Raw genomic sequence first — 64756 nt, 5'->3', positions numbered from 1 at the left:
TGATTTCTTAATTACATTCTCATATTTGTCCCAGTGTGCAAAAATGTCCCTCTGAATGAGCATCTGTTATTTTGTCACTTCTCTGTCATAAAGTAGAGAAGATAGGGTGGAGGACGATAATGTGTAGACAAACAAAGTGACAAGTCCTCTTTGTTTTATTTTGCCTTAACAATGCTGGTGGTGCTAGGCTGATGATGATGATGATGGATGATGATGATGACAAAAGGGGAACTGGGGCCAAAAATAGTTGGTCTGAAACACCAACTTCTCTTGGGGCCACATTACGCCATTCATACAGTACCTGGGCATATGGCTTCAACTTGAAAAGTGCAAATACTACTTGTAATTGTATATGAACCAAGTGGTACATTATTTTGTTTCTATATATGTTCTGCTCACATTTTCTTTTCTCTGTTCAGGTTCTGTACATCTATATTTTACCAACACTATCAGTAACGTATTTCAGGGAAATGAATTTCAATTACGAGTGAGCTCACTCTGAGTCTGTGCTCTTCATCTAATGTCAAGGCTTGAGTAGACAAAAGTGTAGCTTCTGCACCCTGAAACGTGACCACAAAACGCTTTCTGTGCTAAAATTAGTGTTAGGCAGATTTGAAACTTGGAGTGAATGATCAGTATAGGCTGGAGAAGATGAGAGGTGAAGTGCCCTGTGGTCTGAAATGGGCAAGAATTAGGCGAACGCACTCAACCCCAATTGAGATGGACTACTGTATGGAAGTACAGACTATTGCTAACACAATTGTGATTTAATCAAGACTGAGCAACTGCATAGCCTATTTCTTACCTAAAATGTATAGACCGTTGCTGTCAGAGATGAGCTCGAAGTGTCTGTACTTTCGGACACAGCTGCTAGCTTTGAGCTGCTCGGAACAGTGGCATTCTCGTTGGACCACAACTTACTTATTTTCGAGGGAGTCGCCCATTTAGCGGAAACAAATAGTGGTATACAGTAGAAATGGCTCCCGCTGCTGGTGTGAATTCAGTGTAGTAAGATCTTGTGGCCATGATATAAATTATCTGCACCATGTCACTGCTTCTCTTCCGTGGTGGGCTGCCTTGAAGGTCAAGGTCACAATCAAGGTCGAGATCTGACTGTTAACAAATTAACCCGGGAATAGATGGCGGGATTTTCATGAATCTTGGTATGAATGATCACTGGGCTGCCCCAAATAGATGATTACGTTTTGGGTTGAACTTTGAACTATATATCGCCACTGTCGGGTGGAAACCTTCTAGGTCCAACCGTTCCTTTTTTATTATTATTTTGAAAACATTTTAAAATAGGGAAATAGCCGATCTACAAGCTTGCAGCTTTTAGATCTGCTATTTTCACTACTTTAGCAGGTTTTCTTTAACATTTATCATTCCACTTGTATGATAAAGAACGGCATTAATTTACAAAAAAGCATAAAACCTTGAAACATGGAGATACAAGGTTTCTGCCTGACAGCAACGATATACAACAAAGCGGTGCTAACAGCCTGCACTGATGAAGACTTGATGCTGAAACATAGGCCATGTAGCCTCATGCTGCCAGACATAATGAAAGATTAAATGATTTGATTACAGAAACTGAACATCAAAGAGGTCATCTTTCAGTGTGTGGATAACCTATCCTTCTGTTTAGATTGTTAACCACTTGAAGTACTTTGTTGTATGTCAAATAGCGAAACAGCAGATCACTTTGAGCTTCTATCTGCTATTGGAAATGTAGATCTGCTTGTAGATCTGCTAAATGTACACTAAAAGTTAATACGTTTTTTATCAAATGTCCGCTGTTAACAGATACTCTAACATTCTGCAGGAGCTCCGTATTAACTGTCTTATACAGTATTTCATACATTTCATACAGTATACTTTATGTAGTGCTGTAATGCACCCACTTTGCTTTTCACATCACTGGTCTTTTACAGAATGGTCAGTGATTCCTAAGTGCATTCACTTGAAGAGCAGTTTGGATTCTAATTAATGTATGTTGCACTTATAGTATAGAGTGACATACATATCTTTTAATAGCATTCCGTATGAGTGAAATGTCCCTTATACGGTCATATGCTCTGGCTTGTCATATTAGATAGAACATCTGATCATTACAAAGTCTTTATGAGAGAACCATTTGAAAATACCTCTCTTACTAACACATTTCTAGGTATGGACAACATCTGACTTTGACTAAGGAATGACCACTGATGAACTGAATATAGCTGTCAGCAGAGGGCAGTATTTTAAATACATGTATTTGAATAACGTATTTCAAATACTTTTTTGTATTTTGTCATTTGGCTGGGAAGGGGAAAAATATGTAATTTGTATCAAGATAATTTCAGATGTTATGTCATTTTATCCTCAAATTGCCACATTTTAAACATTTACACAGGTTTATACTGTGGAATAAATTAAAATGAATTTGAAAAAAACAAAAAACAATGTGAGATTTCACTTCTACTCCGCCTCTGATTGGTTTACCCACCCTTCATTTTGTCTGCCTGTTCCAAACACCATGAAAAACACTACAAATGCTTGTATGATCAATTTATTCTTAGAAATTCATTTTAATAGAAATGCTAAATGACTGAAATGAGTGTCACAGTCAAACACAACAACCTTTATCTGTTCTTTGACTCGTTTGGCTGTCATTTTCCTTCCTTTTTAGCGGTGCCAACCGCTCTACGTTTGACTCTGTCTGCGTGTCCGTCCGTCCGTTTGTTTGAGCCTGGGATGAGCACGGCAAAGAAGCAACACATACAAACACACGCACACACACACACACACACACACACACACACACACACACACACACACACACACACACACACACACACACACACACACACACACACACACACACACACACACACACACACACAGACTTGGAGATTGCCTATGCCATCTCTCCTCTCATTGGCCACACGTGCCACTGGTTATCAAAGAGGGGTCCAGGGACCCCCAGCGTATGTTATGTCCGTCCGCCCGTATGAGCACGGGATGAGCACGGGGCTATAACTCCAGTTTGCAGCATGCCACCAACTCCAAATTTGGTATGTGGACTTAGACCACCAATAGGGACGAGCATGAATTGCTGAAGTTATAAAAGAGGGGTCCAGGGAGGGACCCCCAGCGTATGTTATGTCCGTCCGCCCGTATGAGCACGGGATTTTAAACAGCTACTGTATAACTCCAGTTTGCAGCATGCCACCAAGTCCAAATTTGGTATGTGGACTTGACCACCAATAGGGACGAGCATGAATTGCTGAAGCCCCGCCCCCTCTGTCTTCCCATTGGCTGGCCTTTAAACAGCCATAACTCTAGTTCGCAGCATGCTACGGAGTACAACTTTTGTACATGGACTAAAACCACCAATAGGGCCAAACTGTAATTAGTTAAGCCCCGCCCCCTCTGTCTGCCCATTGGCTGGGCTTCAAACAGCCATCATTCCAGTTTGCAGCATGCTACCACGTACAAATTTGGTAAGTGGACTCAGACCACCAATAGGGACGAACTGAAATGAGTTAAGCCCAAAGGCACCGCTTCCTTCACACAGGGTGTGATTTTTTATCTCAGATTGAACCTATAAATGTAGTTTAGATAATTAAAACACTAGATTAGCTCCAGACACACACACACACACACACACACACACACACACACACACACACACACACACACACACACACACACACACGCACGCACGCACACGCACACGCACACGTATTACTACAAAGCACTGAATAGCGTAGTAGCACAAATTGGTTCTGGAATCAATAACTTCCTTATAGTGTTACACATAAACATACAGTACAGTTACAGTACTTGTACTGTACATTGGTGTGTAAAATATTACATCCTGGTGAGGACAAGCCACCAAGCGGGTCCTGGGGAGAACCATCCAGCCCACTACAAGTCCTGGCAGTCTACTCGCAAAAGCCTGAGTAAGCGATAACATGACTCCAAACATGTTTGAAAGTGAAATATCCCTTAAGTTTATAAATTATTTATCACTCATACAGTAGGTCAATCTGCCAGGTGTCTATTTTGTGGGTCCGTGTTTTACTTCTACACCACCAGATGCACCATTAAGGCATTTTTTGTTTTTTACAACATAGTCTTTACTTTTAGTAATGCCATAATATCGTATGATTTTCCTATATGCCATATAATTTTTTTTTTTACAACCCCACAATATAGTATGATAATAATGATGTATTTTTCTTTTTGTCTCACAACATATGGCATGGCTTCTTCTTGTCTGAAGGCAGAGTTTAATGCAAATACGTATTTCCATCAAAATATCCTTATGATGTGATTCTTGAAATTCAAAGTTAGTGAGAATATTTTGTTCACAAAATATTCTCTCCCCAGTACACCCCAGTCTAGGGCTTTTGAAAAGAGAAATGTTTTGAGGCTAGTCTTCAAACAGGCAAGAGATGGGGCACATTTCATGAGAGTGACTGGGTGCATTACGACTAAAAGCAGCTTCACCAGATACTGGGAATAACAAGGAGGCTATTTCAGAGTCAATTAGATGCCTGGTCGATTCATAGCCCACAACCATGTCTAAAAAAATTGAGTAGCCAGGCCATTCTGTGCTTGCTTTAAGCACTTAAGCCCTTTAAACTTTGTCGTCCTGTTCATCTTAATTTTCTTCTTTCTAAAAGGTCATAATGACTTTATCTACAATTACAACCAGATTATAAATGTGCCACCGTGCTGTCATGTCATGATGTCTGCTGTGGAAAGACACCAGTTTCTAGTTCTTGTTTTTTCTTCCATGTACAGCACATCCTTTCTCCTGTGTGAAAACAAATTTGCTTGAAATTGACTGACTACTGGAGGTGGTCAAGATTTATTATTTAAATTTGGTGGTGTATGGTTGCTCACTGAGCACATCCACGCCACACTGTTTGATTTCCTTACAGATATCAAGAAATGCAGTGACATTTCTTTTTTAAATAATTTATTGCTGTGTTTCACGGTATGTAAAGGTGACATTATAATAATACTGCATGTAAAAGCCACATTGCATTCAATATAGTGAATATAAAGCAAAATCATTTTAGATGTTGTATAAAAATATTTGCAATATTTATCTTATAAAACAGGACAGGACAGTGAGGCAGTAGCAGCATTGATAAAGCTCCAAGTTGTTGTACTCATTTTTGAAACATTTCATTCACAAATGCATGGTATAAGAAAATGGCAATACAACACTGTCATGTGCAGTTCTCAAAATGAAAGGCAAATAAATGTTGTTACAGGACAATTCCAATACATCTGGACCACTCCAATTCATTGCTACATTTTCAATTTGACACAGCTCTTAGGATCAGTTTTAATGTTAACAACAAGACTTCATGTAGGGTATTTAACAGTGTAGCAGTTTCAGAGTTCTGGGGCATTGGTGATAAGAACTAGGTGGGTTATTTTGTTCAGTCTTTAACCTACAGTGACAGTGTAGCCACTTAGGACATTACACAGAGCAGAGCACAGAAAGACAAACCATATGATCAACATAAAACAAGTATTTACCTTTTTATCTCTGTCAATTAAAAAAAATGTAATATATTAATCGATTTGTGCGTGGGGAAAAAAAGACTCCTTAATGATAATAAAAACAAACTTGCTTTGTAGACTAAACCCACCCTGCACAAAAAGAGAAACATAGAATTTCCTCCGGTATCCTGCACCAGAAATATGTGAACCCGCCATTCCTTACAACAATGCACCTGGGAAAGATGGAACCTTTCAATCATCTCTTCATCGCCATTTTAACCACATGAACCCTAGCGTCCCTATTCCGGGCAGTTCAAAATAGGCAAACATTCTGAGAAAATAGGCAAACATTGCTATTTGACGTACAACGAATTATATAGGGTTTAAGTACTCTCTCTCTCATTCTCCTTTCAACTATGCAGTCCTGTGACAATTCCCTTCGAGCATTTGTTGATTCATGCGTCCTCCTCCTCCAGTTCCTCCATTTCCTCGCGTTTGAAAGCTAGGTCCTCGCTGCCGGGGCCGACATCAATGACCTGGAGGTAGGGCAAATGGGCGAAAGAGCTCTCCTTCACCGAGTCCACCGACAGTCGGTTAGAGCTGGAATAGAAAATGCCACGTCTGTTAGTAAATGAAAAAACTTTGAAATGGAAAAGGGAGCCAGTGAAGGTTACTTCAGGCACACTTGCACAGAGCAGGAACAAACATACAAACAAACAACTGTACACAACAAGGTCACTATTAAAGCAAGAAGAATGAAGACCGCTTTCAAAAACCAAGGATCTCCCTCAGAAGGGAGAGAGGACATTCACAACCTGAGGAAGACCCTTTGTGGTTTTGTAGTGCTTCATAACAAGCCTCCACAACAGCCTATAACTGTCTGTCAGTCAAATTCAACAAATTAACCCTTACAGGTCCATTTGTTTTCATTTGTACACTCTTATTTCAGGATTTTACTGTGTTCCATCTTTCAAATCCACAAGCATAAGAATGGAAGTGAACACCATCACTTACATGGAGGAGATCCCAAAGACAGCGGGTGGTGTGCATAAATCTGATGCGTGTGTCTGTGTGTGTGTGTGTGTGTGTGTGTGTGTGTGTGTGTGTGTGTGTGTGTGTGTGTGTGTGTGTGTGTGTGTGTGTGTGTGTGTGTGTGTGTGTGTGTGTGTGTGTGTGTGTGTGTGTGTGTGTGTGTGTGTGTGTGTGTGTGTGTGTGTGTGTGTGCGTGTGTTTAGGGTTGGGGGGATGACCCATCTGTTTGTAGTCATCTCAGTGTCACACTGAAATGAGATATAGTCATAGGTATTTGTTTGTTGTGTATCCATCTCAGATGAAAGGCCCGTAATGATGAAAATCAGCCACCACAGATTTTCTTTTTTAATCAACTGAAGCTTGCGCAACTGTATGCTGGCCATGTGCAAAACATGAACAATGCCAATACACATGTGCACGTGCAGACACACACCCACATACTATGCATGTGCACGCACATTCACAAATCCCCCTTTCCCCTACTCCTAGTCCTACTGATGCAAGCATCCCAGAAGCCATAAATTGGCTCAGGCCAAAGGCTTCCAGCTGTGGGTGGAGCAAAAAAAACAAGAGAAAAAAAACATTTCCTAACTGATGCGTTAGCAGCTGCTAGGAGCAGCATGAAGTGCACAACAGCCTGGGTGGGGTCATGGCCCGTCAAAACAGGCCATGAAGCGGCTGCGATGGGGCCTTAATGATAAACCAAGCCGAGCGTAATGCCAAAAAGCTCTTGTCAGTGATCTCTCTGGGGTTTTGTTCTAGAAGGTAGCAATTGAGTAAAACTGGAGTGCTTTAGGTGTAAATCATACTATCGCGTCTGTGCAGTGGGGACATTCTTGAAGAAATTAATTAAGAGCAAATTAACGGAAGGGAAGTAGAGAGATTAGATATCACGTTATCGCAACATGGAACAAAATACAACCGCAAAATCTGTTAAAAGGGGCACAACACCCTATAGGCTGATTTTGTAGCTTGCATTCCACTTCAGGTGGAAAAACTACAGCACGGTTAAACATGGCAGGCTGCCATCAATGTACACAGTGATGTAAGCAACAGCACAGCGGCATGCCCTTGGCTCTGGAAAATCTAACACGCTCACTATTAATTTGTTTGGTGCAGCTGTGTTGCTTACTAGTCTGCGATGTTACAATAACACTCACAGGATGTTGCAGTAGATTCATTATGGCAGCGTTAAGATGAGTTCATAACAGTCCACTGAGGGAGACTAAAACCTAGCTAGTCCTCAGTCTAGGTGGGCTGTTGAGAAAGAACAGGTAAACAAAACCAGCTTTTAAAATGGTCCATCATTTTGGACTCAACTGTATTTATTTATTTTTTATTTTAAATCCATGGTGTAAGATTACCCGACCACAGCTGAGCACTTTTATCCAAGCAATCAAAAGAAAATCACCAATTTCCTCCAAAGCATTCCTCTGCCCCACTTACATAATCATCTCCTCAGCATGGATCAGAATCCAAATGGAAAAGAAACCTGAGAACTGACGGAGTCATTGACCAAAGACCTGGAAAAACCTGACGACTCAGTGAATTCTCTGAATCAGTTTTGACAATCTATCCCTTATATGTCACTCAGCTGCCATGAGATAGACCATCTAACCCCAAAACACTGATGGAGGATGAATGGAGTGTTGATGAAAATGGTGTAGGGGAGCCAACGACTGGCAACATGTGTAATGATAATATGTAGGAAAGTGAACAAGATCTCCTCTCAAACTTTAATTCAAATGGATGTGAAAAGTATTTCTGAGTGGGGAAGGGCAAGGGGCTGAGGTTGGTGTTTGTATGTGTGTGTGTGTGTGTGTGTGTGTGTGTGTGTGTGTGTGTGTGTGTGTGTGTGTGTGTGTGTGTGTGTGTGTGTGTGTGTGTGTGTGTGTGTGTGTGTGTGTGTGTGTGTGTGTGTGCGTGTGTGCGTGCGTGAATAGAGAATGTAAGGCGCTCGGGGGGGCGCAGCGGTGAATTGCCTGCCCACCACGTCAGAGGTTGTAGGTTAGAATCTACCGTAGTGCATTTAATTCTGAAGTCTCTCTGCAGAAAGTGCTGCACAGCATGGCGTTCAGTGCATCTGAAGGATGTGTATTATGTATTTATTGTCTAATGTCGTTTTAGAGCAGTGGTTCTCTCAACATGTCACAGACCTCCAAATCAATGTAATTGGCCACGGACCCCGATCTTAAAATATTTTGTGCCAGTTACAAACTAATCTGAGTTCCCAGAAAGTCTTGCATAAAAACGGGAGCACAAGATTTGTGTTTTAAAATGTCTCTTTCAATTTTTTTAAAAAATAGCGCTCTACAAGCTCACAAAAGTGAGCAACCCGCAACTTCCAACATTTACAAGCGACTTTACAGAAAAACAAGCCCAAAGTCAATTAAAATAATAAGCGGACATGGCGACACTGCTCTGTGCATCCTTACCGAAGGAAGATGCCTTTGATGTTAGGAGTGCCTTCAAAAGCCGAGGCGGGCACCGTGGTGATGCGGTTGCGCTGCAGGTAGAGGTACTCCAGGGATTCAGGCAGGTCAGATGGAATATGTGACAGCTGGTTACCAGACAGGTCCAGCGTCTGTAGAAAACACACATCGCCTGTTCCATAAATAGATAACATATAGCCCAGGAGTGGGCAACTTTGATGATGGAGAGGGCCACTATATTTCCACACTCACTCCAGAGGGCAGGGACGCCGATATTTATAAGCTCTAGCGGGTGCCCAACAAGGCGCACTGCGGGTTTTGGTCGGTTAATTGACTTTTTTGGGGGGGTTTTGTAACTTTATTTCGGTTAATTCGGTTGTTCAGTGGCGATCTGAACCAGGCGATCTGATTTTGAAAAATATTTTTTTTTTTTTACTTTTTTTTTTTTTTTTTTACCAGCACCCAGTGGGTGCTCCTCACCCACAGTGGGTGCTTTAGCCCCCGGGCACCCACGGTTTCGGCGCCCTTGCCAGAGGGCCACATTGCATATACTGTCTCTCCATATTTTAACTTTTTTCGCCATTCTATGTCACACAAAAGTAGCAAAAATAGCCGATCTACAAGCTCAAAACGCTTCGCGCATTTTGAGCTTGTAGATCTGCTATTTTTGCTATTTTTGAATTGGAATCCATTTTTATTTTCTATAAAAAAAAATACAAATACATTGGACAGAATAAAGACAATAGAATTGTAATACTAGTCATTAAGCTACTAATATAAACTGAAGTAATTAAATAAATCATGTTTGGAATTGTAATAATCGTTGCTGTCCAGCAGGAACCAGCTAACGATTTTTTTCCGCTTTTGCATTTTTTTCCCCATAAATCAGTGCTATTAATTGAACACCCTTTATGTCTGTGTGTTGGTAAAAAAAAAATATTGAACCAATAAAAAGTATTAAAACGTGCTTCTGACAAAAGCAGCTAACTCCATTGGATCCTCAAACTAAAATAAAAATTGAAATATTGTGATACGAGGTTAGCATGATCTTTATGTATGAGTATGCATCATGTTGATACAATCCTAGAGAGCATCATTACATAATGGAATTAGAGCATGGTTTGGCAACCAAACAGTGCAATTGAAAAACAGGCTTGCTACAGGCTTGCCACTAAACAACAGCTATGAAGGTAATAGGGAAAAAAGACTGTCATCATCCTCTCTTCTTGGAATATGAACGTCTCCAATTAGGAAGAATACTCCAGATGCCAAAACGTAAATCAAACAGCTTGAAGCTATCTATAATTTGTTCCACGTTACATCCATCAAGCTGCTGATAATAGAGCATTGTGCACTAATAAGAACTTAGCACTTTTGCATTACATTCTTTACGCCGTTATATTATCAATGTTATGTGGATGTGTCTGCGGATTATGCCCAAATATGGACATCTCCAACGCCAGCCCAGATTCCAAACATGGACATGCCCTCCACTCACTTTTAGCGTGTTGAGTTCCATCCAGGCTCCCTGGTAGACGGAGTTGACCTTCAGCTGGTTGTTGCTCAGGTTGATCTCACGCAGCTTCAGCATGCCCGCCAGCGCCCCGTCCGGTATGGAGCTCAGCTGGTTGTCTTTGATCTTCAGCTCCTGCAGACTGCGGGGCAGGCCCAGGGGCAGCGAGTGGAGCATGTTACCCGAGAGGTCCAGCGTCTCCAGTACGCGCAGCTTCCTGAAAGCCTCGCGGTGCACCTTGGGGCTGGTCAGCCGGTTGTAGCTGAGGTTGAGCTCCGTCAGCGTGTACAGCATGACCAGGTCGTTGCGGCCGATCTCATTGATGGCGTTGTGCAGTATCATCAGGGTCTTGGCGCGGCGCGGCAGGCCCCTGGGGACGCGCTCCAACTGGTTGTTGTACATGTGGAGCGTGTGCAGCTTCTTCAAGCCCTGGAGGTATTAGACGGGTCAATATATGAAAAAATCACTTTACCCCAAATAAATTGATACAAAAGGTCAATGGATTCTGGTAGTATTGGGCAAACAAAATAAACATACAAAAAAACAAACTGGTAGGTGCTTGGGGACTCGTCCAGGATCAAAGAGTAGCAGATGTTTGGTTTCTCATGCGTGAAATCCAGGTTTAAATCCAGGTGGGTAGTGGGTACACATCAATTTGAAATATGTTGATTTAAAAAAATGTGAGGGGAGGATAACGCTTTCTCCTGTAAGCCGCATGTTTATTATGATGCTGTTCAAAGTTGAAACAGACCGCTACTTTTTGCTCATGTCCCAAGAGATTCTACCCAGCATCTGCAGTACAATCTAACGTTGCGGTGCTGTAATCAGTACCTGGAAGGCAGTGGGGTGGATGGAACGTGAGCGGAGCTTGTTGTTATGTAAAAGCAAATACTCCAGGTTTTTGACAGAGGTGAGCGCATCTCCGGGGATGCTGCGGATGTTGTTCTTCTCGAGGTGCAGCAGCACCAGGCTGCGAGGCAGACCCATGGGGACTACACTCAGGTTGTTGTTCGACAGGTCCAGACACTCCAAGCTGCTCAATTGGCTATAGGCAGAGAGGCAAGATGTTCATGTTAGTCTCTCTACCACTGTTCTCTCTACTACTGTAAATACCACAAACAAATTAGTGGTGTGGTGTTTGCCAGTACTACTTCGTCTTTCTCCACAATGTTATAAAAGATGAGGAACCTTGTCATCAACATTGTTCACTTTTCTCAGTTTTCAAGGAGGGTCAGTGGTAAATTAGTTTTTGTATACCTTTTATTTATGCATTTCATTTAAGCATGTACCGTGTTCATGTCAGGTTTGTTAGCAAACCTGTACTTAGTTGACCGGATTCCCATGGGCTCTGTAATAGTCCCCTCCTGTTTTTGCTCCACACTAAATATATTTCCCGAATGTTAGCCCCAAAAGAGGTTAAAAAAAAGAAGAAAATTAAAGAGGGTGTAAGTGATTTTTTGTTGTTGTTCAAATAAGTGTTAAATAGCTCTATCCGATAGTAATCATTGCTATACAGTATTTGTTCGGTAACAGGGCTCTCCCTGTCTCACGACCTCTTTATAATAGAGATGTGATCAGATCAGGATAGCAATTTCATCCAATCAGGAGAGAGAACTCATACAGGTTATGGGATAAACAAGTGAAATTGGATGTGATGAAACAAAGAATTAACAGACAACATTGGAATTGGAACACTATTAAATTGAAGCTGATAAATGGGTTCTCTCTCCTGATTGGATTAAATTGATGACCCATTACCTGACTAAAGACTGGAGAGCTGGAGAGAAAAGATTACTACCAGAGTTTAACCAAAACAAATTACTAACAGCACCTTAAATGACTTTCAAATGTAAATTAGTGTGAGTGAATACATGTTAGTAAAGGAATAAATAAATAAAGCAACGCAAAATAGAGGAAAGTTTTGAAAGAGAGAAGAAAAGAAAAATACTAACATAAAGTAGATGATGGTGATTACAATGATTTAAAAAAGTATGTATAAAGTGATGTAGTAGTAGTGTTTTGGTAAATGTGTGGTTAGGTGTTACATGGCAGTGTCCCCACCTGAAGGTCTCATTGTCCATCCCCTCATTGCTCAGTAGGTTGTTCTGTAAGTACAGCTCTCTGAGGTTTGACAAGCCGTCAAAAGCCCCCAGCGGGATCTTCTCAAGCTTGTTGCTCTGTAGATTGACATGACGATCATGAAATTGATTTGTCAAACAAATAATTGTAATTAACGATTTAATTATGTTTTTCCATTGAAAAATTGTAATTACATTTCTGTTTGGCTTTTTAGGCTTTGTATGCAAAAATTGTACTAGCCTGGTAAACCCTCCTCCCTCCCTAGTGGAATTACCAGCTAACCGAGCCTATCAGCATTGTCGCTCATCGTTCTGTGATTGACAGCGACAGTTGGCCAATCAGGTGGCGAGTACGAGTGAGCCCGAACGGGACCGAGTGAAGCCGACAAAAAAGGAACGATCCACCATTGTTTCTGTGGCCAGTTACACTTTTTACTTTCGTTTTAAAAACGCTCTCAAACTTCTTTTTTGAGGCACGGAATTTACTTTTAAGATATCGTTTGGATAGAATTTAGTTGTTTAACTTCATATATGTGGTCAATTAATCATGACAGAGCCTATTTAAAAATAAAAATTTAGAGAACCAGGAGGGGCGGGCAGTGCTACGCATGTATCCGAATAAGGCAACCTATTTTGGGCATGGCCGTCTCAAAAGTCCCATTGCGTCACATTAGTCTGGAGGTCTGCTGATTGGCTGGAGGGGAACAACGATCATTGGCTGAAGGGGTTGTCAGTCAACGGTATTACTCCCGCCCAACTCCAGCCCACAACCAATATTGCAGAATGGGCGATCATGCCAGACTCACTCCTGAAATCAAATGGAAATGAGATTTCCGGAGGGAGGGTTTACCAGCCTAAAATTGTACAGGCAGATATGACACATTACTTATGCAAAGAAATTACTGACAATGACCGATACCAATAATCAAAACAGGCCATGTTTAATAATTTGATATAAGCTCACAACACATCATGTTTTCAACATGGAAACGATTATGATGATTACGCAAAATAATTGCGAGTATCTGAAATAAATTACTTGATTTGAATTGGCGCCATATACAGACCCCCAGATCCCCAGACCCCCAGATCAAAATGCATTTTATGACTTGATTGAGGAACATGTTGTGGGTTTAGGAAACACTGAGACGGTACTAATTGGTGACTTTAACACTTGTGTTCTGAAGGAAGACTCAGCTACCTTTAAGTCCCTTAGAAAGTTCTGTGACCTGCACAGCTTTACCCAGCTGATAAAGCATTTTACAAGGGTGGGCATTGCTTCTCAATCAATCATAGACCTAGTGTTGACGACGGACCAGTCCAGAATTTCCAAGAGCGGTGTTATTGAGTGCAGTTTAAGTGATCACAATATCATTTTCTGCACTCGGAAGATTCACGGACCTAGAGCTCATTGTCACAGGACAATCAGCTGCAGGTCTATGAAACACTACTCTAGTGATCTTCTAACAACAGCTCTTGAAAAAATGGACTGGTCCCATGTCCTAAATTGCACCTCTGTGGAGGAGTCCTGGTCCTGTTTCAAAAAAGCTTTTTTGTGTGTACTTGATAACATCGCACCCACAAAGGTGGTGAGGGTCAAAGCTAGCACAGAACCTTGGATGAAGGGTGATATTTTGAATACCATCAAACTCAGGAACAAAAGCTTCTCCGAGTTCAGAAAAAACAAAAGTGAGGAGCTACTTGAAAAGTGCAGAAAACTACGAAACGTAGTTACTAATTTGATCAGAAATGGCAAAAAGAATTTCTTAAATGAGAACATAGAGGCTAACAAAAGCCACCCACAAAAACTGTGGGAGGCACTAAAACAATTAGGCTGCAACGGAAAAATTCAGACAAAATCTACAAACATTTGCATTATTTCAAGTGGCTCGCTCACTACCGACAAGCAATTGGTAGCGGACTGTTTTAACAGTTTCTTCACCACAGTTGCAACCCAGTTGGTAAGCAAACTCCCTCAGCATTCAGGTCTGTATGGCCCCGACCACATTCAAGCTCACTATGAGAAACTAGGGGCTAAAAAGGATTATTTCTCTTTCAAACCTGTTTTGACTGTTGATGTGCAAAAAAAACTCCTCGCCCTACAGCCAAACAAGGCCACCGGCCTTGACAACATCCCCACCAGATTCCTCAGAGACGCAGCGGTCTCCATTGCTCCCTTAGTAGCCCATATTACAAACTTATCCATAAGTCAGTGTCATGTCCCACAAGAATTCAAGTTGGCAAGAGTAATCCCTCTATTTAAAAAAGGAAGCAAACTAGATCCTGGCAACTATAGGCCTGTTTCCATCCTTTGTTCAATCTCAAAGGTTATAGAGCGATCAATCCAAGAACAAATCAACAGCTACCTCAGCGAGCGTAAGCTGTTGTTTGAATTCCAATCGGGCTTCAGAACATCCCACTCCACTGACACATGCCTACTGTACTTGACCGATCACATCAAACGTGAGGTAGACTCGGGCAAATACTGCGGCATGGTCATGCTGGACCTCCAAAAGGCATTTGACACTGTAAACCACGAAATTCTACTTGATAAGCTGAGGGCGATTGGTTTTGATTGCACATCACTAAATTGGATGAGATCTTACTTGGAGGGTAGAGAACAAGTGGTTGACATCAACGGAACCATGTCCTCATCCCTCCCGGTGAGCTGCGGGGTTCCTCAAGGCAGCATTCTAGGGCCGTTACTGTTTCTTCTATACATTAACGACATGAATGCTGCCTGTAACTGCAAACTGTTCCTGTTCGCTGATGACTGTCACTACACCTTGGGAAAACCGAATCCATCCTATTTGGGACCAAACATTCCCTCAGTAAAATGAAGGTAAATGACTTCAAGGTCAAAGTCGATGACACAATCATCACTAGCAAAGAAGAGATTACCTACTTGGGATGTATTCTTGACAAACACCTGACAGGTGAAAGCATGGCAACAAAGGTGTTCAAAGGAGTAAACCAGAGAACCAGATTTATGGGCAGTTTCCTCTTTTGTCAACCCTCAGGCACTCAGGACCCTCTCTGGGGCCCTGATTCAGCCCCTTTTTGACTATGCTAGTTCCTCTTGGTACTCCAACACCTCAGTGTCACTGAAGACTAAGCTTCAAACCTCCCAAAACAAACTGATTCGACTACTTCTCGGACTGGGGCCCATGACCCACCTCTCTCCCACTCACTTTGCCAGCCTAGGCTGGCTCAGGGTGGAAGACAGGGTTATACAATTAAAAATGGGACTGGTCTTCAAAATTGTAAATGCAGATTTGCCCGAAATGCCCCCTATACCTGCATATCTGTATAAGTACCTCGAAAAAGTTAGTGACACCCACAGTCACAAAACTAGAGGGAGCGTAAACAACAATCTGGTAACACCCACCCATAAAACAAACATGGGCAAATTCTCCTTCTATAGCACTGCCACCAAGGAATGGAATAGTCTAACCCCATCCCTCAAAAAATGCAGTTCGCTGGGCTCATTCAAAACAGCCCTAAAAACTCATCTTTCTGGAGGCCTAAAGAGGAGCTAGTACCAGTTTCCCTGTAGACAGACGACCCCCCCTCCCTCCCCCTTTTTTGTACACACTTTTTATTTTTATTTTGATCATGTTTTGTTTTGTATATATTTCATTATTTTCCCATGACCTTTTTTGTACATAATGGTATATATTTTTTATTTTTTTTTGGCCGGACCTTTTAGACAAAAGCATTATAAATGTAACTGTGTTGTTTTACATTCTTTTTGCCTAATAAAAATTTCAATCAATCAATCAATTATGTAATAATTGGGACAGGCCTAACAACAATAATAATAATTACATGTCATCATCAGTGTCTTGTTCTGAGCTACCAGAGCTGTCATACAGTGAGTTATGCTAAATATGTACTCCACCGTATGATGGTGTCCCACAGCAAAAATAACTCATCTACAAGCCCGTAGCTTGTAGATTGGCTATTTTTGTCGCCGTCACACGAAGTGTAGGTGTTCGCCCAAAAACCTGCTGTAATAATAATAGCTGCAGCACATCATGACTGCACACAATCATTTGCTGTGATGTTGGCACCTTCAGGTGAAGGCGGTGGAGGGTGGAGGGCAGGTTTCTGGGAACAAGGCGTAGGAAGTTACTGGACATGATGAGGATCTCCAGGCTCTTGGACCCATTGAACATGTGGTCTGGAAGCCCTGTGTCTGTCAGCTTGTTGTTATGGAGATATACGGACCTGGAGTGGACAAGAGTTATGAGATGGAGACATATGAAGACACACCCAACAGGCAAGAATTCAGGTAACTACGCACAAACACACAAACACACAAACACAACCTTACTTCAGATGTGGTTTCTGGCCAAATGTATATGGGTAGATCTTGGTAAGATGATTAGCAGCAAAATCAGCGCTGACCAGAGAGGGAGGCAGGTGTTTGGGTGCTAAATTGAGCTGCAAGCAGAACAGAAACCTCACATGACCAAAGGAACTTTTCTTCTCTTTATAGCCACTCCGCTGTCTGTATGTGTTAGTCTGCCGTTTCACTGGCAGGAATGACAATCCAGAATCAGTGGATTGTTTATTTTGATACGATTCATCCAGTAGTCTACGGCACTGTTTCCCAAACAATGAGTCTGGACCCATTGTTTGGTCACAGACCCATTTCTATAGGTCGCAAGTAAATATCCCTTTTTCTTTTTTTTACGTTTCCTATAATTAAAAAATAAATATAATTTCAAAAGCTTTTCAAAAGTAAAATAAATAAAAAACTCTGAAAACATTTTTCAAAAGAATTTCAGAAATTATAAGACCCTAGGCTATTTTCACTATCAAAACGTTAATTAATAATATAGCTTATTTCTGTAAGCTTGGGTCTCAAGGTAATTTCTCTTTTGGGTCTCGGGCTAAAGCGTTTGGGAAACAGTACTGGTATATATGGTGTAGTAGAAAAATTAAAACATTTTGCATTTCATAAACGCCAAATGTGGGTTACTCAGCAGGACGTATGGCCGGCACACCAGAACGCTAAAAGAATGTTTGCACTCTCAGAATTTAATGAACACTCATTTTACTGTGTATGTGTTCTGAAAGTAGGGTTTTGCCAAGCTCATTCCAGTCACATCTACCTAAATGTACAGGCGTATTGTGTTATTTTACCAAATGGCATCGAGTACAGTAGCAGAAACTAGCGAGATTACATTTTAGTGTACATACACTAAAGAGCTCTGTCCTTTATAATGTGGTCCATGGATTATAGCAATATGGGTGACATTGTGGTTGTGGCTTAGCAAGCACTTAAGCACATGAACCCTATAGCGTCCCTTTCGGGGCATGTCAAAATAGGCGGACATTCCACTAAAATAGCAGATCTACAAGTTCACAAAGCATCACAGCGTGATGGACTGTGAGCTCGTAGATTGGCAATTTCTGGTGAAGAGATGGGACATAGAGGGAAAAAAGGAGTGGGCCCAAGTAGCCTGCGGACCCCAGTCAACAGGGTTACAAAATCCCATTTTCTTTCCAGCATCCCCTGGGCCTTGCCTATCAAATATTTCCATCTATTAATGTCTCTCCCCTGTCTGTCTGTCTGTCTGTCTGTCTGGCTGGCTGGCTGTCCGTCCGTCCGTCCGTCCGCGCGCCCACCCGCCCGCCCGCCCGCCTGCCTGTCTGTCTGTCTCTCTTTCTCTCTGTCTGTCTCTCCAAAAAGGTCTGCTCGCCAATACATTTTATCTCAGATCAGCTGGCACAGACATACTGTAAGTGATTACAAGCATAAACTTGGACACGCTTGTGTGAGAGTAGACAGGATATCATTGAGTTTACAATTACTCACCCCACTGTCAACAGAACAGAACAGAATAGAACAGAATAGAATAGAATACATTTCCAAAACAACTACCATCTCAACAGTGCCTGGAATCACACACATGAACTTTGTTGGGTTCAAAGTTAGTAGTGAGAAGAAAAACAAGTTGAACAGTTGAAGGCTTTCTGTGTGACTCACCTTATTATTTGCCAAGTATAAATAAGTCAGATGCTCCATCACTTCAAAAGCTTCATCTTCCAAGCCTTGAATGGAGACAAAAGGCAAGTTTCTAATGCACTAAAAGGCCTACATAAGTAAGTATCCTTAAATAGACCAAATTTAAGGATACTTAAACCAAAAATAGAACCATTTTGTTGTGTTCTGATCTGAGTGGGCAGCACATGTGAAAGTTATTTTTATCATTATATCATAAGCATACGGATCAGACGCGGCACAGATGCTGTATTATTTAAGCGTTTTGACAGGTCAAAACTATGGCAAAATGTCTGTACAGTTGGGGCTTCTGAACTGATACAGGATCAGCCAAATCTGGTGGAACATATTTCTGACGCCATTATCAGTTGCAAATTATAACCGCACATATAAACCAAGGAAAAATGTATACTTCGTCTGCGCTGCTTGCCGGAAAAATCAGTTATTCGCGGTGAGCAACGCAGTCATACGCCAAAGTATGAATTATGATTTTTGTGTCTGGGGGTTTACCTTGTGTTGTGAGCCAGTTGTTCTGAAGGTTGAGAGTTTCCAGCAGGTGGAGGCCGGAAAGGTGCTCCACCGTGACCTCCTCGATTTGGTTGTTCTGCCACCAGGAGACAAATATACTGTCACATGGTGTGTGTGTGTGTGTGTGTGTGTGCGTGCGTGCGTGCGTGCGTGCGTGTGTCTGTGTGTGGGGGGGGACTTAGACTGAAGCATGATTTATACTTTGTTACACGCTGATGTACTGTAGATGTAGATCAGCTAGATGTACGCATGCAATGAAAATCAAGCATTAGTGTGACGTATATTGAGTAAATGGTGCATTTATATAGCGCCTTTATTCAAAGTGCTTTACAATGTGCATTACATTCACCACCAGCAGCTCATCGGGAGCGATCAGTGTCTTGTTCAAGGACACTTCAAACTAACCCAGGAGGGGCCTGGGATTGAACCGGGAACCTTGCGATTCCCAAGTGACCGCTCTACCTCCTGAGGCACAGCCGCCCCAGTGAGCGAGCGTGTGAGTGAGTGAGTGAGTGAGTGAGGGAGTGGATGAGCAGGCGAGTGAGTGAGGGAGCGGGTGAGAAGGCGAGCGAGCGAGTGAATGAGCGGGCGAGGGAGCGGGCGAGCGAGCGAGTGAGTGGGTGAACGGGTGAGCAGGCGAGCGAGTGGGTGAGCGAGTGCGTAAGCGAGTGAGTGAGCGGGTGAGTGAGCGAGTGAGTGGATGTGGATGTGGAGACCTGCAGGGCGAGTTGCCGTGTGTCCTCAGACAGCTCAGTGGGGAACTCGGTGAGGTCGACTCCAGCACAGTCCACCGCCCCCTCTCTGGTACAGCTGCACTCTGGAGGACACGGGTAGGGCTTGGCTTTCGGCGCTGCTTTAGGTATAACTGTCGCCTCCATCAGTTCTTCCTCCTCCTCTTCCTCTGGCTCGATTGGGGCCTGGCAGCGCACCAACGTCCAGGCCAAGAGCAGCACACTCAGGGTGTGCAGGATGGAATGCCTGGGAAAGGCCATGACCAGTATTCAGCTTTCCTGTTGCAAAGGCGCTGAGACCAGGAACACGGAGTTAAAGGACATCAGTTAATGGAAATCATGTACATGAAAGTAAAATGCAGCTGCAGTTAAGATTTTATTGTGGGCTCGCTGCAGCAGAAGCGAGAACCTATAGATATCCTCACTATTTATAGACTATATTTTCCTCAAAACATATTTTTATGCTAAAACGTTTGTACATTTCAAGCTCCAAAACTCTCAATACCCAAATGAAAAGCATGTGCATTATAAAGAACTGGCACAGAAATGATACTAGTATCAAACATCTAAAGGCATTAATGCAGTATGAAGCAGGCCCTAATGAGTTACCATAATGGTAGTCTCGCGTAGCCAGACCCCACAGAAAATGAAAAACAGCGACCTCTGCTTTTCTGATATTCTGTGGAGTCTGGCAGGAGTATAATGTTAGACTAGAGCGCAGGGAAACACCGGTTTCATGTCTGCCTATAGCGCATCACTTCCGGTTGGTGCGACCATGTTTTCATTCCCACTAACAATATTTCTACACGGAACACTAACACCACTTCTCCCAGAGAACATGGATGGTTTTGGTTATAAGCCCACTTATTTCTATGATGAAAGAGTAATTTAAAATGTGAATATCTTTCCGTGGTTTTGTCCGCTCCGAGGACGCTATTGTTAAATTAGTTTCGGCTAGTTTCGAGGGGGGGAGGGTGGATCATGGTGGATGGACACGTGAATCCCGCCCACTACATTTGATTGGGTAAAGCGCGGCCCACTTCCTGATCTGAAGGCACGCCCACTTGTATCCAATGCGCACTGGTTAGGACGAACCGCTCCGACAGATTCCACCGCAGGTCGGAATCTGTTCTTGAGAGATTACCATAATGGACATAATATGACCATTGTTGTGTCCTATAGCGCACAACAAGCGGCCATACATTAACCATGAACACGGTCTTGTGGCCCTCGACTTCAAGTCGTTTTACAATTGTGTCTCCCTGCCAAATCTAGTTGAATACCACTGCCTTACTACCATCAGCTATGCAAGCAGGTCTATAACTGATGACAATTAGGAGAATAATAACAGGTGCTCCCAATCTGATCAACCAAGGCAAGTCTACACTCACACACAACACACAGACAGAGAGATACCAAGTCAAACTGAATCTGTACTTTTTATACTACAATGTTTTTGGCTTTAAGCGAGCCCACATTGTTTCTTAGTTATTTTTGCAGAATAACACAATAAGCACTGAGAATCAGTTGAGTTCAATTCCAATACATTTTAAATTCAATTTGAGCAAATGTAAGAGAATTGAACAGAAAATAACGTATATAATTTTTGGTGCATATGTGCTGTACAGAATTGCAGCCTTAAACAGTGCTTGAACATCATATCTTGCATGAATGCAATGTAGGAAACAGTATGTATTAACCCATTTAGACCTGAGGTCGATTTGAAAAACGTCTTCTAAATCCTGACCTAAGTTTTCTGAAAAACTTCAAATTGTTATTCAAAAATGAAAAATAATTAATGTTGCTATACTGTATATACTATATACAGTATAGCAACATTAATTATTTTTCATTTTTGAAAAGGTGTAGTTGTTGCTATATACTATATAGCAACAACTACACACAGAGGTGTTCCCAGCTTGAAATGTATAACAACCAGTAGGTGTTCCAGGTCTAAATGGGTTCCCTTCATTCACACACAAGGCTGACGACAATGTGACAGGAGGTTTGCTGGCTCTTCTCTTGCTACTGTATGAAGCTTCAGTCCTCGAAGGCAGAGCTGTATTTAATTTATGGTCCGTAAAGTGATTTAGATTTAATTTGGCAACATCTGGATGCATAGACCTCTGCCAAGGTTCATTTGACTATAAGGTGTTGTGGTGCTTCTGGCATCATGCGTCACTCATGTCCCTTTTTTGGCCAAGCTTGATGATGCATTAGTGTACACATGAGGTACCTACAATCAGAGGCCTCTTTCGGTTGACAATGAAACAAGATTTGTGTGCATGGGGATCTCATCTTAAACAAGCTCAGTGCTTAATGAGTCTTCCAGTTTAGTAGACCTTGAATTGTGAATTTGTACTTCCATGTACTGTTGTTCTCATGTCTTACTAAATAAAGTACATCAATCAATCAATCAATCAATCAATCAATCAATCAATCAATCAATCAATCAATCAATCAATCAATCAATCAATCGGCCTCGGTGTGATAAGTATATCAGTTCTGCCTGGTCTCATGATAAAGCTTTTTATAAAATATTGTGGTGTTGTTATCTGTTCAGAAATGACAATGTGCATTTTTGTGACAGTTACAGTTCTGCTTAAATCAGAGGTTCAACAGAAAAGATCAATAATCATCTCTACCAGCATGGATGGAAATATTCCAAACAGGCATTCAGCAGCTCTCAAGGCTAACCATTAAAAGCCATCCATCCATCCATCAGAACAGTCCTTCCTGTCCCTGTCACCATAACAACCAGCAGAGGAGTCACAGACTCACAAGACAAACATACACACACTACTGTATGTGCGCACTGTGCAGGAATACAGCCACACACGTTTATAACAACACACAACTCACATAATGAATGCATTGTGTGAGTTGTAATGTAATGAATAATACATTCATTATTCATGATATTTTCTAAATCAAATACACCAATTGATGCTCCTGAACACATCCTCATTGATGGAACCTGGGGTTATTGGGTGCTTCGGGTCTTTCAATATCAGACACCCTCACCCAGGAGACTGAGCTGAGCCTGATAAGACCCTGTCCTGTGTTGAGATAGCATTTACTACTCCCCATGGATTTCCTCTACTATACAGATCTATCTCAATGCTTTCTCTGCTACCTCTGTGGTGTAGGTGACTGTAATCCTCCTCCCAATTCCAGTGATACCCAGGCAGTGCACACAAGGCACACAGAAAAGGCACACGAAAAATATACACATTCTGAGGATACACAGAGGGAAATGGAGTCCAAAGGGAAGTACGCACATCCCAACTAAAATGTACAGGTGATGAACAAAAATACGTACACTGGAGAAGGAAGGGATGTCTGCACACTGTTCTTAGCTCCCATGCACACAGACGCACATGCTAACATGGATGTACACAATCTACACGTGTAGGCACGCGCATGTGCACGCACACACACAACGCGCGCATGGGCACAACACACGCATGCAGGACATGCAGACACACCCATGCACAAATGTGTATGTGCACATACAAGAGCCTATGCAGTCATCCAGTACGACAGTATGACACCTCTCTATGCACTCATCCAGTACATGAGTCATGACACAGTACAGTATGACACCTGCCACCACCTAATCTTTGGTTATGTGGTGAGGTTGTACAGTAAAATCCTCAGTGTTCATTTAATCTAGAGAAATAGCACCAAATGGACCTGTAAGGTTCTACCGGTATTTGTACACTCTCTGAATTACAAATGGACAAATCAACAGTGAGGATTCTACTGGGTTCCTTCAAATTACAGTAGTTAATGATGCATTTCATTTCAACAACGCACACATTTACAGTGATCAATATAAGTCATCCCTTCTGTTTCATCTTCCAAACCAGCTATAATCACTGTTTTATTACTGCACTTACCTATAGTCTAAAATGATTTGGCCCAATAGTATAAAAGCACCATGCCAGGGTGAGAACGCCACTGAAAAGCTCAATCAAAAGAAATTTTAAAAACTCTGTATAATGCATCATACAGATTTTTTTCCCTTTCTTTCTTTTTATTTATAGAGCCCCTGCCCCATCAGTAAACTCCCGTAATTAAGGATAGGGAACTTTACCAGTTCCAAGTGTGTTTGCAGAAATCCTCTTAAGTTTGACGTCCAGTCTAAGCGCAGGCTGTCCCATAGCAAGAGAGGAGTCACAGCCACTCCAGATACCCTCCAGATGTGAGAGGGAGTGTGAGTGAGAGAGAGAACATTAACAGAAACTAAGGAAGAGGGATGGAGGGGTAGGAGGAAGGGAGTAAGTAAGTGAGAGAGAGGGAAAGCTCTGAACTGAACCCGAGCCAAATGCACCAAATTCTTTGCTTTTTTCCTCATATATTTTCCCCCACAGCGTTCGTGTATTTTTCCGTAGTGTGACAGGTCTTTCCACTTCCAGTACGGAGATGCAATAATCTCATATTGTGATTAGTTCTTTGTAGATTTTTCTCTTCTTTTTTTCTTTGAACGTGGCAAATTTTCCTCTAGGATCAGCAAAAACCTTCCAATGCTTTATAATTCAATTGAGCTCATATTTATTCAACTGGGATCAGCACACTTGGAAGCATACAAAAAAAGATAGATCATCTCAAACAGACATGCTGGATCATGCGACTGGGGGACGTGTTCTTTGAACACTGTGCAAAGGAACTGCCGTAACGATCAGCTCCGTTTCCTGGAAAGGCCAAAAGAGAGCCTTTTTTTTCTCTTTTCTCCATGTCAATGCAAAGAGAAGCTCAGATTATTGCAGTGATTTAATTGTGATTAGTCAAATTGTATCATCCCCACGCCCCACCCATGCTTCTGTTTGTTGACACAAGCGTAGTTTGGGATAGAGGTCATTAGATGACAGGACCAGATGAAATGTCATAAATATTGCAAAGAAGGGAAGACGTGGAAGGAGGTGCAGGCCAAGAAGGGGCGACAGGATGTGATCTAATGTCTCACATGTGTCTGAATTAGCTCTTTCTCAACAAGCCTACCTCCCATAAGGCACAATGTTTGCACATCTGTTATTAAAGTGTGCTAGAGTGCAGAAAGACAGTTCATACACTACTAGTATGTCTACTTAAGCCATAGCAAATGCGGGTATAGTATAGCTTCTGTTCTATCGCGACACTGTGAGGTAAAAAAAAAAATGATAATAAAAAGCTTCAATGAAACTATATCAATATATACACTAGAACCCTGACTCATTGTTATCTATATACAAATCTGTGTGCACGTTACTTTGTACTAATGTTCGCTACCCGAGTTTTAAATCAGAATTCTTACTGTGTAGTTAGTATGTTCTTGTTTGTTTTTAATAATGCACATCTACTTTATTTTGAGTCTCGACCAGTCCTTCTGGATATTAGCATTCTGATCATCCCCTCACTGAGAGCCAACTCACAGAGGACATACACACATCCCAAGTTAGTATCAGCAAGTGAAAATGACAGAAACTCCACAAATTGTGATCATTTTGATCGCTGCCATTAAGTAACTTGCAAGTCACACACCCATACTCAAGAGCAAGGCAGGCAGCAGTAATTGACGTGCATCACAGTATGTATAGCCTCAGTAAAGCACAGCAGAAGCCAATTCCTAATACAGAGAATTTAGAAAAGAATTCTGGCTCTCAAGAATAAGCTGTACTGTAGATATACAGTTAGTAAATACAGAGCACCATGTGGCATGAGTGTGACGGAGTCTGACTCACTGATCACATAGCCTGGGACCAGACGAATCTGCGAGTGCAAAAAAAAAATGCACTCTGCGATTACACGCAGTGATATAGTCTGTCAACGCCAGGCTACTGATCACATGCCTGCAGAGATGCAAAATGGTAAATGGTGCATTTATATAGCGCTTTTATCCAAAGCGCTTTACATTGATTGTGCCATTCACCCATTCACACACACACATTCACACACCGATGGCGGTGGAAACCATGCAAGGCACCAACCTGCTCATCGGGAGCAATTAGGGGTTCAGCGTCTTGCTCAAGGACACTTCGACACTAACTCTGGGGGAGCGGCCCAGCCCGGGATCGAACTGGGAACCTTGCGGTTTCCAGTTCCCGCTACCCGGCCACTCTACCCCTGAGCCACTGCCGCCCTAGACTGAAAGAACGAGCCCAATCGATGGTCTTGAAGGGCGGAGCCAAACCCAGGCGCTGGATTCCAGCGCCTGGGTTTGGAGCACTCTGATTGGTTAGGAGATAACAAGGTCCTAAGACCAGCGTTCCTGCAAGGTTCTCCCAGGCTTTTTTTCTTTTGAAACAAAAAAAAAGGCATGGGTTTCCGAGGCTACTGCCGCCCCAGATCTGGCAGTATTTCAGCTGTGCCAGATCTGACTGTGGAGGCTTTTAACTTCATCTCAGATCAGAAAGGACAAGAAAAAATGTTCTTCTCGAATTTATCTCACTTAACTTCTCATTTGACTGTATCTTGTGTATCTTGCCACCCCTACACACACACACACACACACACACACACACACACACACACACACACACACACACACAATGGTCCTGCTCACTGACAAATGTTTATAATTGTTTCCGTTGGCTCTATTGAAGTTAAACAGCTTGCACAGATCATCAACAATTTCTAGTAGATTAATTCTCCATTCCCCAAACAAATGTTATGAACTCATCGACAGGATCTAGTTCCTGAACTCTCAAAATGTTCTGCAGGCCATTTCACACAGACTGTGTTGGTTTTCTTGGCCATCTCTGTGAAACATTTGTAGCCATCAGCAAAAAGGAATATTGGGCCTTATATTGAGTAATGACTATTCGTGGCAGAGAAAATGCACTAAACAGAAGTGGAGAAGCTGAAAAAAACAAGTATTGCATCCATGTCATGGTACCCTTTTGCAGGGTTCGATTTGCTGGGGGGCATTGGGGAGAAAAGACCATGCCTCTGCTTTTGATATCCCCCCTCTGGTGATGATTCCTTTATGTCACCGGTGGAGATATGTTTTATCACCACTTCTGGTCAGACCCCCCCCCCCTGTTTTTTGAAGGAGTTGATCATTATAGGCTGCAGTCCAACCTGCGATTGCCTGCACCTTCTTGAGGGTTAATTCAACTTACTCTGTCAACCAGTTATACTCAGATACTAAAAATATCAGTCTAGATAGTCAGAAACATTTTACACACACTTCAAACCTTTTTAAATCCATGTAAGCTTATTTTTTAGATGTTCAAAAGCACATGGGAAATCAAATGTCTATATCTACTGTTATGGTCTAAAGTCCAAAGGGCTTGAAACCTTATTGTTTTTCAGTCTTTTTGTTTGACGGTTTCTTATTATAGTTCTTTCAAATTCCTCTGAGATGGCAAATAATAGAGATGTTTCACAAATGACAAATATGTGCATTTCCCAGTCAGCTAGCGGTGGCTGGGAAATGCAGTCAGCCAGTGGTGGCGCTATAATTAAAGGTTCACTTTTCAAGTTTTGCAATGCCATACCTCCTACACCGTTTCTAAGATTTAGATTACACTTGATACACAATTCAGGAAAATTATGCGCAACAGGTTTGCCAATTGGACCTCCAAGCTCTGACTGGAAATTGTTCTGCCATTTTGCTAAACATAGTTTAACAACTCCTCCAAGATTGTATTGGCCAAGCCCGTAAAACCCTGTCAAAAGACATTTGATAACTCATTTCCTTTTAAATATGTTGGCCAATGAAGTGGAAAGAAGTTGTGGCCTAAAAGGTAACTGGCTATACCTTCATTAAAGTTTGCTTGATATAAAACTTAATGTAGATGTTAAAGGTTGTTAGTGCAACATAAATGTCTAGAGGGTGCCACAAATCAAGTCAAGAGTATATATAGATTTTTCTTAAATTTGGTTTACAGGCTTTAGGGTCTGGGTCAGGTATTTGAATATCCTACGTAGTGTTTTTCCAATGATTTGTTGTGGGAGGAATAATTATGCATAATCAAAACAACTGCTATTATATACTTCTGTTGAGAAGAGAGACAGGACAGCTTTATGAAAGTACAAACCCTGAAACTATTGTGGCAAAATCTCGCAATTGAGCTTCTTTAAAACAAATCATCATCATAATCATCATCGTCGTAATTTCTATGCACTGGGACCACACAATAATTATAGTAATCATTACAGTGCTCTAGATGAAAATATATATATTTGAAATAAAGCTTATATTTTATCTTCATTTAAGTTACTTCTTGTATAAACATCTAAGTTTATAACATTATAAACATTTTGAATGTCTCTCTGCAAATTAAAAGTAGAGAAATAAAAGATTAAACAAAACAATTGAAATATCCCATAACCAGTCACTGGTGACCTATGAAACAGCTCTGGCAGCAGCGTTTGGTCCAAGAGGAGAATTGGAAGGGCTCGGCCAATGCTGCAATGGAATTTGGGTCAGGGCTCGTTAACAGATTTGTGTTTTAGCCACACTCCCCCCTTACAAAGGAAAAACTACAGCGTGGCAGTTTGGAACCAGGTCACTGCCTTGTTGCTCCAAAGGGGACACAAACTCATTATGGTCTTAGCCACATGACAGCAACCTCAAAGTATTGCTAAACATGGGTCTGAACAGCGGGGACGTCATTCTGATATATCAAAATGACAGATATGATTTGGGTGTGATCGATGTGAGGTGCTCATAGGCACCGTAAACATTGTGCTGCGTCAAAGAGAGACTGCAAGGGGGAGTGGGGAACCTTTTGTAACCTCTGGAGTTTCATAACAGCACCAAAGATCTGGCATGGAATGGTTCACAAACCCCTGAGGTGAGCCTCTGTTTCCTGTGAACACAGTACCACTGAATAAACACAGGGTCATGTTAGGACATCTGGCCAGTCTTTCCCTGTCTTTGACATTGTCCACATAAATCCATCATGAATGTTTGATCACAGAAGTCAAGATATCCTCTTCCTAAATAGGGTCAGGACAGCAGATGTCTGTTATTATATGTGGCGTTTAACAGATAACCTGAAACGATTTCTGGAGGGCGATGCACAAATGACGCCACTGTTGGGAACATGTCAAAGTAACTTGCCGGGCTTCTTTTTTATTTCTGTCTGGAAAAAGTGTAAAAAATCCAGAAAGTATGCCAGATGTTCTGGCAAAGTTCTGCTTAGTGATCAAGAGTAGATGCCAGGTAGAATTATGGCTTCATAAAAAATAAATCTAAATCAATTCCCCCTGCCAAGTATGTTAAAGCAAAACAAGTTTATTTAGTAGAAACAGTTTATTTTTTTAGACTGACAATACAGTGAAAAGTGTCATCTCTCATCTATTTCGAACAAGCTGTGCTGAAAAAAAAAACTATGATGATGCAAAGCAACCCCTCATGAGTCTTGCTAATAACCTCTGAGACAATGCAAATCTGAGACGACAAGGCACTTGACTGTAGGTGTTGTCTCCTCCATGTTTGCCAGGAATCACAGCAGGATCTGCCTCGTCTGATGACAATATGAGACTTCTGTACAAGACATGATTCACTTACAGAAACGCTTCATTTGCAACACAGCAACATTTTCAGAATAAAAGAAAGAAAGCTAACAATAAAAGTGGACACTTGCAGGTGGACATCATAACAGGAGGGAACATTTTGAAGATTTCATTCAGGTTGCAACAAGTCATCACTGAATTAATGCCACAAACCATGGAACACACCTGTCTCAACTATAGAGTATACAGTACAGTATGTCCTTATGATAATAAGGTAAGAAATCTGAGGACTGAAGCAGACTTCACTGCATCCATGCATACGTTTCTTCACACGCAGCCTTGACACACCACATCCCCACCATAGTGACGCCAGCCTTCCCTACTGCAATGGATGAGAGAGGTTACTGTGGAGATTCTGCACTGAACATGGGTGTACATTGCTTCTCAGTGCTTATCCGGGACCAGTGTTACTGTTTAAATGCCTAAGAGTTAAGTCTGCAGTGTGGAAACCTTATCCTATTGAGTACATAGAGGTAATCTCCACCTAGGGTACAGTGCACCGACCGGCCCTGATCTCTCCCTCCTCTACAGCTTAGCTTTGCCTGGCTGTAGCTGAAGGCTTTGGAGCTTCATGGCCAGTCCCATGTTCCCTGTGATCTTCAGCTTGCCCTGGAAGAACGCCTGCGAATCAGAACGGAGGGGAGGCTTGTCATACAAGCCTTCTCCAAAAATGTACTACAACATCATCACACATAATTCACATATAATGTACAGTGTACACGCTTGAACATGTTTGATGAAGTATGGAGCCCCTGTTTGTTCTAGTTGTTATTACAGTATGTAGGGCTGCAACTATGGATTATCTCCTTAGCGATTACTTTTTCGATCAATCGAATAACTGAGAAGCGAGTGTTGGTGAGAATTGTATAACAAATCAACGAGAACAAAATTCTAATTAGTCTGATTAACCACTTAAGCCCTCTTTCAAAATAAAAAATAAAATATCGATCTACAATTACGGATTATTTTGGATAATCGATCGCATAGTTCGATTAACTGTTGCACCCGTATTAGAATGCATCTCCACCGACAGAATGAACGGAAGCTGCATCTGTGTGTGCATGGGCTCCACGGAGCAGGTTTTCAACAATCAAGTTAAAGTGAAGTGATTAACCCATTCAACCCAACTTCATCAACATCAACCTCAACCCAAGACCTGAGGCCGATTCTACAAATGTCTTCTAAATCCCAACAGTTTTCTAAAAGTTACTATATCAGTGGTTCTCAAACTTTGTCCCAAGGAACCCCAGAAGCAAAGATTTGAGTTTTTTTCCCCAAATTTTCAAATAAAAATAAATAAATAGCAGATCTACAAGATCAGAGTGCCACGCTATGAGCTTGTATATCTGCTATTTTTGAATAGCCAAAGTGTAAAATAATACTTTTTAGCTCAAATAAAAAAATGACACAGTTCCCGGTCTTAAGGGGTTAACTCTGGACCACAGGGAGGAGGGGAGTGGGCGGGGCAAGGCCAACAATGGCTTACGAGGAGGCAGGAAAGCATGCGTGGCACACTGGCAGATGAGAAGCATACCGTCTCTGTCGGGTGGAAACAAAAAGTTCAAATATGGAGATAAGAGGTTTCTGCCAGACAGCAACGATATATGTAGGGGTCCAACAGTTAATCAAACTAATTCATTTAATAGATTATCTAAATTTTAAAAATGGATAATTTAAAAGAATTATCAATTAATAGTCTATCGCTATTCTGGGCATGTCGTCATAGGCAAAGTTTGAAAGTGAAAAAGAAAAATCTAAAATAGTTTAAATTGTTGCGATGCGTAGATCTGCTATTTTGCCATTTTCTAGTATAAAATATCAATTTGTTGATACAGTGTATTAAAATTGTTACATAAAAGAGTGCTTCTCGATTATTCCAAAAAGTAATCGATAGAATAATCTCTAAGAAAATGATCGATAGTTACAGCACTACATACTGTATGTGAAACTAATAACAATCATGTGGCAGGAGAAGAGGAGAAGTCAGATCAACAAAGGTGGGTAATCATATCATCTTCACAAATTCTCAGAACAAGCTAAATGAATGCTGTTCTCAGGAGGAACAAATAAGACCCCCTCCCCTCTCCCCCGACATGTGAGCCCCCGCAACACTGAAAAGTACATCGAACGGAAAACATACGTAACTGTTGTTTTGCTTTGTTTTTGATTGCCAAACACATTACATCAAATCAATGACATGCCTTCCAAGTCTATACATGAGGGTTAACGTGTCTCCAACGTGTGTGTCCTTGGCGAGCTCTCACAGCTGACCTTCTAGAACAGGGGTCTTCAACGTTTTCAGGCCAAGGACCCCCTAGCTGAGACAGAGATGAAGCAGGGACCCCCTACTCTATATTGTATGAAATTGTGTTTCAGATTCAACTTTTTTTGTTTACTTGGTCTGCCCTTTTCCCCCTCTACACCTACACCTCTTTGCCAAAAATAGCCGGTCTACAAGCTCACAACGCCTCGAGGCGTTGTGAGCTTGTAGATCTGCTATTTTTGGCTAAAGTTGACCTCAGAAAAGGGATGCTAGGATTCAAGTGGTTAAGGTAAAAAATATAAATATATATATATATATATATATATCACACAAAGATTTGGCGGACCCCCTGTAGTAACTCTGAGGACCCCCTGTTGAAGACCCCTGTTCTAGAATAGAACAGAAAAGGGAGTGCTTATAAAAATGAAGCTCATGCATAGCAGCTATTATTTATGCTTAGTTTTGTTTTTTCTTCAACCTCGAGTAATATAAGAAAAATCCAGACCCACGTGGCGTCCCTTATCTCTTTTCCTGCCATTGACGAGATTTCTCGTTTTTCTCCGCATGGCTCAGCCAGCCGTTGACGAGATTGGACGAGATTTTTTTTTTTTTTGCTTTTTAAATGTTTTGTTTATCACAAAGGAAGAAGGAGATGACGCGATGCGAAGATTTTCTGCTCCATTCACTTCAATGTTAAAAAATAAACGGAGACAAAATTCACATTTTACCTATTTTTGCAATGTTATTCTATGGCAGGGAAGGGGGTAGATTGTGTATATACTCTGGCAGTTAAAGAGTTAAGATCAAATAAACATGTCATGTCGTGGGTAGCACAATAGTTTAACCACTTAAATCGATAGGTACGTCAATTGTGAAAATAGCTTATCTACATTGATCTCTAAGTCAATGCTAGGGTTAAAATAGAATAAAATACTTTATTGGTAGTTTAAAAAAAATCACAACAATGTCACCATTTAGAAAACTCCAACATGGATTTTACACAAAAAAGCCGAAGCTTGTTTCCATTGTGGTCCACCTTGAGACATTGAACAGCACGCAACAAACTGTACAAACAACCATGAAACAAAGAAAATGAAATCCTTATATACTGTATATAAGTTTAGAAGCAATACATATAGGACAAGAGGTACCCTAAGAGATTAATCCAATGCAGATTGGGCTATCCGGGGAAGGGATCGAACTATGACCAGTTAGTGTTGAGAAGGAGCCATGATTTAAGGTCATTCTTGAATCTTCCTAGGGAATTTAGGGATTACAGGGCTGAAGGGAGAGCATTCCACTGAGTATGGAATGCCCTCGTAGTGGTTGCGTCATATAATACATTTTCCCCCTTAAGCGTCTTGAAACTGGGGAGAACAAGATCATATAAACTTCCCCTGGTTGAGTACCTGGGTGGTTAATGCAATAACATGGCCTTGCCCTTGGTGCTGCATTTCATTCAGTAAAACACATTCCTCTCATATTGAGCCAAGAGCCGCCCCATCAATAGATTCAACAAGACACATGTCATCTTCTAGATCAGAGCTTAGAGCTCTCCATTCACCTCAACCTTGAATAAGAAGTGTGAATCATAAAGAAAAAAGGAGCAGCAAACCAGGTTCTCAAGCAGGTACTTCTAAATGAATTCATGTGGGAAAAAGTGACGTGCAAAACATAAAAGATCTAACACATTTTTACATGAGTCAGATGTGCTACTTTTGAAAAAGAGTATACACACACTAGGTGCCTTTTATAATTAAACTATTCTCAACTTTCAAAAGTGCTCTGCTTGGCCAGAAAAAAAGCTATGCAGTTGCCTTTTGGTAATTTCTCATAGGGTTTAATGTAAAAAGGCAGTGCCATCTTTTTTAAAGCCACCTAGTGTGAACATACCCTAAGACTTTATTTCTTGGCCAGTTCATTAGTAGAATATGTTGGCGAACACTGGCCTTCATCAGGGCAAAAGCCGAAGACGTGCAACACACCTTATATATATATATATATATATATATATATATATATATATATGATTTTCCTTTTTCTTATGACTATCTTTTAAACTGCAATTTGTGTTGAAAAGCCAGGTCAGCTTTCAGCCCATGGACAATGTATAACCAATATGTAATAGAAAAATAACTAACAATTGTAGAATGCAGCCTTTTCGTTTTTTTTTCTTTCTTGTTTTTGTACTGTCTTGGTTTTTTGTTTCTGTTCCCCCACCCCACACTTTTATGTTCTGTCTTGTATTCATGTATGTGTATCTGTCTTCTGAAAATATTTTGTTCCAATAAAAATAGAGTTAAAAAAAAGAAAAGCCAGGTCAGTGTGTTCACTCAATGGTACTCACAGTCTGTGGGTTTATCTTTCCTGTCATCAAGGCCAACAAGTCTGCATCTGACATTGATATGGTGCAGTCTGCTTTCTTGGCTGTGAGGGAGAGAAAAACAGCACCACTGTCATGATGAACGTTCAACTTCTGCGGGTTTTATATTCTGAGCTCCCAAACAGGATAACAGCCTTGAGACACAAAATTTCCTTCCACAAATTTCACATTTCACAAACCCACGGTCCAAACCTCCTTGAGGGGGTCACAAGGGGTCGCCAGCTAAATGGTTGATATAGTTAGACTTGGAACCAAATGGACCATTATGGGTGCATCCTCCGCAGACAGACAGTTACAGATATTTGGGGGGGGGGGGGGGTTTCAGTTCCTGAAAATGTTGGTCCAATCGAATTGCCACTGACTGAACACCCCCGGGTCATATGGGACACACACCACGCTAAAGGCCGTTTGGTCGGACGGCACCCAGAGTTATGCCCGAGACAGACACACAGAGGATTTGTGAATGAATAGATAGAAGATAGATTAACACAGAGGATTTCATGGTGTAGAGTAGACTGTCCCACAACTTCCCAGAGATAAAAATCATATCAAGAATGGTTGAACTCTAAAGCACTACACTGTTGTTTACTTCTTCTTAGGCTCTCTTCTCACCTGTGTCATTGTGAACGCAACCATTGCCGTTCTTCACATCCACAAACCAAGTGGCCTCCCCTCCGTTCGGTCCATCCTTCACTTTGAAGGCGAAAACCCCTCCGATCTTTTTCACAAACTGCTCGCCATCCTGTTCCAAAGATTATAAATATAATAGAGCCTTACAAACTTCAGACTTCTACCAAAACACACATACACAAGAAATAGAAAATGGGCAGAGTGTGTTATTCTGTGCAGTTACTACAAAATATTTGTTTAGATATGCATTAACCACTTATTAATGCATTAAAGCCCTATTCAAACTTTTCAGATCTGCTATTTTTCAGAAACAGACTCTCAACACTGCATGGTCTGAACCTACGCAGCATTCATTTGGTTGAAATACTGCACTGAATCTGTCTAAAACATGGAGAACTTAATATGAACCAGGCAATTTTGCTAGTGTCATACTGCCAATATTGAACAAATACGGAAATTGAAAGTAGGACAGGATAACCTCTCACATCAAGAATTTGAGAACTAAGTAGGCATTATTGGTGTACTTATTGGTGACTGAGATCTTCCCATAGCTTTATCCATCTAATCGAGAATGTTTTCTCTATATTGAAAACACTGGCTTATAACTGACAACAGCACTGTTCAGCCTATTATAAATCTTCTATAATAGAGGTCAGATAATCTGCTGCTGGTAAACATAAGATTTCACAGTGAAACATTTGACTGATTCAATCACAAATCACACAAAATAAACGTGCCAGTGTGATACGCCAAAAATTGCTGATCTACAAGCTCACAATGGATCGCTTACCAATCGTGTGAGTTTGAAGATCTGTGCGTGACACAGCGCACAACCAAGTATGACTCAGGCTTTAGAATGCCCATTTATCTTCCATGTTGGAAGAAGCAACAGTTGCTAAGTGCAAAACAACAGCTGCTGTGTTGATGCATGAATATATCAACATAAATGTAATAATTTGGTGTCTGATTACTGAATCTTGTAAACAAGTTCAAGTGGAACTGCAATTTCACAACCTGATTATCAGACTGAAGTGTGTGTCCAGGCTAGCAATTTCATGCTTTTCCAATGGTTTACTGCCGGAAGAAAAAGCCTGGGTACCGAATACCGAGGCTAATGTTTAACCTACTCTACCACTACTGCACACATTCTTTTGAGAGTGGTTACAAATGGTTACAGCCATGCTATTCAAAAAAGGCGCAATACTAACATTCTGTGCAAGGTCTCTAATAGATGGAAGCTTTTGTTAGTTTGAAATCATCTGGATAACATAGGGAATGGTTTTGTACGTCCGACTGTATTCGCAAAAATAGACAAAAGTTAATAAAAGGCCAAGTGATTGTACTTTTTGATATGATATTACAATGATGGCGATACTTTGCTTTCTTTCTGTCGAAGAATTTTTGAGTTTGTGAGGGCAAAATATACTCTACATAACTTATTCTATAATTTAAAAAGACAAGAAGCGCTGCAGGAATCATTGGCTCTATTGCAGGTGCTCTTTGGTGACACGGGTTAAGAACATATATGGTCAAAAGGGTTTTTCAAATAAGTACTCCTTAACTCCCAAATGGAGTGGCCAGCAGACTTAAGAAAATAAATCCAAGGCCCTCCGTCTTTGAGGAACAAAAATTAAGATTTATTTTTATTTATTTTATTTTGAGCAAGGCAACAACATGACCTTGCCTTTCTCAAAATAAATCTTAATTATTTTTCATCAAAGACGGAGTGACTTGGATTTCTTTTCTTTGGAGTCTGCAGTCCACACCATGTGGGAGTTAAGCAGTACTTCCTTGAAAAACTTTTTTGGTCAAAACTTATTCTATGTTTTAAAATATCTACCAAAAAGAAAAGAAGGGTTTATCAAAGCAGCGGTGAATAAGTTGGTAGCCCGGACCGGGTCATTATATTTTCACTCTGGACTACTTTAACTTCATCAATGCCTGGTGGTCTACCACCTCTCACGACACACGCATCTGCCCTTTTTGTTGCACAATAAAAGTGTCTATCTGTCCATGTTCTCCTGAAATTAATTTATAAATCTACCAATTTTTGATTGGCTATGACAGAACGGAATCTTTTGCAATTAGTTCCATATATTCATTTGCCACATCTCTTTCCAGAAAGCATTACCCAGTCACAGACCTTGGTGAACAGTTGTATGTATGGATGAGATTTCTATTTTTTATAAGGACAACCACCAAGACTGTTCTGTGCCATCAAGCTCTAACTTTTGGTAGCAGACACTGGATGACCACATACGCTTGGGATTTGTTTGAATATATTCTTAACCCATTAAGACCTGAGGCCGATTCTACAAAATGTCTTCTAAATCCTAACAGTTTTCTGAAAAACTATTGTTTCTAGATCAGTGGTGCTCAAACTTTTTCATGACCACCCAAAATGATATGTATTTGGCCGCGGACCGGCACCCCATGTCAAATATATTGTTCCATGGACCCCTAGAAGCAAATATTTGAGTTACAAATGTTCGCTTTAAAAAAATATATACATATATTCAAAAAATGTCACGATTAAAAAAAAATAGCAGATCTACAAGCTCGTTTTTTCACGTTTTTTCAAAAATAGCACATCTACAAGCTCGTAGTGCGGCACTCGGTGCCGCGCTATGAGCTTGTATATCTGCTATTTTTGAATAGCCAAATAAATCAAAAATGACACAGATGCGTTCAAGGATTGAATGGGTTAAGGAAAGTCATCACCTCCTGTAGCTTCTTATTGATCTCTTGGAACACAGCATGTGCCTTGAATCCCTCCAGGCCGTCATTTGCACTGGTATTTACTGCTCCAATCCTCTGCCTGTAAAAGATAGGATATGAGTCACATCAGAAAGATCCTAATAAAAAGGAAAAATGCAGTGAAATGCATTTACACACACAGTACATGACATTTAAATTGGCACTCCTCAAATCACCCCTCTTAACTAGAGAGCATTGAAGTCCATTCATACGATTTCAAAAGTTATGTGTAGATAGTGACTGTGTTAAGCATGTTTATGTGGGTGTTTGAATACAGGTAGGTTTATCACACTGATGCATCGCCACTGGACCAGATACTGCACTTGAATTTTGCATTCTCTGATGTGACACCACCAACAGTGCAACACTTTTACTTGCTCACTTTCACTGAGTGCACACTTCACTATGGGACAGACATGGGCCTAGAATGGCATAACTATTCAAGGATTACAGGAGGTCAGTCAGGTCATCACTGGATCAGACACATGGTGGATGTTGCATTCCCTGTGTTCAAGTGGTCACCACACACCAGTATTGATTACGAGGTACCAGCATGGCATCCTTGTACAACAACAACAACAAAAACAACGGGATACAGTCGTGCTCGATCCCTCACTGTAGGAAACCCCTTTTGAGTTGGAGCTGGATTTGACTTGACTGCAATGGGTCAATGTAGTTGGCAGTGGTGGAAAAAGTATTCAGTTTTTTTTACTTAAGTAAAAGTATCAATACTGCAATGTAGGAATACTCTGTTACAAGTAAAGTCCGGAATTGAAAATGTACTTAAGTAAAGTACAAAAGTATTGGCATCAAACCAGGGGGTCCCCAGCAAAATTAGTTATTAAAGTGTCACAATCATTTAAACCCCTTTATCCATATTTTATACTTTTGATATTCAGAAATAGCAAGCTCATAGCGCGGCACTCATGAGCTTGAAAAATCTTGAAAATGTCACGTGTGCAAATCTTTAAATCTTTTGTTTTTTTTAGGCAAACATTTTGAAGTCAAGTCTTTGCTTCTGGGGGTCCCTGCCTGGAACAACACATGAACAACACAAATGAAGTCCACGATCATAACACCAGAAGCAGCTCCACGGATCATGTTCAACCCAGATTTGGCTCAACAAAGGGAATGAACTCGTTCTCATGCTACTCAACAAAAATGTGGAATGCCCTACCAAAAGGAGTAAAGGAGTGTAAAACCCTACTCACTTTCAAAACTGCCCTGAAGAAACACCTTCAGGAGGCTGCAATTCGAAAATGGCCCAGTCAAAGTCTTAACCTAACCCCCCTCCCCCTCCCCGAACTCTTCCTCTTTTTTTTTCATACCAGTAACCTATAAGCTGATTGTATGACGTTCTGTATAGTAGTGTATATATCTGTCTGTCTCTTACATGTCATCATGATTTGAGTGCATGGGGATCTCATCTTAAACAAGCTCAGTGCTTGAGTCTCCCAGTTTAGTAGACCTTGTATTGTGAATTTGTACTTCCATGTACTGCTGTTCTCATGTCTTACTAAATAGTACATCAATCAATCAAACAATCAACATTTTCAGGTGGGGGTCCGCGGCCACACATATCATCCATTTGGGGGTCCGCGGCACGAAAACGTTTAAGAACCACTGGTCTACAACACCACAACATTTAAGGGATGGTATGATGTTGTACAGCTTGACCTGCAAAGAATGACCTCGATCATAATGACTTACTGTATAATCAGTATCAAACATACGTTCTTCTCACCTGTGAATCTGTAATTCGGGCATTTTCTAATAATAACCTTAACTGTACTGTGATGGACAGAAATGTATGTCGTTATTCTGGGCTGCTGCTCCGAATCATGGAGAGAGAATAGAAGATTAAATAACACTTCCTTGTTCGATGCATTCGCACAGTCGAGCGCTAACCTGATCTCCAGACTGTAACAGCGGATCACAGATGATGACGATTGCAGTGTTTCTACATGGGCAACTGGCGGCCCGGAGGCCACATGCGGCCCCCACCTTCACTTAATGCGGCCTGCAGGTTAATATGGGAATACTGATATATTATTGATTTCAGCTGTTACAATTCCTAACATGCAAACATGACCCGCTTTAATTACTTCAGTCTATATTAGTAGCTTAAGGACTAGTATTTAAATTCTATAGTATTTTTTATGTCCAATGTATTCGTAGTTAAGTTCATAAAGCTAACATAACTAAATGCATTTGAAATTAAATTAAAATGTAATACTTTTCAGGATTCCAATTCAATAAAGAAATACATCACATGGATGCAACTGGGACGCATCATCAGTGTTGTAGCCTGGGGTCATAGGGTGTTTCGGGTCTCGCAACATACAACATACACCCTCGCCCAGGTGACCCAGCCAGGGTTGATCAAGCCCCAACTTACGTCCCAGTAGCACCCACGGTCAGTCCTATAGGGAAAGACAGGGCCACTCAGTCCGCTTCTCCGGAAGTACTCTGCCGGGACTCGGGAGAGGCTCTGGCACGTGGAGGGACTAGGCTCTGTGGGTTGTCTCCTGGCCGGGCTCCTCCTTCGTCTCACCAGGTCCAGGACCTGAGCGCTGTACCAGATCCTCTGTACCATCCCGATCCAAACATTTCCTTCTGGCGTGATGGTTCCTTGGGCCGATACCACTAGATTGGGCCGTCTAATGGTATTAGCTCCGCTTGCGGTACGCTGGAATGGAATGGCCCTCCTAAAGGGCTCACCGCGGGTTTGTTGGGATTCTTCCTCACGGAAGACACAGCATGGGGCGCTAACCCATACTGCTCCCGGGATACCGTCTACATTCCGGCTGTCAACAGTCTCTCCTGTGGTCACCAAACTATTCCTGGTTGTCACGTAGTCTATAAATTCCTATGAGCCACTATAAATAGAATAACTAATAAAGAAATACATCACATGGATGCAACTGGGACGCATCATCAGTGTTGTAGCCTGGGGTCATAGGGTGTTTCGGGTCTCGCAACATACAACATACACCCTCGCCCAGGTGACCCAGCCAGGGTTGATCAAGCCCCAACTTACGTCCCAGTAGCACCCACGGTCAGTCCTATAGGGAAAGACAGGGCCACTCAGTCCGCTTCTCCGGAAGTACTCTGCCGGGACTCGGGAGAGGCTCTGGCACGTGGAGGGACTAGGCTCTGTGGGTTGTCTCCTGGCCGGGCTCCTCCTTCGTCTCACCAGCTCCAGGACCTGAGCGCTGTACCAGATCCTCTGTACCATCCCGATCCAAACATTTCCTTCTGGCGTGATGGTTCCTTGGGCCGATACCACTAGATTGGGCCGTCTAATGGTATTAGCTCCAAAAATAGCAAAAAAATAGCAAAAAAAAAATCTGGATTCGAAATCAAAAATAGCAAAAATAGCAGATCTACAAGCTCAAAACGCGTCGCGCTGCGATGCGTTTTGAGCTTGTAGATCGGCTATTTTTGCTACTTTTGTGCAACAAAGAATGGCGAAGTAAGTACAGCATTCATTTAAGAAAAATACGGAGGTGTCTGCCCAACAGTATACAGTAAGCAATGTGGCCCTCTGGAGTGAGTGTGGAAATATAGTGGCCCTCTCCATCATCAAAGTTGCCCACCCCTAGATGAGATTTGAGGGGGAAGGAACACAATCTCATTGGTGGAACACACACAGTGGTGGAAAGTAATTCATTATATCAGACACAGTGATGGAAAGTAAATAATTATATTTACTCAAATACTGTACTTAAGTACCATTTTGATGTATTCTTACCTTACTGGAGTATTTCCAATTTTACATCTCAGAGGCAAATATTGTACTTTTACTCTACATAATGAGTACTTTTACTTTTGGTACTTTAAGTATATTTTGATGCCTATACTTTTACTCAAGTACATTTTGATTACCAGACTTTTACTTGTAACAAGTAGTGTTTCTACATTGCAGTAGCCTATTGATACTTTTATTTTTACAACATTTGAGTACTTTTTCCACCACTGAGATTCAGGCATGCTTTGCAGTCAGTGGATAATAAATAGTTAATGACAAGAACCCTGGTGATTTGATATAGGTTTTCTGAGCTTGAAAACAAAATGAAAGGTTAATTTGACATAGGGCAATATATCAATATGAGACTTACTGATATTGTAATATCCTGATATGTCAGAATTGTTGTCTTTTCCTGGTTTTAAACATAATGCCCTATATCAAAAGTTTTCAAAAATATTGAAAATAGCAGATCTACAAGCTCATAATGCACATGTGAGCTTGTAGATCAGATTTTTTTTAAACATTTGAAAACTTTTGACAAATTAAAAAGAAAATTGCTATTATCACAATATCGATGTTGAGGTATTTCGTCAGAAATAGTGATATTTGAGCTCTCCCCAGGCTGGCAGAGGGAGAGTAGTGCCCAGGATTACAAGCTTAGGCATTGGCACTGGGTGAAAAATAGGGGTTACAAAATCGTGGGATAAAAAAACATTTAAAAAAAAAGAAAAGCTACTGTAGAACTCTCACTGGTAAATAGAGAAACATGATAGACTTTACAGAAGAACTGGGGCGACATGAGTTTTAATACAGAGTTTAATACAAAAAGTCAGAGAGGATGGGATGGAAGGCAAAGCGCAGGCTATCAAGGTGGTGGCCTTGGATATTTCAGCTGCCTGATTCTTCTTCACAACTTGGAGGGGCTGCATGCATGCTCAACTGGCCCAATAAGCCATCTAATCTAGGGGGCTACATGGTCAAGTAGCTATTGTGGACAATTTCGATCCATGCTGATGGAGGAAGGACATTTTTAACTGGTAGGGCTTTCAGGGGTGGCTACACTCCTTGTCCTTCTAATAACAGAAAGATACAGAGGAGGAGCCCATGTCCCAATATACCTGGTGGCCCAGCTCAAGCCCTAAGTCTGGAGCTTTTTGAATCCATATACTAAGTACAACATTATTGGCCTGCAGATATGTTATTAAGTCATGGGATAAAGTTGGTTTGAAAAATAATTAATGAATAAATGACAATGTTCACACTATGATGTTTAAGCACTTTCCTCACATTTGAAAACCTTTAAAAAGACAAATTCAATCAAGTTTCCACCTTGTTTAGTCAAAAGGATATGTTTTTCATATATTTCAGCGCAGTGGTGCCCGCCATCTTAGAGGTTCTCAAGTTAAAAAGTTGACATTGTATTAAGAGGGAGAATCAAATACACGAGGCACCGTACAGTTAAATATCTCTCTGACTCAACAATCTCTCTGACTTTTCAATTGTTGCCATTTTGGAAAATGGGCAAAACACACACATTTCATTCTGGTTTCTTGACACTCAAACCAAAATTGTTCTATACATCAAGACAGAACTTTTACTGTTACTGTTATATGCCTGTGATTGATTTAAAGATTTTGTTGCAAAAAATGTTCGCATTATTGACCCTTTGCCAACATGTGAGCCAGTTTGTTGCCCGAGATCCTAATTGTGTCTAATTTTAGCTAATATTTAATTTATATATAATTTATATTAATTAATTTTCATGTTGTATTATTTGTGCTGCCTTTTTTTTTAAAACCAGTCTAAGAAAGTTGCAATGTTAATTATTATTATTATAATTATTATTGTTGGTGTGCTGGAGTATAATGTGTTTCTACACAAAGGGAGGAAGGTTAGCAATGTACACAGTAGGCAAACAGCATACAATCTCATCACTCTAATGGAGGATGTGAACTATCACCCTCTTAACTCCCTGCTTGTGCTGCATTTGTAGTGCAGGGATGCTATGGTGACTATGGTTAGAGAATGGGGGATGATTCAAGGCCAAGCGTCACACTCAAGCAGGCTTGATTACTATCTCACCCAACACAAATGGTAAGCTGAGCTCAGCAACCAACAGGAGACCAGCCAATGTTGTCCTGCTATGGCAGTCTGCATGTTTTCCTTGGGCAGAAGCATAGGGGAAGCTTGTATCATGTTCATCCTCTAAATTTAATAACATAATAGGCCTAAGCTATGTTCATCGATGTTGGATCCCACGGTCTACTAAGCCATGTATTTGTTATTGTATACAGTCCAGATTCCATATCCCTGTAATATTATAGACTTTGTCAGTGGAGTTTGTTGCTAGGGAACTGTTTGGTTCCAAGTTTATTTCTTGTAGCAGTGTTTGTGAATATCAGTAGCTGACAGGAAATAAACTTGGACCCATTTAGTATGTTTATGTTTTCATGACAAGTGAAAAGGTCTATTATAATACAACAAGGCTAAGAAGAGTAGGCTACTGAAGTCCTGATGTCAAAACATGCTCCCTGGTGTCCCCCTGGCCTCTCCTCTACTGCCACCTTCAGGGCGAAGGCACTATGTGACTTGCCTTTCAATTAGAGCATTTTACTTTTTTCACTTTAAAAAAGCAACATGTTGATCACTCAGTGAATACAATATACCTTTTTTAAAGCAGCTATATTGACATAATGTAGTTGTGTACTGTAAGGTGACTTGCGTTCCTTTACAAGCGTTACCAATGATACAAATTAAATATTTGTTATATTTAAGCATTAAACCCCTTATGCTTTGCTGACCGGGATCCCCCAGGGGTGTCAACTCCCCTTCTCCCTTTACCCCTCTCCACAGAATATAGCCATGTCATATTGATGCGTTGTGAGCTTGTAGATCTGCTATTTTTTCCGTATGTTCACAACACAATAGTGGATTAGTATAGCACCTGTGAAGGAAATAGCATTACAAATGTCATGGCTGCTGCATGTGAAAAGGGTCTATTCAGTCGAGCAAATTCTAGCACTAATAACAAACTAGAAACTACTAATCTCTTCAAAACCAACTCCTTGTTGCTGGATTGCTACGAAACGTGCTGGGCGAGTGCTGAGTGAGTTCAGGGTGACCCCATATAGCCTTTCCTCCAGTGCCTCAGGCCAAAGGCATTTTTTTATTTTATTACTGCTGCACTTTATTACATTTTATTTTAAAGCTTTTCCTGTTGTTCACTTCATAACATGATGCCCCAGTGAATATACACCCCCCCCCCCCAATATGAGTCATAAATACCACAAAATTCCATTTACTTTTATTTTGAATCACTGAATGATGTTCAAAAACTAATAAACTGAGTCCAGGCATTTTACTATGGTTAACAAACATAAACTGGAACATTCACAAATGTATTAAAAAAAAGTCCGAAATGCAAACCTGTCTATAAAATCACAGCCTGTATTAATAACCCTAATATCATAAACAATACAGAATCACCTCACTGACAGCATGCCCAGACTTTTTATATGATATTGAAGTGCTTTTTTAATGGCAAAGTCATATATTAACCACTTAAACCCCTGCATCAGTATTGTGGAAAAAGCTTTTGCTGAAAATAGCAGATCGACAAGCTCACAACAATCGGCTATTTTCAGCTAAAGGCTTTCCCCACAATAAGGAGACTTTGAGTCTCCTACCGGAGAGTCCACCGGTCATCAAATTATTGCCTTAGGAATGCGACAAAAACAATCTCAAGGCTTCAAGGTGTGTGTAATTGATCGAAAATAAGTAATTTTGGGGGTGAACTACTCCTTTAATGACCCAGGGGGCGTGGTTTTAACGTCAGAATTACCGGGCAGGTCACGTGACTTCAAATGCCACCAATACTTCCTGTTGTCCTTTAGTTTTAATGTAACTATTTGTCATTTTTCTGTCCGTAGATCGTCTGTGTCTGCTCCCGATCGTAACTGCGGTTATTTTCAGTAAGTATATAAATAAACAAGACACGTTTTTATCTATTTAGATAGCTATATATCATTAAAGACAGACTGGGAAGACTAAGTAGACTGGGACAAGAGTTCATAATATCGCTCCACAACTGTTGGGGGAGTATCGCTTTTGCCTTTTGTGGATGTAAATTGATGTGTGTCTTCATTCTTTTCAGGATTGTATATTTTTTTTTACATTAGTGGAAATCATCGTAGACTGTTCTATTGCTGCGCCTTATTGCTGGTGTTGTTATGGCAAACATGCTGTCACATCAAGTGGGTTCTTCTCTGAGAATGTATGGGAGTTTGAAGTCCCTGAGGACGACAGCACTGGTCGTCGATAAGAGACATTACAGCAGCAACAATGAGCTCCTGCACCAGAGTGTTGTTCCTTCTATGCACTATCAGAAGAGTTTACCCAGGTAAGACGAGTGTTCACGTTTATGTTCATTCATACTTGTCGAATTCAACCCAAGCGTGTAAATATTAGTCTCAGTAGCTGTTAGCCTCGTGGTGTGTAAGTGTGTAATTGGTCTAATTATTGTAGAATTTGAGATTCTATGACCCTAAAATGGAATGTAGGTTAAAGTTCAGTGTGTCAAGTTGGCCACCGATGATAAATGAGGACTTCCGGTGTGGGGTTTTAAAATGTAACCCACAAATTATGGTATTTGTTGTTTTGTAGACACATTTTGCTTTTCTAATGGGCCACCTCACAACATATTCAGCTATTTGCCACCATATGCAAAATTAACTTGATTAACTGATCCATATTTAACCATTTGAAGTTACTCTAAGCCCTTTCATCACACAAGTACATACAACCAAATAAGGAATACAGACAGTGAACTAAACATGAATGTACAACAGTACACATTTATTTAAAATGTCCATGTAGTTTGAGTCATAATAACATGGCATCTAAGTACTTGTTGTAGTAGTTGTGGTTTTATTCATGTTATTCTCCTGAGTAACTTTGAAAAGATCACCAGAACTCACTTGGTCCTCTTAGGATCTCTAATGTATTATTAGATATTGTCCTCTAGTTTCACATCCATTTGAAAGTTCTGGCAGAAAATGCATGTTCAGTAAAATATCTCCACTTTTCCACGAGCTGCACACGGACAACATTCTCTGTCAGCGACGGGCCGAAATGATTCCTGGACTGCAATCGCAATGGACCTGTCAATTGTTTTTTTAAATAATATATATACAATAATAATAATAATACACCTACTGTACAAATATGTTTTTGGAAATAAATAATAATGCTTTTATTTTGAAGGCAAATTGCTCCACCTCCTTTCAATCTGTGGTTAGGTTTGGTGTTTGTGACAGCTGGATTTTAATTGTTACATAGGAGACCCACAAGGGGGCGATGATACACTGCCAATATATTGTACTGTAAATACAACTGTGCTTTGTTTTGTGCTGGTAATAACGATAAATCTCTTTATCTCTCTTCCAATCACTGTCCAGGCTACCTGTCCCTAAACTGGAAGACACAATTAGGAGATATTTAGCTGCCCAGAGGCCACTGTTGGACGATGACCAGTTCAGGTGAGCACAGGAACATCAATAATTTCTCATAATTAGACTCTAGCAGTGCATAACCAAGACTGTAACCTACTACAGTGGTACACTGATCAAGCATTGGCCAAATTGTCAAATAATATAAGAAAGACCCCAAAAAATTGTGAGGCGTTGTGAGCTTGTAGATTTGCTATCCACTGATCTACTACAACATTTGATATCCCCACAGGGAAACAGAGAAACTGACAAATGATTTCCAGAGCCATGCAGGGAAACAGCTGCACGAAGAACTGGTTGCCCAAGACAAGAATAATAAGCATACCAGCTATATTTCAGGTAAGTGTGTAAGTGGATCAATATGAAACTGAACTAAATAAACACATAGGCCTACATAACTAATCTATTTGATCCTCTCACGTCTTTTTCAGCCCCGTGGTTTGACATGTATCTGTCTGCACGAGAATCTGTTGTACTTAACTTCAACCCCTTCATGTCCTTCAATCCTGACCCAAAGACCGAGTACAATGACCAGCTAGTACGAGGCACCAATATGGTGTGTTCTGCTGTGCGTTTTATGAAAACCCTACGAGCTGGACTGCTGGAGCCAGAGGTTTTCCACCTCAACCCAGCTAAGAGCGACACAGACAGCTTCAAGAAGCTCATCCGCTGGGTGCCCTCGTCTCTGTCCTGGTACGGAGCCTACATGGTGAACGCATACCCGCTAGACATGTCTCAGTACTTCCGCCTATTCAATGCCACCCGCATTCCCAAGCTTGGCCGAGATGAGCTCTTCACTGACGCGAAAGGAAAGCACCTCTTGGTGATGAGGAAGGGCAATATGTACGTGTTTGACGTTGTGGACAAGGATGGGAACTTGATCACGCCTGCAGAGATCCAGTCCCACTTAAAGTACATTTTGGATGACCCAACCCCTGCAGCTGCCTTTCCTCTTGGGGTCCTGACCAGTGAGAACAGGGATGTGTGGGCGGGGCTGAGGGACAAGCTACTGGCAGCTGGAAATGGAGAGCTGCTGCAGACTGTCGACAGTGCCCTCTTCTGTCTCTCTCTGGATGACGACAGCATGCGGGACCATATTCACATCTCCCACAACATGCTGCACGGAGACGGCTGCAACCGTTGGTACGACAAGTCCTTCAGCATTATTTTAGCCAAAGACGGACAGGCAGCTATCAATTTTGAACATTCTTGGGGTGACGGCGTGGCCGTGCTCCGATTTCAGAATGAGATCTTCAAAGACACCACGGAGAAGCCGCTGGTAAACCCTAGCTCCGTCCCTGCTGCTGTGGACTCGGACGCAGCCGTGCGCAGACTCCAGTTTAATCTGGATGGTGAGCTGGAGAGTGGCATCACAAAAGCCAAGGAGAACTTTGATGCAGCTGTGTCGAAGCTCACCATCGATGCCATGGAGTTTAAGAAGGGTGGGAAGGAACAGTTGAAGAAGAAGAAGCTGAGTCCAGATGCTATATCCCAGCTAGCCTTTCAGATGGGCTTCCTGAGGCAGTATGGACAGACAGTGGCTACATACGAGTCATGCAGCACTGCAGCGTTCAAACACGGCCGGACAGAAACCATCCGGCCAGCCACCATACACACAAAACGCTGCGCACATGCGTTTGTTTGCCAGCCAGGACAACACAGTACAGATGAGCTGCTGGCAATGCTCAGTGAATGCTCTAAATATCATGGGCAACTTACCAAAGAAGCAGCAATGGGTGAGTCATAACATTGTGCACTGTTGTGTGTTCTGATGTTTGAGTATCATACAACAGAATAATAATTAGCTGCTAGATAACTGGTGCAATTATTTTTTTTGTGTGCTGTCCCTGAAATAATAAACAACAAAATGAATACTAGTATAATATTAGCACTGAGTAGTTTATCACATAGTGATTCATCTAGCTTTCATAGCCATGACACAAACGAAAAATGCTGATTATATTTTTTTCTTTATTTCATCAGGCCAGGGGTTTGACAGGCATCTGTTTGCCATGCGATACCTGGCCAACTCCAAGGGCGAACCTCTGCACAGCCTCTACAAAGACCCAGCCTACACTGCTATCAACCACAACATCCTCTCCACTAGCACCCTCACAAGCCCAGCCGTCAGCCTTGGAGGCTTTGCCCCGGTGGTCCCTGACGGCTTCGGTGTGGGTTATGGTGTCCATGATGACTGGATTGGCTGCAACGTCTCCAGCTACCCAGATCGCAATGTCCACGAGTTCCTGCAGTGCGTCCACAAGTCCTTAGAGGACATATTCACTGTCCTGGAAGGAAAGCCTATTGGTTCCTGATGACCAAGTGGGTTAAAATAAGTAGTTCTTTGTCATACTGTGAATATTAAAGCAGTTCCTTACAACCTCAGGCTTGTTGACTAACATCCATGTGGCAATGTGTAATCCTCCAGAAAGTTTGATGACACAGTGATGAAATAAACAGCAGTCTTGAGAAGAGATTAATGCCTACTTTATCACACGATGACATGTGCCGAAAATAGGCAACCTACAAGCTCACAATTTGTCAACGTGTTGAGCTTGTAGGTTGGCTATTTTCGGCATGCAACTCGTGCGAAGTATGAATCGGGCTTCAGAAATGGCATTATGGTTTAAGTGCAATTAATTTTCATAGAATGTACTGGTATTTGCTACTTGAACATGTTGGGGAATTCTAGAATTAAGTGGTCTTATTGTAGCTTTGTCATTGTACAACATTTATTCAATGTGGCATTTCATCCAGGCTCCCCCTCCTTATAATACAGCTAATGCTTACTACAGAGTACAGACATTTTCTATTGTAATGTTACAGCAATACATTCGTTTGTGGTCATGTCTTGGGGCTTCAGTTGGGATAATATATGCAAAATCGGGAGGAATTGGTTAATTTGTGACAAATGTGAACACAAATCAAATGTTATCAATTCATAATATATAATAGGCACTTACACCAAGCAGTGTTTGAGTAAAATAATTAAAATACCCAGTTACACATTTTAATATGATAGCCCTATTGGTTGCTTTTGTGTGAATAGTGAAATAAAAAAAGATTCAACTGGTTTTGGTCATTTTTAATACAAATGTTCATATAGCGAAAACAGAATTTTACCAACTTTGCTGGGAAAACAGAAGAATCACTTGCACTGCACTGGCAATTCAATATTCTTTACAAAGTTGAGGAATACAGCAATTAAATTACCAATAACGGCCAAGTCAAAGCAACAACATAACAAGTATTCCTAATCTTTTATTTAAGATAAAAAAAAGAAACTATCACCGTCAAGAGAAAATATACAAATGTAGTTAAAATGAGAAACAAAGCAATTAAGAGACAGTAAAATCCACATTTTAGATTGGCTTAATTTTGAAGTGAAGACCGATGAGACTGAAGACGAGACATTTCAGATCTTGAACCAGGTAGTAGAACACACGGAGACCTTCGGGATCCCTGAAACAGAAACAGTTTAGAGCCATTTCCATTTAGTCGTGTCAAAAGTCTATCCTACCACCTTATGAGTGTTACTTACTTCGACTGGTTGACGTCGATCAGAGAGCCGATCTTTGAGGTTGTGAATGAAATGTGTTCATCTCCTATGACAATTTCCAGCTCCTGCAAAATATGAGTGACATCAGGCATTAGCTCTACGAAACATTTCAGACGTCTAAGCAGCTCATCCTAGCAAAGCTACTTACAGTAACAGCCATGCTGGACCAAACTATTTATTTGTAAACTGAATTTACAGAGGTTCATGATTTTTAAATCAATTTAAGGGATTAGTCCTTAAGAGAAGTGGAAAATAGCCAAACCAAGTGGAAAAATACAATAAGTGAAAAGATGTGTAATCAATATCAGGCAAGAGAAAGATGTGTGTCCTTAATGTTATAACGAGACAAACCTGTCTGCCAACTCTATCAGGTGGTGGCCAGAGTGCATCATCCTCCTTGGTGATTTCACTGTCGTCAATGATCCTCTTCAGCTCCTCCATCACACTCTTGTGTACATAGGCCTGGATGGGTGGAAAATATTCACGCAGATTAGAAGGAGAACTGAATATGTGACCTGTGCTGCAGCATCATAAATACAGGCAGGGTTCAAACGTAGAGATGCCCTCCATATTGAATGTGGAGTGTCAGTCCTGAACTGAAATGACTAATGTTTTGACTTTATGAATAAATAAATACACAACAATCCAAGGGATAACATGTTAAAGTGATAACACTTGTTTCCACATGGTCCTTCAAAACACAAGACCGACTGTAACACATAACAGCATCCCATAAACAATATTTGTCCAGAAAACCCTTCACATTAAAACAGAAATTAACTTCAAGACCTGTCCTTGTATCTTCCTTTTTATTCACAAATAATACATCTTAAAAACATTTCCAATATATATAGTATGATAGCAATATGTAAAAGGGCCTGCATCCATTTCGACCTCATTATCTTACCTCTGAGGTGGTCTTACTACCAAACCAGTGGAACACGTTCTTGTAAGGGCTTATCAGAGCATAAATAAATAAAAACATACATCAAAAGAGCAAATACTGTCACTGAAATAACTTTACCTCTTTTCTGATCATCACGTCATTCTTGTAGTTGCTGTTGTTTGCATACCTCAGTTTGCCTGAAAGATAAGACACAAATAAAGCACACGCACACAACCAACAGTGTACTGTAAACTAAAGACCCTTTCATAAGCAACTGGTATTCACTATGCATATGTTGCTCAAATGGCAGTGGTGGAAGAAGTAGGCCTACTTAGATATTTTACTTAAGTAAAAGTAGCAATACCATAATAAGTAAAATGCCTGTGTTAAAGTATTGGCATCAAAATATACTTAAAGCATCATAAGTATAAGTACTAAAATATTTGAAAATAGCAGATGCACAAGCCCACAACGTTGAGAGCTTGTAGATTGGCTATTTTCAAATAGCCTAGGTATAAAATAGGGCTTAAAGTGACTAATATTTGTTTTACAAAATAAAACTCAATATCTGCAAAGTAACTAGTTTTCAAATACATTGTAGTGGAGTAATGAGTACAAAATTTGCCTCTGAGATGTAGTGGAGTAGATGTATAAAGTATTGAAAATTGGAAATACTCCAGTACAGTATTTGCGTAAATGTACTTAAGTTACTTTCCACCACCAACAAATGGACCCAAGTGGACCCGCAAGGATGCATTAGGATCAAAGTGAACACACTCAGATTTAAATGAACAGAACGTTAATGTGTAGCTACCAACTGTTTACACTCTACAATCCACATGGCATGTTCACATAACGTGATGGATTATTACTTTACTCCCATATGAACGACTAACATGTTGTCTTTTCTATTTGACATAATTATAATCAGACAGATCACCCCACCAAGTCTATACAATAACACAACAAAACAAAACAGTAGGTCTGTTTCATTGTGGCCTCTGTGAGAGCCACCATAGGCCACCATGCTAACCATAGGTGCTAATGCGTTAGCATGGAGGCTAAAACAGTGGAATTACCGCGTATAATATAACTCACCGTCGGGTCTGAACTCAAACTCCAAGAACTCGTGTCCGAACTTCCCTTTGTGCCCAACATAATACCTCAGGTAGAAGTCACTGGTCGACATGTTTAAGCAGAATAAAGTGTTCAGAAGGTGGAGAAACGTTTAGCAAACAAAAAGTAATGTTCTCTCCTGGTCGACTTGCTCGTTGCACCCGTGCGCAAACTGCGCATGCGCATCACCGTCTGCACCTTTATACTTCGCCTTGAGACGGCACCGCGCGCCAACAATAGCAGATCTGCAAGCTCACGCCGCGTCACGTCCACAACATCCACAACTCGTTGTGAGCTTGTAGATCTGCTATTTCCGGGAAATCGTCGCACAGTGATGATGCCATTTTCTGTCGCGCCGCTACCAGCGTTGCCATGTTGGCTTATTATAAGCGACTATAAGGGGCTTCTTTTTCTGTGAAGTTTAGTTGCTTGTAAAAAATGGTAGTCGCAGGTTGCGGTTTTCTGGACTTGTTTCTAAAGTGTAGGCCTACTTCCTTATTTAGGCTTGCTTCCAATTGTTTTTTTTTGTTTAAACCAGTGGTTCTAAACAGTGGTGGCTTATCCAACGGGCTTGAGGTGCTGAAGCACAGGGCACCAACCTTGGGGCCAATAGGGGGGAACCAAACGGGGTGGGAAAAACCCCCAAAAAAGATGACATTTAGAAGCAGCGGCCCCCCGCTGAAAAAACGACCACACAAACAAAACCTGGCAACACTGGTTATGAGCTTGTAGATCTGCTATTTCCGGGACACCGTCGCACGGTGATGATGTCATTTTCCGTCGCACTGGTACTGCTGTTGTGGCCACACGTGTTGTCGTCACACAGAAGAAGTAAAGAAGAAACATGGCTGGTGGTTCCGTTTCACAACAGCTCGAGGATCTATTGAATCCGTTGCCCAAGTTCACGGACCCAGAGGACGACCAGGATGAAGAGACGAACGCCAAACTCGTCGACAAGTTTGATGACGATCATGAGGAAGATGAGGTGAGATTCACAACACCAGAGGGAGCGCCACAAATCACGTTCACCTAGATATGGCTCAAACAATGGGTTAAATTCATTCTACTGCTATGCCACTACAAAGTTCAAGTTGGAATGCCCTACCAAAAAGTGTGAATCCTAACGGTGCGTTTTAACAGCGGGCAACTCTGGGCGATGCCGGGCGATATCGCCCAAAAAGATAAAGAAAATCCATCTTTTGGACGATATCGCCCGGCTTCGCCCGATCGCCGGCTCTCATAGACTTTCTTTATATTTTGGGCAATATCGCCCGAGAATCGCCCAGTATTGCCCGCTGTTAAAACGCAGGGTTACTCTCCTTCAAAACCGCTCTAAAAGTGCACTTACAGGTGGCTGCAATTGGGAACTGGCCCCTGTAAATAGTCTAAGCCTATCACCAGAAAGGTGACCCCCCCCTCCCGAACTGTTTACATTACATATTTTTGCCAGATCCAAGGGGTCGGACTTACATGAGGCTTTGTATCTGTTTTCTCCATAAATGGTATGTCACTTTGTCCCCCGGCCCCAGCCCAAAAAGTCTGTCCCCCTTTCGTCATAGAAGGGACATAGAAGGGACACACGTCATGCGAAGCCCGGCCATTCAGATTTCAACCACTAGGGGTCTGGCAGTACCAGGTCTCCTGGTTCTAGTTCTTGTTCTCGTTGAACTCGTTTATATGATGTTTTTGCATAGTATTGTATATTATTGTTTGTCATTAAACGTTTCGATGAATTGAATACACGTGACATGAACCCCAATGGAAACGAGCCGTAGTGCTTACTTGGGTAAAATCCTTTTAGCATCCCTTTGTATAGTACTGTACTTTCTGTGTTTTTTTTGCAAACTGTTAATTAAGTATTCAATCAATCAGGTGGGCTTCGGCGCTCTGCGGAAGCAGAGCATGCTCCCCGACACAGACACCCGCTACCGAGGGAAGGCCGTCTCCCGTAAACAACTACTGATGGATGCTGGGGGGTCTGGAGAGGAGGAGGATGATGAGGATGAAGATGAGGAGGATGAAATAGAAGATGATGGCAGTGCTGCAGGGGATGAGGAGGATGGCAGTGGTGGTGGTGATGAGGAAGATGATCCTGATGATGAAAACGATGAGGAAGGCGGAGAATCTAAGGAAGCACAGGCTGTAAGATGCAATGGCGGAGCTGAGATGAAGACCTTGGTATCCAAGATGAGGAGCACTGACATCACCTTTCCCCAAGGGGCGGATCTCCACAAGTTGACAGAGGGAATGGATGATCTGGGTGAGAGTGAAAGTGGTGAAGAAAGTGAGAGTGGTGAGGAGAGTGAAGGTAACGACGGATCAGAGGAGGATGGGGAGGACGATAGTGGTGAGGACGAGGTAGCGGTGAGGACATTCTCAAAAGAGAAAGTGGACGTGGAGGTGGAGAAAGGGAAGGCTGTGAAGGACCAACTCGCTCTGTATGACCATCTCCTTGAGGGGCGAATCAAGATTCAGAAAGCTCTTCTGACGGCCAATCAGCTACCCCAGCCTCAGACTCTCCCTGAGTTCAAGAGCAGGGGTGGTGCTGAGTATGCGGGTGCATTAAAGAACAGTCACAAAGCCTTGAAGGGCCTCCAAAGGTCCTTATTGGAGCTTCAGGATCAGCTGCTATACCAAAACCCAGACACAAGATCTATTTCCCTGGGACAGACCTGGAGATCAAAATCCCAACATGAAGATGAGGTGTTGAGTGAAGATGAGATGGAGACCGTAGAAGAGGCTGGGCCTCCCAAGCGTAAACTGGAGATGGCAGAGTACCCAGACTTCATGGCCAAGCGCTTTGCCTCATTCCAGCCCTACCGCAACGCCACACTGCAGAAGTGGCATGATAAAACCAGACTGACCATGGGCAAGAGCAGTAAAGGTTTTGGGGCGTTTGAGAGGAATATTTTGACCCAGGTCGAGCAGGTGCTCATGGACAAAGAAAGACTGTTGCGACGCACCCAGACAAGGCGAACAGAGTTCAGAGTTCTGGGGAAACCGGAGACCACTGCCCCAGCCGTTGAGGCCTTCACAGAGGGCGAGGAGGCACAGCAACTGATGAAGGCCAACTCACACCTCAAAGACCTTGACGAGGACATCTTTGACGATGACGATTTTTACCACCAGCTGCTCAGAGAGCTCATCGAACGCAAGACGAGCGCGGCGGACCCCAACGACCAGGTGGCTATGGGCAGGCAGTGGTTAGCCATCCAGAAACTGCGCAGTAAGATCAAGAAGAAGGTGGACACTAAGGCTAGCAAGGGTCGCAAAGTCAGGTTCCACATCCACAGTAAACTGGTGAATTTCATGGCCCCCATTGACCACAGTTCAATGAACGATGATGCAAGAACTGAGTTGTATCGATGCCTTTTTGGTGGCAATGCCTCAGCACAGGTACAGGAGGAGAAACCTGATGTATGAGAGGATAGGGCAGCTGAAGCCTCATTTCTACTCTGTCGCACGACGGTGTCACTCACAAAAATAACTAACAACTTCAACATTTCTGGGGATGCTGCAGGACAGTGCGTTTGCCACATCTAGAAACGGCTGAAGTAAGGAGCCACATAGCAGGCTGCTGTAGGAGTGAAAACAGCATATAGATCGCTTGCTAATTATCCTCACACCAGGCGGTGTTGCTGTGGTCCATATTTTTGGTGCTCTGAATTCAGGAGACCGATGTGGACCGACACATGTTGCTTATTAATAATAAACACACTAAACATTTGTGATCAATTATGTTTCAAGTACCGTGGGTAAATATTTGTTTAGTAAAAAGCCATGTCGTTAAAAAGAAAACTTCTATAAAAGTACTGTACATTTAACCAGTGTCCTTATTTTTCTTCTCTTAAGTCTCTCAAGTGGTCATGCAAGACAAGTATCTCAACATGTGAAAATGCTTTGCATAAATTATTCTATATGAATAATTGACAAATGTGTTGCCCCATACACACACTTGGCTCATGGGTTTAATGTTATAACTGGAACTGACTCCCTTGCAAATCCTTAAAACAATCTTTCAGTAACAAACAAATCCAGAGAACTATCCTAAGGCAGGGGTTCCCAACCCTTTCCATGGCAAGAACCCACAAATAGCAATTGCCTCTGACTGCAGCCCCCCTACTGTGAAATGGCTTTAAAAATAAATAGCCGATAGACAAGCTCACAACGCAATACGTTGTGAATTGTAGATCTTTTTGAGCCATTTAACGGTTTAAACACCGTATGAACTGAATTTGAAATATATATTTTCTCCGGTATGCCCATTTCTCCTGTATACAGTACCACTTCTCTCGCTCTTTTTTTTTTCAAGGGATCATGTGTAACAGGACTTGCCCAAGAAGTTTCCCAGGTTATACATTATCTTGTAATAAATTGGGCTACTGGCAGTAAAAGATCTAATAAAATACAAAAGTACCATTTACAAGTGACAGAAATATCAATTCAATGAAACAAATGTATTTATTACCTGAGAACTTTGTCACAAGAGCATGTAGGCTGAAAGCAAACACCATACATGGAACATGTTCACATTGATTATACTGTAAAACAAACACTTTACAGTGGGATGCATTCTGTAATATGGCATGGCTATGACATTCAATGCATACTTTAAGTAGAACCTTAATACATTGCATCTAATTGTTGCAAACTGGTGGCAGAATATCAACACCAGATAGTATTTTCAAAATACCAATAACATTTTATGTCTTGAGGATGGTGGTTTTACTTGGAATAGCACAGGAATATACAGTATGTCATAGTTAAATGCAAAACAATCAGATGCTACACGGAATGGCCTCAAATGCAGGTAACAGTTTAATTTCTGTCTTTGGTGGTGTCATACAGCAAATGACTTGAGGTGAACAACGGTTGTTTGATTTGTTCTCTGCAAATTCAAATTGTCAGGGATTTACACACCAATACTGTCCGCAATAATACTGTACAAGACACCACCAAAACAAATACATCATTTTAAAGATGTAGACTTGATTACATATGTAATGATTTTTATAATATGAAAACTCAAGGTTCTGTTGATCAAGTGTACTCATCAGGGAAGGCAAGTGAATCTGAATGGAGTCTTAATGTAAATAAAGTAAGGACCTGCATTTACAGTAGACAGCACTTGCATTATCAGTGAATCAGTTGCAATATTTAAAGTAAAGGATAATATCCAATGATGTGAAATCTTGCTCAATGCCTCAATTCATCCTTCCATTTCAGTAGCACGGTTTCATCACAGACCAAAAAAAAGGACTTAAAGCAAAATTACACTTTGGTAGAGGTTTGGGGTTGTGTAGTTACCTTGCCACTATGTGACTACAAATATTGATGAGCCATCTTCAATAGATGCTTTGTTGATTAGAAATTCCAAAATGAATAGTCTTACATTGCGCAGCTAGCACAAACAAAGCATTTTCAGTCAATGTATTTTTTTATTTTTTTTTAAGTAAATGTTGATTTGACCATTTGAGGATTTAGATCCACGAATCATGTCCAGATCTTCCCATTTCAAATTGTATAAATCAACATGAAGTTGACATTTTTATTATTCAATTTCTTTCTTTCGTTTTCTGTTTTTTAAGCTGTCGGTTTTCTGCAGGAATACGCTTTGTTTGTTTTCCTTAGTGTGTTAAAAGAATAACTTTGAAACCTGTTTGACTGTGCAATGTAAGGAGTATTTTGGAATATCAATTTCTAATCAACAGAGGAATCACTGAAGATATCGGACCAATATTTGGAGTTGCATCATAGCAAGGTAAGTACACAACCCAAACCTCTACCAATGTGTGATTTTGCTTCAAGTGAAACAGTTTCACACTTTTCAATCACAGTGTATGAACTAAAAGTAAAAAAATAAAATTGCATACAACCGCTTCAAACAAGCTCCAAAAAATAAAAATAAAAGTGAACCATTTCCTTTCTTCTTTTTTGCAAGTTAATGTCTTCCAACTTGATATTCGTTACCCATAATTTGGCAGACATGCAGTAGGCAATGAGCTGTCCCTTTCTCCATTGAAGAGAGCCGGTGTAGTTCATTCAGATATATACTTTGTCATACCATGGTGTTGCGCACCAAAAATAGCAGATCTACAAGCTCACTCACAATGCATCGCGGTGCAATACACAGTGAGCATGTAGAACAGCTATTTTCAGTGCGTAGCACAGTTGAATGATGGAGTATAAATTAAGCATTAATGAGGTCGATTGCTGGAGTCTGTAGTTTGCGGCTTCTGGGCGGGTCCATAACCATTAAGGCAACCATTTAGCCGTTTGGTCAAACCACCATTAAGAATGTCCTGGATGTGCTGAACTATAAGGTTTATGGCAACTGTATTGAAAGAGATGTGAGCATACATTCAGTCATCAGAATGAACAAATAAATGTAAATATTAGACAATGTATTTAGTTAAATTAAGATAACGTTTTTTGTTGGTTGAGAAATTAAATCCCAAAACGGATATTTTGCTGTGACCATAATTTAGGTTTACTGAATTACTTCCTTAGCCTTGATAGCACAGTCACAGAATAGCAGTAAACACATAAGACAGTGTTGATTTGCTTTAATACTTTGCAGCCATTTTGTTCTAGGAACAACATGGTTGATCTGGGAAAGGCTCACCAGCAAATTGATAAAACACTCACCAAGGTTATCAGCTCCTCTGGGTATGATCACATCAGCATATTTCTTTGTCTAGACAGAGTGAACATAATTTTTTTTTTCTGTTGACCATGGATTAGCATGCAGACAGAATGGATCTGTGGTAACTGAAGAGGTACTCACTGGCAGACAGAACTCCTCAAAGGCAGGCTTGACAAAAGTTATGTACTGTGCAAGAACACTTTCCAAGTCCCGTCCTCGTTCGCTTATGTCCCGAAGCACTGCAAAATATAGGATATATAGGCCAGGTGTTATTATCTCAGTGGATCAATGTTAATTCAGTATCTCTTAAGGATGTGTTACACTTGCCACAAAATCATGACACATTACTCACCTCTGCGTGAGAGCCGCGTGTCCGCATCTGTGTCCACAAACAACTTCATCTGAAAGAAGTCGCGGACCTTCTGGCAATAGAACATCAGGATCCCCTCGAACAGAACCACATCTGCAGGGTACACAGTGACGGACTCCTTTTTCCTACCACATGGAAGACAATGTATGTAAAAGGACTTGCATAAAAATAAATACAATGAAATATGTCAACAGTGAAATAATAGTGACACTGTCTGCAAACGGATCAGAGAGTGACTCACCTGGAATGGGTAACAAAGTCATAGACAGGGATCTGTACTGTTTTGCCCTCCATGATGTTCCACATAGTTGTAACAATGAGATCATCATCAAAAGCATCTAGAGGGGGACAAAGAGCTCAAATCAGTCAAAGGTACTGCATGACTCTTTACTGGAGGCTGTTAGTATCAGAGTTTAGGGCACTGGTTCTCAACATGGGGACGGTAGACCCCCAGGGGTCCCAAGGGTCCCCAGCTAAACGATTGATAGTCGTGGACTCACAGGTCCATTTGTCTTAAATTGTTACGATTTTACCGTGTAGATTGGGGTCCCGTAGATTAAAATACCTTTCAAATTGGGGCCTGTAACCTAACTGGGGGTCCTTGAAATTAAAAGGGTTGAAAATCACTGGCATAGGGAAACTCCTGTGCACAGGATGTTGACTGCACCAGGCAGTGGGGATGCAGACTCACTAGTCACAACCTCCAGCAGGCTACACTTAAGTCTATGAAAGAAGAAGAATCGTGTTCTGTCCTTGACTACTGTCTATGTCACTAGAAAATAAAGAGGCCTAAATGAAAAGGAGTTTGACAAACAAGCTGATTAATTACATACGTACCTGGATGATCAAAGTTGAACTGCCCCTTGATTGCTTTGGCTTTCTGTTCAGGGGAGAGGACCCTATAGAAGCTGTCCAGGCTCAAGATGGCCACCTGGCGCTGGTGGTGGTCGATCTTGTTCTGTCCCAGCAGTTCCATGATCTTACTGCACACTGATGACTAGCAACAGATAAGTAACAAGATTATACAGGAGTTTAACAAAAAGTGCTTTTAAATAAATATACGTGTGTGTGTGTGTGTGTGTGTGTGTGTGTGTGTGTGTGTGTGTGTGTGTGTGTGTGTCACACACAGATTTTGGGAGGTGCGTTCAAAATAAAGTGCTTAAATAAAAACATTAAAACATCAAGACTTCAAGTACTGTAGTTGCAAATGAGAAACATAACAAAAGCAAGGCCACGCTGAATTTGATGTCAGAGGTTCTAGGGTTGCAACAGATCAGACTAATCGATTTAATTGATTAAAGAATAATTTATAATCAATAATTTAACAAAATAATCTGTTAATAACAGATCCCTATTTTATGTCATTATAGGCTAAAACTTACAAATGTGTTTTTTTAAAGTTTAAAAAATCATTTAAATAGCCGATCTACAAGCTCACAAGTCGCGATGTGACATGTTGTGAGCTGAAGTATTAGTGAAAAAATACTTGTTCCTTTACAAGCAGGTGCGTAGGCGTCAAAAACAGTAGGTAAGGTGAATCTGGAAAGATTATACCCGCACACTACCACTTGCAAGTTCAAGAGAACTTTATTACAGAAACGTTTCGGTCGTCTACACTCAACACAACCAAAACGTTGTTTCTGTAATAAACTTCTCTTGAACTTGCAAGTGGCAGTGTGCGGGTATAATCTTTTGTGAGCTTAAGTATAAAATAATGATTGAGTGATTAATCGATTCGTTGATAAAAAAAAAAGACTTAGGAAAATGCTTCTTAATTATTTGTGACCCCCCATGATAAACAAGTCTTCTAGGCATTTTTCGTTTTTTCATGTCATATGAAAGCAGGGAGTCATAGCTACAAATTGTAATATTTGCAAAATATTGCTTGTGCAGTTTAACCCACCAGTTTTCGAGATATGGCTTATAGAATGATGCCTTGTAGAGATTGATTTTCGTATCGATTATTTTATCAGTTACTTTTTTGATTAATCAAAAAAGTAACTGATAAAATAATCGATACGAAAATAATCGATGGTTGCAGCCCTAGTAAGCCCTTCTCACTGTCCTACATCACTGTAGGACAGTGAGAAGGGCCTTGCCTGACGATGCCTGATCAGAATCTAGCTTACATTGCTCTATTGCTTTCTCCATTTCCTCCTGATCACTCTCAGGTTGGAAACAATGGTAATAAACGCTATGGTGACTCATCATGTAGGTCAGGATAATACTGATTCTGATAAATTAACTGTTCCCTGTAGCCCTTTGGGGTAGTTACACACACAGCCAGTCACGCATATCGTTTTATTTGACCAAAGCACAACCCATCCACACCAATATGACATATTTTTGAGCCACTTCTTCTCAGGACACAGTGATGTGCTTGTCCATTATTTTACCATCCACATCAGGTGTAGAGTACGTAGGGGTGCATCAAACTAATTGATGTAGTCGATTTTAATAAAGACAATCGATTTTTTTGGGGTACATTTTTTTAATTGAGCTTTTCTTTCTTTCAAATGTTTTTTTTTAAATAGCAAAAAGCTGATGTGAGCTCGTAGAACGGCTATTTTCACAAGTATAAAATAGGGCTCAAGTTAATCAGACTTATCAATGTAGTTGATTATGAAAACAAAAATATTTTTGTTGATTCGTTGATATATAAAAAAATACAAATGATCACAGAAAACCCACTTCTAGATTATTCAATTAATGGAAAAGGGTAATCGATAGAATAATCGCTAAGAAAATAATCGATAGTTGCTACCCTAAAAGTAGGCCTACATGGATGTGTCAGCCTTGGCATACAATAACACGTGTCATAGTATGGCAACAGTGGCAACAGTGGCAGGACTCATGAGCTCACAGGATGATTTAACCTCGCCTTAGTGTCATCACCATGGCTGTACTTAAGCCGTGACCTTGAGGCCCATGACGGAGTAAGCTACGTGTCTGCAAATGGAGCTAGTGGCCACAGCTGTTTTCTAAGTTGAAATGAACACGGTCAATTTGATTTGATCAGAATCAATTAACATCAATGCCGGCAATATTCGGTTAAAAAACAGGTTACGTTGATAGAGAAGCTGTACAAAAACCTAGAAAACCATTGGTTTGGACCCTGCTGACTGGTGTACTCCTATTCTACTGTAGTCTAATAACTGGTCCTTTGCCAACAAAATAGCTCTTTGAGGATCCAACCAACTTCTGTGTAATGGCTGATTCAGCACTCTGACCTTCCAATAACTGCATTTTTAGTCGTGACTTTGCATTTTCATCCAAGCGCAAGACATGCAAAAAGTCACTGTGTATCTGTTAAACAGACAGACAGACAGACAGACAGACAGACAGCCAGCACAAAGACAAAAGTTAAGCTGTACAATTAACAGGTGGCTCTATTAACAGTTACACAGGCAGGTGTTGTGTGTTGTGTGGTGGTGGTGAGGGGGGGGGGGGGGGAGGGGGACATAAACAGGAAGTCTAACCTACACACAGCTGGTGGAACAAAACTCATGTTTCCTTTAATGGAGAGGCAAACTACCATTATACTGTCACATCATGTCATGGTAAAAGTTACCCAAACAAAACCAGCCCATAGTCTCATACTGTCTGTAGGCTCATAAATGGTGGCGTCAATATTTACTAAAAAATTGAGTTATGGAGTGAAAGAGACTGTATATGCTGATTATGCCGTTACAAAAATATGTGACTCACTTAACTATCCTATGTTACACAATAAACAAAGTGTGTGTGCACACACACAGCTGTAGAAATGATGATGGTACAGTATTGATGATTATGCATAGTATAATATAGCTGCATTGGTGTCATCTACATGAGTTCATGATGAAGACTAGGATGAAAAGGATGTCGCATAGTGAAATCAGAAAATCATTATGGTACACTACTAGTAGGCCAATGCGAGGACTTTTACAAAATGCGTACTTGTATAGTCTGGTCATTGTCTTTTCAATTGACCAGTGGCCAGTGGGGGGCAACTGAATTGGACAGGTATAAATATCTTTATAGGTCTGTTATGTTGTCTATAGCCTAATTCGATCCATTCCAGACTACGCATTAGATAAACTAGTAGGCTATTGGTCAACAATGGAGTACCATTTTGAGCCAATATTCATGTACCGTATGTTATTTTGCCTGGTTATGCGTATGCTAATATTTATTTATTTTCAGGGGGGGGGGGGGGTCACGAACTCCCAGTTCGTCAGTTGCCAGCGCTGCACAGCTGAGGTTTATTCAGTATTGATTGAAGTGGTTAGTGGTTAATGACACATCTTTGACTCAGATGATCATTATTACCACCTCTTGTGAACTCCTGAACTTCACAGTTGTAGAAATTCTTATTGACGGAGTCTCGAGTCTGTGAGTGGGCTTAAAAAAATAATACACGCCAACACCACTGATCCTCTAAAATATATATCTTAAAAAATAAACTATTATTGGCAGGCTAGGCCTCCTCCTACTACTGCTACACCTCATCCAAATGATCTGGTCTTTTGTAGTCAAACTGATAATATAATTAAGAACACAATGGAGTTGATATTTGCCAGAGGGCGTGTGAAGGCAAAATGTGTCACATTGAAATAGCAAAATATATTCCTTCAAAATCCACCATATAAACTAATCTGAATATAGGCTACAGCCGTTTGGAGACAGTTTACACACGAATAAATAATAAATAAATAATCACTAAAAGGATAAAAAATAAATAATATAAAATGCAACCTTGCCACTGGCAGATCCTCCCGCAACGCCGATGAGAAACGGCTGCCGGTTGTCATGCTGCTGATTTTCGGCTTGGTCATCTGGCTTTGTGTCGCTGTCTCCTGCCATGCTTCATCTGTCTGGACTCTGGATGGATGCAGCCGCTCTGCTGCGACGCTATGCGCTCTAAAGGGCGCACGGGGGCGCGTGTGTTCCGACACGCGCTCCTCCCATCCCATCTGATGATGATGATGATGACGATTATGCTTGATAATAATACTATGGCTAATAACGACGATTGCTTCAAAAACAGAAAATCCGAGCCCTGAAACATGACTGTCATATCATGACAGTCATGGATGAACTTCAACCTGGTGTTTGCACTTTCTCCATATACAGGCCCGTTACCCGTACATCTACATAAACGTTCAAATTTCAAATATAAAGTGCTGTCCCCATGGCAACGTGGATGTTACAATTCACTTCGGGTGAGTATAAGTACCCGTGTCTTCCGTATTGTTCAATAAAAAAGCCTTGTAATCCGATCGGTGGCCATTTTCTCAAAGAGTTATAATGTATCAGAGTGCAATACACCTCCTAAGCGATGGGGTCGCGTAGTTGTAAGCATATGGCGAAATACGGAGAAAATGGCCACCGATTGGATTCAAAGGATTTGTATTGAACAATACGGAAAATACGGGTACTTCTGAGAGCCCGTACAGAATTGTAACATCCGTGGCCATGGAATAAGTACTTTATATTTAAAATCTGAACGTTTATGTAGATAAACGTTCATGGCGAAGAAAATCCCAGGTTAATTTGTATTC

The 64756-nt window shown here is 41.2% G+C and overlaps 6 protein-coding genes across 7 annotated transcripts; 2 read left to right on the top strand and 4 right to left on the bottom strand.

Annotated features, from left to right (window-relative positions):
- Positions 1 to 4958: 4958 nt before the first annotated feature.
- podn (podocan) lies at positions 4959 to 24076 on the bottom strand. Its single transcript, XM_084066671.1, has 11 exons — positions 23938 to 24076; positions 19824 to 20131; positions 19090 to 19183; positions 18565 to 18629; positions 16903 to 17012; positions 16640 to 16796; positions 12550 to 12665; positions 11320 to 11533; positions 10474 to 10917; positions 8979 to 9127; positions 4959 to 6111 (listed from the first exon to the last, which is right to left on the bottom strand). Exons 2-11 carry the CDS (start codon positions 20097 to 20099, stop codon positions 5967 to 5969), a joined length of 1770 nt encoding a protein of 589 aa, XP_083922797.1. The 5' UTR covers positions 20100 to 20131; positions 23938 to 24076; the 3' UTR covers positions 4959 to 5966.
- Positions 24077 to 29058: 4982 nt separating this feature from the next.
- On the bottom strand, positions 29059 to 39280 carry scp2b (sterol carrier protein 2b). Of its 2 annotated transcripts, XM_084067977.1 has the most exons (6): positions 39123 to 39280; positions 37343 to 37439; positions 34604 to 34733; positions 33956 to 34035; positions 29830 to 29966; positions 29059 to 29667 (listed from the first exon to the last, which is right to left on the bottom strand). In XM_084067977.1, the coding sequence occupies exons 1-5, from the start codon at positions 39143 to 39145 to the stop codon at positions 29871 to 29873; spliced, it is 426 nt and encodes a 141-aa protein (XP_083924103.1). In that variant the 5' UTR covers positions 39146 to 39280; the 3' UTR covers positions 29059 to 29667; positions 29830 to 29870. The 2 variants fall into 2 exon arrangements, with proteins under 2 accessions (XP_083924103.1, XP_083924102.1); XM_084067976.1 differs by having other exon boundaries at positions 29059 to 29966.
- Positions 39281 to 44971: 5691 nt separating this feature from the next.
- Positions 44972 to 49636, top strand: cpt2 (carnitine palmitoyltransferase 2). The gene is made up of 6 exons (XM_084067496.1): positions 44972 to 45100; positions 45283 to 45528; positions 46586 to 46666; positions 46869 to 46975; positions 47068 to 48372; positions 48620 to 49636. The coding sequence occupies exons 2-6, from the start codon at positions 45359 to 45361 to the stop codon at positions 48949 to 48951; spliced, it is 1995 nt and encodes a 664-aa protein (XP_083923622.1). The 5' UTR covers positions 44972 to 45100; positions 45283 to 45358; the 3' UTR covers positions 48952 to 49636.
- A 70-nt stretch (positions 49637 to 49706) lies between these two features.
- magoh (mago homolog, exon junction complex subunit) lies at positions 49707 to 52389 on the bottom strand. Its single transcript, XM_084067497.1, has 5 exons — positions 52180 to 52389; positions 51220 to 51278; positions 50547 to 50657; positions 50178 to 50260; positions 49707 to 50098 (listed from the first exon to the last, which is right to left on the bottom strand). Exons 1-5 carry the CDS (start codon positions 52268 to 52270, stop codon positions 49999 to 50001), a joined length of 444 nt encoding a protein of 147 aa, XP_083923623.1. The 5' UTR covers positions 52271 to 52389; the 3' UTR covers positions 49707 to 49998.
- Positions 52390 to 52997: 608 nt separating this feature from the next.
- On the top strand, positions 52998 to 56015 carry aatf (apoptosis antagonizing transcription factor). Its single transcript, XM_084067173.1, has 2 exons — positions 52998 to 53182; positions 54070 to 56015. The coding sequence occupies exons 1-2, from the start codon at positions 53042 to 53044 to the stop codon at positions 55618 to 55620; spliced, it is 1692 nt and encodes a 563-aa protein (XP_083923299.1). The 5' UTR covers positions 52998 to 53041; the 3' UTR covers positions 55621 to 56015.
- A 1327-nt stretch (positions 56016 to 57342) lies between these two features.
- Positions 57343 to 64079, bottom strand: LOC311052524 (uridine-cytidine kinase 2-A-like). Its single transcript, XM_084067512.1, has 7 exons — positions 63951 to 64079; positions 60051 to 60210; positions 59455 to 59551; positions 59196 to 59338; positions 58985 to 59082; positions 58846 to 58894; positions 57343 to 58531 (listed from the first exon to the last, which is right to left on the bottom strand). The coding sequence occupies exons 1-7, from the start codon at positions 64056 to 64058 to the stop codon at positions 58395 to 58397; spliced, it is 792 nt and encodes a 263-aa protein (XP_083923638.1). The 5' UTR covers positions 64059 to 64079; the 3' UTR covers positions 57343 to 58394.
- Positions 64080 to 64756: the final 677 nt, after the last annotated feature.

The sequence above is a fragment of the Gymnoscopelus microlampas genome (assembly GCF_963454915.1).
Source record: "Gymnoscopelus microlampas genome assembly, chromosome: 9".
Taxonomy (NCBI): Eukaryota; Metazoa; Chordata; class Actinopteri; order Myctophiformes; family Myctophidae; genus Gymnoscopelus; species Gymnoscopelus microlampas.
Note: the sequence above shows the minus strand (reverse complement) of the source record. Positions and strands in the feature narration are given on the sequence as shown.

Excerpts from the sequence above, each read along its gene's own strand:
- podn (XM_084066671.1), bottom strand. The coding sequence starts at position 20,099 with ATGGCCTTTCCCAGGCATTCCATCCTGCACACCCTGAGTGTGCTGCTC. Across the intron at positions 16,797-16,902 it reads GGCCAGAAACCACATCTGAA|GTCCGTATATCTCCATAACA; the intron begins GTAAGGTTGTGT and ends TGTCCACTCCAG. Across the intron at positions 10,918-11,319 it reads TCCACCCCACTGCCTTCCAG|GGCTTGAAGAAGCTGCACAC; the intron begins GTACTGATTACA and ends TAATACCTCCAG.
- cpt2 (XM_084067496.1), top strand. The coding sequence starts at position 45,359 with ATGGCAAACATGCTGTCACATCAAGTGGGTTCTTCTCTGAGAATGTAT. Across the intron at positions 45,529-46,585 it reads TATCAGAAGAGTTTACCCAG|GCTACCTGTCCCTAAACTGG; the intron begins GTAAGACGAGTG and ends ATCACTGTCCAG. Across the intron at positions 46,976-47,067 it reads GCATACCAGCTATATTTCAG|CCCCGTGGTTTGACATGTAT; the intron begins GTAAGTGTGTAA and ends CGTCTTTTTCAG.
- magoh (XM_084067497.1), bottom strand. The coding sequence starts at position 52,270 with ATGTCGACCAGTGACTTCTACCTGAGGTATTATGTTGGGCACAAAGGG. Across the intron at positions 51,279-52,179 it reads GTTTGAGTTCAGACCCGACG|GCAAACTGAGGTATGCAAAC; the intron begins GTGAGTTATATT and ends CTTATCTTTCAG. Across the intron at positions 50,261-50,546 it reads CTGATAGAGTTGGCAGACAG|GAGCTGGAAATTGTCATAGG; the intron begins GTTTGTCTCGTT and ends CATATTTTGCAG.
- scp2b (XM_084067976.1), bottom strand. The coding sequence starts at position 39,145 with ATGCCCGAATTACAGATTCACAG. Across the intron at positions 37,440-39,122 it reads CCCGAATTACAGATTCACAG|GCAGAGGATTGGAGCAGTAA; the intron begins GTGAGAAGAACG and ends TATCTTTTACAG. Across the intron at positions 34,036-34,603 it reads TTGCGTTCACAATGACACAG|CCAAGAAAGCAGACTGCACC; the intron begins GTGAGAAGAGAG and ends TCTCCCTCACAG.
- aatf (XM_084067173.1), top strand. The coding sequence starts at position 53,042 with ATGGCTGGTGGTTCCGTTTCACAACAGCTCGAGGATCTATTGAATCCG. Across the intron at positions 53,183-54,069 it reads ACGATCATGAGGAAGATGAG|GTGGGCTTCGGCGCTCTGCG; the intron begins GTGAGATTCACA and ends TCAATCAATCAG.
- LOC311052524 (XM_084067512.1), bottom strand. The coding sequence starts at position 64,058 with ATGGCAGGAGACAGCGACACAAAGCCAGATGACCAAGCCGAAAATCAG. Across the intron at positions 60,211-63,950 it reads GAGGATCTGCCAGTGGCAAG|TCATCAGTGTGCAGTAAGAT; the intron begins GTTGCATTTTAT and ends ATCTGTTGCTAG. Across the intron at positions 58,532-58,845 it reads CAGAGGAGCTGATAACCTTG|TTGCCATAAACCTTATAGTT; the intron begins GTGAGTGTTTTA and ends CTTTCAATACAG.